The sequence below is a fragment of the Lolium rigidum genome, chromosome 2, assembly GCF_022539505.1.
Source record: "Lolium rigidum isolate FL_2022 chromosome 2, APGP_CSIRO_Lrig_0.1, whole genome shotgun sequence".
NCBI classification, from domain to species: Eukaryota; Viridiplantae; Streptophyta; class Magnoliopsida; order Poales; family Poaceae; genus Lolium; species Lolium rigidum.
This window is the reverse complement of record NC_061509.1, coordinates 270,829,140-270,901,228: the sequence shown is the minus strand read 5'-3', so window position 1 is coordinate 270,901,228 and position 72,089 is coordinate 270,829,140. Positions and strand designations below refer to the sequence as shown.

The 72,089-nt window shown below is 46.8% G+C and overlaps 1 protein-coding gene across 1 annotated transcript; it reads right to left on the bottom strand.

Moving 5' to 3' along the window:
• Positions 1-28,624: 28,624 nt before the first annotated feature.
• On the bottom strand, positions 28,625-36,826 carry LOC124690929 (very-long-chain aldehyde decarbonylase GL1-6-like). Its single transcript, XM_047224246.1, has 9 exons — positions 36,767-36,826; positions 36,421-36,650; positions 35,879-36,331; positions 35,407-35,788; positions 35,084-35,191; positions 34,644-34,844; positions 34,434-34,532; positions 28,920-29,093; positions 28,625-28,834 (listed from the first exon to the last, which is right to left on the bottom strand). Exons 1-9 carry the CDS (start codon positions 36,824-36,826, stop codon positions 28,625-28,627), a joined length of 1,917 nt encoding a protein of 638 aa, XP_047080202.1.
• Between the last annotated feature and the right edge of the window lie 35,263 nt (positions 36,827-72,089).

Below are 72,089 nucleotides of genomic sequence, written 5' to 3'. Positions count from 1 at the left end.
CCCAGGTGCTCCAGCTCCGGGTCGTGGCGGCGGAGGCGTCGCGGCTGGCCGTCGCCGGGGTCGTGGCGGCCGTCCCCATCTCCTCCCGCTCCGGGTCGTGGCAGCCAACTTTAGCACGAGGGGGGAAATGAGAGGTTGGGGCTGGGGTCTGGGGGTGCTGGGGGGCCGCGAACAGTGTTCTGCGGATGAGGGGAACCGGGGCGAGCTGTGAAGCTCGATTTGGGCTTCACTACTCAGCCTGGTTCTGAGGGGTTATTCGTATGAGGGGAGCACCGCTGAGGAGAGCCGACCCGGGCTAACAAACACATTCTCTCCCTAATATCTTGGTTGAGATGAGAAATTCTGAACAGGCCCGGTCTACCAAACACGCCCTTAAGGGGGTTATCTGGACTTCTTTCTTTTCAGAAACACGCAACAAATAAGAAGGCTGCCGCTGCTTCGAATCCTTCTCCAGTTGAGACTGTGGTGAGCGAGCACACTCAAGAGAAAGAGAGCTTAGTTGAAGAAGTTGTAAATGATATGCTCCCACCATCGCCACCACCACCGCCGCAGGTTTATGACATCAACTCTCTCCCACATGATCCAGGTGAAAGAAGTAGTATTGTAAGTTTCTTTTATGCATATCAGACTATTAGTTTAGTGTATTTGAACTATTTGTGTGATGATTTATGCATCTTTCTAAGTTAATCTTTCAATTGATTATTATTTACCGCTTGTATACTGTTTTATAATGAAAACTGTATAATTATTTTTTAGAGAGTGGATTTGGTGACCGGGTGTATACGTGAGCACGCGGTCATTACCGTTGGATTCGCTTTAAGATGTTAGCCTCACAAACGGAGCCCAAACGGTTCTGTGAACTTTCTATCCATCGCTAGTAACAGCCAAAGTGTCTGGGACCCATTTCGTGTGGAGAGATTAAGAAAAGGAAGATGCTCTACATCGTACTGCTACTGCTGTCTTCCTCCCCGAATCTTCCGCACCGCTCAAGCACCACCGTTGGGAGGTCGCCGCCGCCAAGCAACAACACGGGGAGGCTGCCGCCGGAGAGATTGCCGCCACCGAGGAACACCACGGGTCCCGGCACGCCGCCTCGAGGAGCTCGTCCTCCGCTGCCTGAGGCTCGAGATATCCTTCCCCGGAAAGGAAGCCGAGCAAGCTCCGGCGGCGGCTACTGGATAAATCAGCGCCGGCAAGACCCTCCGCCCCAATTCCCACAGGCTACTCCTCCGCTCCCCGCTGTGAGAACGCCCTCCGCTCCGCTCCAACGACCCCCTCCAGAAGAAGCGAGTGTCTGTGCTGCCGGTAGTAGTCCCAAACAGGCACACGAGCAGAGTTCCAGACTCCAGTAGGTAGTTCCTTGTACTGAGTTCTCCAGTGTATTGGTTACTGCCAGTTCGATTACAGCTTGGAAATTTTAATTGTTCAGATCTGAAGAAGTGCTGAGCTTGTACAATCTGTCGTTGTAATATGGCCCAGGTTTTTGCTTTTTCCTTGTAACATTGTTGATATGCATAACTGCTGCTATTTTGCTGAACTGAAGTGCACTACTAAACTGTTTTTGGCTGCTGAAGTGAACCATTGTTGCCCTGTTGAACTGAACCGTGTGCTTCTTCTCTGAAGAAAATTGTGATCTGAATCGTTGCTTGCTCATGGCTACAAGCGGCAAGGATGATGGCTCCATTGAGGAGTCGGAAGGGGCCGCCGGAGCGAGCAGAAGCGGGCGTCACAGGGCAGTCTAAGGGAGCCGTCGGTGGGGACGGAGCGACCTGCCGGAGGAGCGGCTGGAGGTGGGCGGAGTGGGCCGTCGAGGCCGTGCTGCAGTGCAGGCCGCCGGAGCTCTCCTGGAGGTGCAGCTAGCACAACTCTCCTTCCTTTCCTGCAGCGGCAGGGTCAGGACCATCGGTCGTGGAAGCGCGCAGGGATAAGTCATTATCAATTGGCTTGGAACAGCTGCTGGCCATACGAATGGAGGTGAGCACGCCCCTCCCCGGGCGCGTTCCTGACGCGGCAGCCTCGGGCTAGCCCGACCGCGGCGGCCTCCCCAGGCGCGTTCCTGACGGCGGCGGCGGCAGGGGCATCCCTAGGAGATGCGGTCGATCCCAAGCCAGGGCCATGGCCATGGCGCTGCGGGAGGCAGCTGGTCCTCAAGCGCGGCCCCAAGCGCGGGCGTGTAGGAGATCGTACGATTTAGGATGATTAATTTTGATGTATTAGCGGGTCTGTCCGCCCGCCATTCCAGCGCCGCCACCAGTCTCCCCTTTGATCGTTCCACTGCTGTTGACCGCGATTCCTCGCCGCTGCCTCCGCCGAGGTCGCCCACCGACGAGGAGGGGTCGTCGAGTCCGGGGACAAGCACGGGCACACCGGTGCCTCGGAAGCAGGGCTCCGTGGAGTAGCTCGCGTCGCTCCCGCTATCCAGCCGCCGGCGCGGCACCCGCCTGCGTGGCCACAACTTCGACGCCTCCGCGCCTTTCCGAGGCAGCCATGGCTTCTACCTGGTTGGTCTGATGGGGAGCGGGGTGGGTGGAGCGGGGCAATTACATGGTTGGGGAAGGAGCTTTTTTTTTTTTTTTTTTTTTTTTTTGACATGGTTGGGGAAGGAGTTGATGGAGGAGATGGGGGTGGGACACGGTCTGAAACAATTTTTCGTTCTCACCTCAAACGGCAGAACACACAGACGTTAGACACGTGTTAAGTAAAGACCGCGTGCTCACGTATACACCCGGTCACCAGGCTTCTTTCGTTATTTTTTAAATTAAAAAATATAATTTATAGAAAATATTGTTCAAATTTTGGTGCGGCATACCCATAGGTAAAATCCTAGGTCTGCCACTGGTCGTAGTGGTCGTAGACCACGTCCACGATCCACCGGCAGCAGTCGCAGGTAGCCTCCCGCAGATGCAGCGAGCCCAGGCGCCCGTCCCCGGCGATGAAGTCGGCGAAGGTATCCGGTAGCCTCTGGATGGCGTGTGGGTCGCTCTTGAGGACGACGACGAACTCGAATAGCACCGGCCGCTCCTCGTCCTGCATGTACGACGATGAAGATGACGGCATCGCAGGCGATGGCGAGCGTGCAGCTCTGCCGCGGCCACGACCACGACCACGACCGTGAGCTCCGCCTCCGCGTCTACCAGACATGGCGTCGACTCTTGAGATGGTGATGGCTAGGGTTGGGGAGAGAGGCGATAGGGTTTTTGTGTGAGGGACGATGAGAGAGCGACCATTTTTATAGGCTGGAGGGAGGCGGAGGAGCGGTGGCGCTCATTAACGCCGGCACACAGAGCTAGGGCGACGAGACGCTTCGCTGCGCCTCTGCGGGAACTGCATCATCGTTACGCGCCAATAACTTCCTCTCGCGAGGTAGGCGACGGTTAGGTTAAACTTCAATGCGGCGCTGACGCGTCGGTCCCGCCACTCCCCGCCTCGCTTTTCAGTGTGTCCAGCGTCCCCGGAGCGTCCCCTGTGTAGCAGGGACGGGCTCGGAGCGCCGGACACCGTATCGGGTCGCGCCAGACAAAAAGCGGCTTTGGAGGACACGGCTGTGAACGTTTTTTTGTCCGGCGCGCCCCAAATCCCTTCGGGGACGGTTTGGGGGACGCGACTGGAGATGCTCTTAAACATGAACCAAGACAAAGAAAGGCAACTACATGAATAACAAAGTGTGCAAGCATCACAAGCACAACAATCATGAATTCATTCAAACTTCCAGCATCCAATGTCCACTCCATTATGCAAACCTACAAATTCACGAAGCACAACAAGCAGGAGTTCACTCCAAGTTGAAAACAAAAGGGTATGTATATTGCTTCACCCTTAACCTTCTTATATTTATAGCAAATACGCCACCGTGGTGATTTATCTCTAATATTGAAATTAAATCCTACACCGCGCTTACAAATAAAACATACTATTACAACAAAATGATGGCTGCATTTAAAATTATTCATGCTAAAAAAGTGGTTAATCGACAAATATTTGCTGGAGATTTTTTTGCAACAAAAATAACAAGTTAAACAAAATTCACAAACAATGACAACACAAAGCAGCATTAAAATAAGTGGTTAAGCAATAAGGTTTTATGCTTATTTGTTTGCAACAAAAATCATCAACTACTCCACAAAAGTCACAAATAATTACAACACAAAACCATGTAATTACTACATTTTCAAAAGCACATAAACATTATAGAAGACATCCGAGGAAATATAGAAACATGTGATTTCCCAACAAATAACATAAGAGTTTATTAAATTTTGGATGCATGCATGCAATATCGAAAACTCCGAGGGAAATACAAATATAAATATGGGGAAAATCCGTTCCTAGGTGCGGCACGTCACACCTTGTTAACGCAGTTGACTATCTCGCCGCACTCAATCATGGCCTGTTTCACACACCCATTGGCACTATACACGCTGAGAAGTTGTGTTCTCGTGGACTATTGGGCAAGGAACCTCTGTTCGATTTTCCCGGTATAAACTTCTTTCTAGGATTCCATGTAGTTATATATATATATATATGGACTTGAAGAAGAGGATACGTTGTGATAGGGTCAAAGCGGGGCAAGAAACGCCAGAGATAGGTACTTAGGAACATGCATGGCATGCGTAATGCAATTTTTACTGCAACTTTTAATTTCCTTTAGTCTCGACACATGTTGCTCTATTCTACATCTCACATGTGTGAAGCATTCGCACTTCCTCTGTTGCTGCACATGCTGAGAAGTTGTGCCATCAGTCTCTCACTAACCACAGTGGTACTAACCTCTTTTCAATGTACCCGGTACTAACTTTTATTTCTCACGACACATACTTCATAGAAGGGCCAAAATAGTAAAAACACAAAAATCCTAATGGTGATATACATATAAAATGATCCCATAAATTTCAAAAATTCATTGCTTAAATCAAGGAGATCTGCTGCAGTTGTGAGGGAGAAACCATTTATACAAGTAGAGCAACAAATGTTTTGGCATCGCATAAGACTATCAGGACGCCTTGTTCTCTCGTCCCATTTGAACTTCCCTCTATGGTAACACACGGCTTTCTACTTTGCCAAAGTATGCGGCTTGTTGGGAAACATTTATGTCGCCATTAATCTGCAAAGCAAATCACCTAATCTCGCCGGTAGGAGCCAAATCAGTTTTGCGTCCAGGATGCTTGATTGGACACAAAGGGTGGCATTTGAGCACATGCCGATAGTTTTCGTGATTGTGTATGCCAGAGGCGAGCATGGGCGAGCCAGAATGGAAGTGCCTCATGTTAGAAATGTGCCTCCAGAGTGGCCTTGGCAATGTTGCCGCCATGGACCGCCCTAGAAGTAGCCAGCAACACCACAATAAGAAGATGGTCCTAGAGTTGTGAGGGAGAAAATGCATTGCTCGCTCTATGTTACTCTTCTTCATGTATTCCTCGAGCTCAGTGTGTTTCTTAGTGAATGGAAGGCTTGTTTGTTTTTCCCCAATATATCACCTCATTAATTGCATATTGGTTCTGTCAACCATGCCAACTATAGCTACTTCCATAGGAAAACAACTAAGAATGGCTTAAGAGCCACATGTACAACAAAATGCATGGCCTTACCTATTTATATTGAAAGAAGATGCTATCTCTCAACCACTAGCTAGATCATCCAATATGGCCCTTTAGTGTCATACATGTACATTCACACATGCTACGTGACATTACATTACTCTTTACCAACACATTATTTGGGGTGGGGGGTGGGGGGCACAACACATTTGTGCTGCATTCCAAAATGTTTTCTTTATTAGGCTTTGCAAGGTGACTAGAAATAATATATACCAAAAATGCACTTTTAATCGTGGGTGCATATGTTCCTTCCATCAGAAAAAATATTTTAAAATATCAAAAAGATCCGAACAAAAAATTCTGGCGTATATATCGATATTTTATGTGCGCATGCCAAGTTTCGTGAAAACCCGACATTTGTTATGTCTTGTGTAAAAAAGACAAGGAAATTTTTACACAGTACACAAAAAATACACTTTTCATGAAATGACTTGCGAACACATAGAACATCAAGATGTATGCGAGACATTTTTTGTCAATTTTTTTAACATTTTATAATATGTTCAAAATTTATTTTAAAAAACAGGAGCATAGGGTGCAAAAACACAATGTGTATCAATGTCCATATATAAAATGTTAACAATGTCACAACATGCTAATAGTTTAGAATTATGAATGAAAGTTATGTTGTTTCTAAAATGTTAACAGTGTCACAACATGCTAATAGTTCAGAATTGTGAATGAAGGTTATGTTGTTTCACAACATGCTAATAGTCTTGAACTTTCCTGTTGACTGCTTGGGCAACTTATGGATGCACATGGACACCGAAACAAGTCCACTAAATGGGGTAGTACATCGGCTATACAAAAGAAATTTAGGTACTTTAGTGCTAGATAATTATAAACTAATAACTTGATAGAAATGTGTATATTTGTAGACAAATCCCCTGGTCAAAAAGAGCTCATTTTGGTGCCTTCCTACGCACGGCATTTCCACATCCACGAACTGACACTAGTAGAAAAAGGGGCTTCCATCCAACCCTTTAGTACCGGTTTCCTTACGAACCGGTACTAAAGGGTGCATTAGTACCGGTTGCACTGCCCAGGCCGCCTGCAACCTTTAGTACCGGTTTGTGCAGGACCTTTAGTACAGGTTCGTGTCACGAACCGGTATTAAAGGGTTGGCGTCAGCCGGAAAACCTTTAATACCGGTTCGTGACACGAACCGGTACTAAAGGGTAGACCTTTCGTACCGGTTCGTGTCACGAACCGGTACTAAAGGTTTTTCTTGCTCCCCACGCACCTCCACCCCCCCCGTGATCGCCTTTTTTTGCTTTGTAAAATACAAATGAAAATGATAGAAAATTCAAAAAAAATATTTTCAGATTCTTGTATGTTATGCAATCTACTATTCGGTGAAATTAAGAAATTCGAATTTTGATTTTTTTTGTAACAAAAGTTTGAAAAATGGTAAAACCGCATTAACTTTTGCATACGACGTCGAAAAAAAAAACGTATAATATATCAAAATCATCGTGGAAAAGGTTACATCCGACGTCACCCAGGTTTACCCGGTTAGCCAATTTTTAGATTCTCAAAATTCCAAATGAAAATATGAAAGCAGGAAGATTTTAGGTTTTTTCAAAAAAAAATAGAATTTTATATATTTTTTATTTTTTTAAAATTAAAATTAATAATTAGAAGATTTTTTGAATCCCAAAATATTACTATTACTTTTAGAAAATTATAAGATTTTCAAATTTTCAGGTTTTAGGTTTGGCAAAAAAATATTAAAAAATTATAAAAAAATAAAAATAATACAAATTAAAAAAGTTAATTTTATTTATTTATTCAACATTATTATTACATAATTACTTTTGTTTATTAAAAGAATTATTTGCAATACAAATAATAAAGAAGTGTGACATCGACCAACATGTTAATAGGATTAATATGATACTACTATCAACAACATGCGCGCGAAGCACTTGGAAGTGGGACGGAAAGGAACTCGAAAGTTAATCGTGCTAGTGTTGCAGTAGTGTGAGGATGGGTGACCGACCGGGAAGTTTGACCACGGGTAAGTAATTTGACTAAAGATTAAGTGTAGTTAGAAACTAACGGAAATATTACAAATTCTGGAAAAAAATAAAAAAAAGGGAGTGAAAAATAATTAGAAAAAAATGGATAAAAAAAATTAAACGAAAAGGTCTCCAACCCTGCGGGCTCCTCCGTGCCCACGTGGAGGCACCTTTAGTACCGGCCCTTTGGAACCGGTACTAAAGGGGGGTTTCTCTACTAGTGTGAAAGATCAAACTTGTTCATTAGCTGAACCAAGCAGATACTTTTTCTTGATAATTAACTAAACAGATACTAGTAGCGTATAAATATATGCCTAATAATACAATTAGAGCAAGTACAATAAGTCCTAGTCAGCTGGCTATAAGGATTAAAATAGTATATTATTACTTAGTTGGAGGAGAGAAAAGAGGAGAGAGAAGGAGAGTGGACTCTTAGGCTGGTCATAGTGCTAGTATCATAGGTAGTATCATGCATACTAGGCCCACAAAAATGATGTGGCATGCAATTAAGGAGGAGAGATATGATTAGAGTAAGATAGGTGGATACTGTATCATAGCGCACGTTACGAGAAAAGTGAATGCCAAATTGATCTTGCACATAGATTTACATTGGGTTTCTACAAAATAATAAATTTAGAAGTTTATGATAGTACTCTATAATACCACCCACTATAGAGATAGTATCATAGACAAAGTATCATATGCATGATTACTAGTATATGATACTATGCACTATGACCAGCCTTATGCAGGAGCCAGCTCTAGCACGTGCTCCTAGATAATAAAGTACTATATTTTTATAGCTTACTCCAAGGAATAAGGCGCAAGCGTATTCGAAGGCGAACTTTGACCATAAAAATTGAGCAACAAAATCTTAGGCTCCGTTTGGGAGCTCCATATTTTCTAAACCACATTATTCCAAAACTGAAGTATTTCACAGCCATGGCATGGAATACTGCAGTTTCGTGATACCCGTAGTATTCCTCAGTTTTAGCAAAAAATGCAAGGTGTTTGGAAACTGTTGTTTCACCCTCCCATGGACTGGTTTTTAGGCTACATACAAATAGAAAATAATGCTTCAAGCAAAGACGTGAGATGTGTATGTATAGTACAATCGACTAGAAATACTGTAAGGCGTAGATGAATAAAAGGCATCACAGGCAGACTAGCCTCCCTGCAGTAGCAATTGACTAGATCGATTATTCCAGTATCGTCATATATTGACTAGATTGATTATTCTAGTATCGGCAGTACCTGTCTTCTCTTCATTGCGCTCTGCCCGTCTCTTTCTTTCTCTAATACGCCAACGAGAATCCACACAGAAAATAGGCCGGCGACGGATCAAGCATGCGAGCAGATTGGGTGGAGCTTTTTTCTAGCGTTTCTCAGTTTTGGAAAAAAGAGGTCTGGATCTCTTTTTTCAATACTGTGAAAATACTTTGTTTTGGGGAATACTGAAGTATTAAAACTGCAGTTTTTTGATCCAGCCAAACATCGCAAAGTATTTAAAACCACAGTATTTTTGAAAACTGCAGTATTTCCTGAATACTTCAAATATACTTCGCTACCAAACGGAGCCTTAGTTATATATATTACATGTAATTAGTATCGTTGGATTCGTATTGAAAAACACTTTCTAATGATGTTAATTTCATACAAACAATCTTTATATATTTAAAATAGTTCTTAGTTAAACGAAAAACACGTAAAACGAGAGCGTCTTATTTTTTGAATCGGAGGTAGTATTGTATATGTTGATTCTAGGGAAATGATACGATGAGGCGCCGCACGCTCCGCTCAATCGTGCGACGGTGCATCAGGATTCGTGATAGTGCATCACGGGGTCACGACTCACGACCACTCAGCCTAATCACGTCTACCTTATCCCTTCACGGGTTCCTCCTGGACACTCATTTTTCTTATCCTCTCGCCAAATCGCCATGGTACACGGGAGAGCAACGGGGTCGCGGCTCGCGGGAGGCTCCGCCGGCCGCCGCCGACGAGCACGAGGAGGCACGTCGCGGGAGACGCCGCCGCCGACGAACGCGGGGAGGGCTCCGCCAGGCCGCGGTCGACTCCGCCACCTCGCCGGCAACGAGCTAGAGCCGTGAAGAGGAAGCGCGTCGCGGAGAGGACTCCGCAGGCCGCCGTCGACTTCGCCACACCGACGAGCCCGAGGGGAAGGAGGCTTCTGCCTCGAGGGCGGAGACGCCACTACCGAGCTCTCACTGGCAGGTGCTGCGCCGCGGCGGAGAGACGCAAGAGTAGGAGGCCGCAGCTGCCCGACTTGCATCGGGGAGGCCACTTGCCGCGGAGGTGGTGGAACGTTGTCGCCGAGCTTGCATCTGGGCTGCGCCATATAGGGAAGAGAGGAGGATGTCGGGCGTCGGTGCAGCAGGGGAGGCCGTCGCCACTGAGCAGACCGTGGTGGGGGAGGCCGTCGGGCGCCACCTAGCACGGAGAAGCAGGGGAGGGTGTCATCGAGCGACCACGATGCAGCAGGAGAGGCCGCCATCACCAAGCACGCCGCGACGGGTGAGGCTGAGGCCGCCACCGGGCATGCCGCCACAAGGGAGGTCGCTGCCGCAACCGAGCTGCAGGGGAGGGCGTCGCCACAAGAGCGGGCTGCAACAGGGGAGGCCGCCGCCACTCGAGCATGGAGGGCGTCGCCGCGCTGCAGCTTGAGACCTCGCTGGGGCAGATGACTCCAGCACGTTCTGGCCGCTGCTTCTTCTGGGAGCAGCGGCTTCAAGGGCCGATGGCAGTAGTTGTGCAATCAGTGGATCAAGGCCGCCTGGAGGGCGAGCATGCCATGGAGGTGTGGGCGGTTCTCATATGGTGACGATGAACTTGGCTGAGGAGAAGCTGCATGATGTTGAGACGGCGCCGACAAGGTCACATGCACATGGCCGTAGAAGGAAATGCCGTCGTGCCGAGCTATCGTGCTACAGAAGTGAGTCTTTGTTAATAGCTGATGGTTTAGCAATTATGGCTAATTAACCTGATAAGTGTGGCTAGTTAACCTGATAATTGCTTTGTGAAAGAACATGATAATTGTTACATAGCCAATTAATCTGGCGGTCGTGGCTAATTAATCTGGCAATCATAGCTTATTAATCTGGTGGTTGCTTTTGTCAAAATAATATGGTACTCGTGACTAATAAATCTTGTTTACGTAGATAATTAATTAATCTGGAAATCGTGACTAGTTAATCTGGTAATTGCTCTTGTCAAAATAATATGATAATTGTTTGCATAGATAATTAATCTTGCAATCGTGGCTAATAAATCTGGTAAGTGTGACTAGTTAATCAGGTAGTTGCCACACAGTAAATCTTACTGTACTAAGCTAACCTTTGAAAAGTAATCTCTTCGTTTCTTTGTAGGAATGATGTTTGGTGAGTGAGCAAAATCAAATAACAGAAAGTTTGCTCATGGTGTTTCAAAACGAAGTCAAGATAAAACATATATCATGTTTGATTTAGCACCATGATAGCCACTTAGCTATATTTTTGCTACCGTCAAAAAAAGATTCTGCCTAGTGTATTAGGCGTTTAAAATGATTTTTATGGCTACCAAATGATCACCATATTCTACACCATATATACATATATTTTGGACAGGGCATGATTATTTATGAAGCATGTGCTATAATCTCAAAAGTCAGAGGCAAGCATTCCAAGCAAGACTCACGCTATGAGAGCAGTAGCAATGTTTTGCTGAGGCATGCACTCTGCGGGTGTAATTTTTCTTTTCGAAACTGGTGTAATTTTTTTTTCTTGAACCGATGTTGGCACTGTTTTTGTCCCTTGTCCCTCAGTCCATGAATGCTTCTACGAAACATATCTCTGCCGCGCTTACTGACCATGGTCAGATGGTCTAGCGAGGCATGACATGAGATCGAGACTAGGCGGGAGATGCTATTTCGGGATTGGTACAACCGCCGCACAGGACGAGGTTATGTGCGGCGCCGCTACGTAGTGCAGTCCTTGATTCTAAGTTGACTATAGATGACAGGGCACTTGGATTATAGCCAACAGCTAGTTATACTATTGGAATTGCTCTTAGACAAGTGACGGCCGATCAGTGGGCCGGTGAGCCTTATTCAGTTCGTGTGCTCGCAGCTGGTTGTTGTAGTGGCTGTTGTAGGGGCGGTCCGCTGAAGTGGTGCGCGAGGTCGACGCCGGTGACCTGCGACCCATTTCTCCAGGGCATAGACATGAACATCGATGCGTAGGATACTGCGATTGATCGTTCTGGTTACCCCGCACGAGGAGCGCCGTGGTAAAGATTTTGGGAGAGAACTCAGGCCGTTGCCGACGAGCCATACCTTCAACACATTGCAGGCCCGGAGCAAGCTGCAAATTGCACTTTGCTGATGTAGCTGCAAGACAGAGCCCAGGCAACTCGACAACTCCGAACACAGGTGCTGCTTCAGAACGTCTTGCAGATTTTTATCCACCAAACATGTATAATTCACCATTAACTATACGTAACTAGCTGAATTCTCGTCTTCGAGATCAACTAAAATACACCAACAAATCTAGATCTTCCGGTCAAACACAGCACTTCCGCACAGGGCCTGAGGCCTAGCCAGCACAGACACGACCTTACTATTTCCTTTCCGAGAAAGAGCACATCCTTGGCGCCCCGAGGGATCATGTGGAGGACGGCGGCGACCTCCTGCTCATTTTGTACCCCTGAACGCACGCATGACTCATCAACGTCCAAAACGACCCGGTTAATAATTTTCACTTCAATTTTGAAGTTTATTTGTCACTTAATTTTTCCCGATACTATCATCGTTTCCTTCAGTGAGTATGTATGTGCTCTTTCGTCTGAAGACTCTCGAAAAAAATCTTAAAGAATAGCGCAAATTGCATTGGGCTAGGGACCTCTCTTAGATGTACCTGCACTAACTGTTTTCTCAACACATACTTGGTAGGAGAGATAGCCAGAACGGTAAGGAACAATAAAAATCATGACATATGCGGAGAGTACGTAGTCAAAGAGACAACTGAAATGTTTCATCTGTTGCACATTCAAGCACCAAACACATGGATGGAGATCAAAATTGGGCACCCAACATCATACGAGCTAACTAGTAATCTCATTTTTCGATAAAGGGAATATATTAATATCAAAGATATCAATTACACCCAGCCTCTGCAACAACGCACCACCCTAATGGCACTACGGATGCACACAGCCAAAAAAAGAAAAAGAAAACTAAGAAATAAAAGTCCCGCTACAGTATCTCGGGCCTAACAACAACAATACATCCACCGCCAAGACAACACCTGAAGTACAGACTCTCCAAAAACGACGCCTCCAAGAAAGGAACAGGTGCTCTAACACCGTCGTCGCCCGATCAACGATCTTAGGTTTTCACCACGAAGATAGTCCCCACTCTCAAAACAATGCCTCCAACAAGGTCATTGCCGGGCACAACCGGTTAAGGTCGGACCTTGGGATTTCCCCTGAAAGGTAGGACTCGAACTTCACATATGTTGTCGCCCCCACTATCATACCGCTGTTGTGAGGCCCAGAACACCAAGCAAGTCCCTCAACAGCGCGAAGACTTGAACCTCCCTTAGCTAGTCCTCCCCTCCGGCCTTCATGTACTTCTATTCTTCCGGCTTTCATCATGAATCCATAGTCACTTGATGTCAACACAGAAAAAGAGCTTCGCGCCGCTCCCTCCAGACCAAACGGTCGGAATAAAAGCATGGGTGCGCACGACCGAATACCACCGAACCAGCAAACTCCAGGCACAAAGCACTGTTACATTCGCCGGCGGAGCCTTCCGGAACTCAACACTCCGGCTAGATCACGAGTCCAGGCCTCCGGTAGGTCTTCCTCTTCACGCAAGAGAGACCCTAGGACCACGCCCGCCACCTGCCACCAGGTCGACGGCGCCACCGCCATCCAGGGCCGCCGCCCTTGGTGCCGTGGTCCCAAACCATGAGGAGGAGCAGTGCGAGATCCGTCTCCATCACCGCTGGCCCGGCGATGCCGAGGCTAGGACGGAAGGAGAGGATCGCGCCACCAGGTTCCGGGTTTGCAACGCCGCCCCCAACACCGCCCGCCCGAAGGTCGCGACGAGGAAGAGGAGAGCTGCGCCCCCAGATCAAGGCCATGCCGCCGCCACCATCACCGGCCTCCCGGCGAGGGGCCGCGCCGCCACCACCCTCCACGGTCCGGGGCCATACCCCCGTGCGGAGGCTAGCCTCCTTCCGCCGCACGGAGGGATCATGCGAGAGCCCCGCCGCCCCCATCACCGGCCGCGCCCGGCTTCGCCGGCGACGACCTCCGGGGACGACGAGGAGGGCGGGAGGAGGAGGGGAGGACGGCGGCGGCGGCGGCTAGGGTTTCCGCCCTAGGTCGCCCAGGAGGGGGACGACCTGAGCGGGACGACGCTCGCGTCAGCACTAGTAATCTCATATTTACATTTAGCACAGGTAGAGCCTCAAACGGCGAGCTCGTCATTTGGATTTTCATGGTGCTTTGTCCTCTCCTTCCATTTCGACTTCACTCCATGGTAACCTGCTCTATTATTTTCCTTAAAAAAAGTTGCACGGTTTCCTACTAATACTTTTCACATTTCTATCTTGACTTCATGGACCTCAGGTTTTAAATGACACCGGGTTGGCGACGTCCATGGATCAAAGGTTCATTTGTTCTTCCCCAATATCTTAGCATGTTTCATACTAGTTTTGGCAACCATGCCACAACTTCCGTAAGAAAATAACAACTAAGAATGACTTAAGAGAATCGTGTCAAAGGAAAATGCATAGGCTCACCAATTTATAATGAAATATGACACTTTGCTTAACGCACTAGCTAGTTCATCCAATTTGGCCCTGCCGTCACACATGTATTCATGTACAGTTGTACACTCACACATGGTTGATGATATTTTTCCTTACCAAATCCAAAAAAAAAAATCCGCGTGGAAACACACCATGAGTGTCTGCATTCTGGAAAATCTCCTTTATTCGGTTAGGCAAGTGACTAACACCTCCTGCGGCGTGTGTGTTGTCGATGGGAGGAAACTGCGACGCCCGGCGGACCGGCTTGACACCTGCAACTCATTTCAGGCGCAGAGTCTGAGGGTGTGTTTGGTAGCTTGTATCAACCGAGAATGACTATCTCTTCTCATACATGATGTTCCTAACCAAGTTGAGCGGAGATAAGATGTTGTTTGGTAGCACATGTATGAGCTGAGATGAAATGTTGTTTGGTAGCACATGTATGAGATGAGATAGTGAGGATAGCACCTCAATTAATTTTAGCACTAATTCAATATTTGAAAAAAGTTAGTTTTATGTAAGTATATAAAATACACACTCATTCCATATTCTTTATTTGACCAGTTTTGTTTACAAAAAGGTGCAGTTGTTTTGCAAATAGGTCCTAAAATAGAGTAAATAAAAAAGCAATCGGGTCCTCAATGGCCTCCTTGAGCTCGATCTGCAGCAAATCGGTGGTGTGAGGCGGCCCGGCCGGCGGCCAGCGGCGTCCAGGGGTAGCGGAGGGCGTCGGGCAGCGAGCGGCGTCCAAGTGCGGCCAGGGGAGGGGGCGACGGCGGCGGGCGGCAGCCATGGGGAGTGGCGGAAGCTTCATCTCGATCTGCGGGGCTGGCGAGTAAGGGCAGCGGTGGGCGACATCCAGGGGAAGCCAGGGCAGGGGGTGACGGCGGCCGGCGTCCAGGAGAGCGGCCTGCGGCAAGGAGGGCGGCGGCGGACAGCGGCCGGTGGCCAGGAGGGCAGGGACGAGCGGCAGCTAGAGGAGGGGCACGGGAACGAGCGGCTCGTTCGGGGGCAAATGAGGTGCTCGGGAGAGTGTCTGGGGGTGCGCTGGTGGGCCCCCGAGGCGAATTGCGGGATCAACTCAGCTTGGCTGGGTTGTGAAGCTCAAATTGAGCTCCACACCCGGGCTAGGCTGAGAGAGGTTTTTCGTATGAGGTGGGCATAGCCCATCTCTAGTGACCCGGTCTAACAAACACATGTATCTCTGAAAATCTCCGTTGAGATGAGAATTTCTGGGTAGACACAGGCTACCAAACACACCCTGAGTTGCTGCGTGTACCCTCCAAAACGAGATCGAGCAAACTACAGTGGCAAATGAAAGTCGTCTACCTCGCTGCTGTAGCTGCAGCTGCAGGTCAGAGACACGTGAACCTGCAATTCCGACCGCAGCTGCTGCCTCAGAGTCTCGTGCAGATTTTCCCCCACCACACGAACCTGCAATCAATCGTGACTAGCCCAATCCTCGTCTTGGAGACCAACTAAAATGCACCAACATATCTAGATTCTTCCTGTCAGTTTGTTCATCTTCTTTTTTTTCGATATGGGAGCATCGCCCAAGCCTCTGCATCAATAGATACACACGGCTATCATTATTAAACCATAAGTACGCTAAAAGTTTATAAAAAAATTCAAGATTACACTCATGGGAAAGCTAAGGTCGACACATGAATCAACCAAAGGAAAATGCAACACAAAGATAGCCTATCCATTTGCTAATCTATTAGTGTGTCGCCATCCGATGAGCCCGGAAAAAGAAGTCCTGAGCAACCACTAGCATCCGGTTGCATCCAGTAACCATACCCTCCCGGTGTTCCAAACGGAGAAGGAAAACCCATTGTTGAATCCAATGAGCAGCGCGTCGGATAACCTGCAAAAAATTAGTTCCATTTTGTTTATTAAAGATAATGTCATTCCTAGTCCTCCAAATGGACCAGCATAAAGCGGAAACACCCACGCGGATTTTGTGTTTATCCTCCTTACGTACACCATTAAGCCATTTACCAAACATATTAGTAACATTAGCTGGTGGAGGGATATTGTAAGTGAGATACACCATACGCCAAATAATTTTTGCAAAGGGACAATGAAGAAACAAATGATTAACAGTTTCAGTGGAATCACAAAAACAACATTTTTGACACCCATTCCACTTCCTTCTAGCTAGATTATCCTTAGTAAGAAGCACTTTGTTACTAAGGAACCACATAAATATTTTAATTTTCAGCGGGATCTTTAATTTCCACAAATATTTACGAAGGAAAATAGTATGTCCATTCATCATATCAAGATACATAGACTTAACTGAAAATATACCAGAATCTGTGAGCTTCCAAAAAAACACATCAGGTTCAGTAGTTAAAGTAATTGTCATTAACCGTTGACATAAATCCAGCCATTGTAACCATTTGTTATCGTTTAAACCTCTTCTGAAAGAAATATTTAAAGGCGTATGTGCTAGAACCGTTGAGACAAGGGTATTTTTATGTTGAACAATGTTATATAAAGCTGGGTATTGTTGACATAACGGGGCATCCCCCATCCAAACGTCCTCCCAGAACCTAGTAGTCATCCCATTTCCCACTTTAAAAAAACCCCTGTCAAAAAAATCTTTCTTTACATGCATAAGTCCTTTCCAAAATTGTGAATCATTAGGTTTCGCTTCAACTTGTGAAAGTGTTTTATTCCTGAGATACTTATTATACAACAGTTGCTGCCACATACCCTCTTCCGAGAGCAATTTAAACTGCCACTTACTAAGTAAGCATTTGTTTTTTAACTCAAGTACCTCAATCCCTAGTCCCCCTTGATCCTTCGGTCTACACAAAATATTCCATCTAGATAAACGATATTTCTTTTTATTTTCTTCAGATTGCCAAAAGAAATTAGATCTATAGAAATCTAGCCTTTTCCTTACTCCCACTGGAATTTCTAGGAAGGATAACATAAACATCGGTAGACTTGTTAGGACCGAATTAATTAGTACAAGTCGATCACCATAGGAAAGCATTTTCCCACGCCAACCACTTAGCTTAGAAGCAAAACGATTCTCCACAGGGTTCCACTCCGCATTTCGGAGTGTCCAATAATGTATTGGGATACCCAAATATCTGAAAGGTAAGGATCCAACTTCGCACCCAAAAATATTTCTATACTGGTGCTCCATATCTTTAGCCTTACCGAAACAGAAAATTTCACTCTTATGGAAATTAATTTTAAGTCCTGATAGTTGTTCAAAAATGGAAAGAATAAGCTTCATATTAATTGCTTTAGCTATATCATGTTCCATAAACAGAATCGTGTCATCCGCATATTGTAATATAGATATCCCCCCATCGATCAGGTGTGGTAGTAAACTTCCAACTTTCCCATCATCCGTAGCCCGAGAAATAAGAATAGCCAACATATCAGCAATAATATTGAAAAGTATCGGTGATAAAGGATCACCTTGGCGCAAACCTTTCCTAGTTTGAAAATAATGTCCGATATCATCATTTATTCGAATACCTACACTCCCCCCTTGCACATATTGTTTAATCCTCTCACACCAAATAGGATCAAAACCCTTCATTTGAAGGACTTGTTGCAGAAAGGGCCATTTTACCTTATCATACGCCTTCTCAAAATCAATTTTGAAAAGAACCCCATCGAGCTTTTTCCTATGCAATTCATGTATTGTCTCATGGAGAACTACCACTCCTTCTAAAATATGTCTTCCTGGTATGAATGCTGTCTGTGTCGGCTTGATAACTTTTTGTGCTACTTCCGATATTCGATTTGTTGCAACTTTAGTGAAAATTTTGAAACTAACATTCAATAGACAAATGGGTCTATATTATTGTATTTGAGTAGCATTTTCCTTTTTAGGTAGGAGAGTAATAACTCCAAAATTGAGTTTATACAAAGACAAATCTCCTTTCTGAAAACACTCAAAAAGTGCCATCAAATCCATTTTAATAACATCCCAAAAATGTTGATAAAATTCAGCCGGGAAGCCATCAGGTCCAGGTGATTTATTATGTTCCATCTGAAAAATAGCTTTATGAATTTCCTCCATTGAGTAGTCCATAGTTAGTAGATTATTTTCAATAACCGACAATTGTGGTATATCCCCAATTCTACTTTCATCCAAGGTGACCGAGCATGGTTCTGGGCTGCCAAACATTTTTTTTGTAATATTCAGTTATATATACTTTAAGATTATCATCTCCCACTATAGTACCCTCATCTTGTTCTAACTGAAAAATTTTCTTTTTCCGATGTCTCCCATTTGCTATTAGATGGAAAAATTTAGTATTGTCCCCTCCTTCCTGAATAAATTTGACCTTAGCCCTTTGTGCCCATTTAATTTCTTCATCACGCCTAAGTTTGTTTAAGTTATCATTAGCCGCTTTCAGCTCCTCACGCTCAGAATAAGATAGCGGTAAAGATTCAGCGTTAATATCCAAAGTATCAATAATAATTAACAATCTTTCCTTTTCTCTTTTATATTTGCCACTCAAGTTTTTCGCCCAGCCACGTAAAAAACGACGTAGGTGTCTAATTTTATTCTGCCATGTTTGTATAGGAGTTTTTCCAATAGGTACTCCAGCCCATTCTGCTGGAAACCCTCGTGCTCTAACCAAGAGAGCTCAAAAGAGAAACGAATCTTATTGCCAACATGAGCTTGACGTCCAACATCAATTAGTAAAGGTGTATGATCACAACCCACCCGAGTCAAAGCTCGAACAGATACCAAAGGAAATTTTTGCTCCCATTCTAACTTGCAAGGACTCTATCCAATTTTTCACAAGTGGGATTCTCTCTTCTACTTGCCCAAGTAAACTGTCTCCCCGACAATGCAATTTCTCTGAGATTAAGACTTTTAATTATTGCATTAAAAACAAAAGGCCACCTAGGATTGAAATTATCATTACTCTTTTCTCCTCTGGTCTTCTTAAAATATTGACGGTGTATCTGGGTGACGGTGTATCTGGGTGTGGATGTAGCTCGGTCTACACTGATGATTTTCGCGGTGTATCTGGCTTTCTCGCTCGCATAGGACCAGGCTTGTCCCGTCGACGATCCCCGTCTTCAGGCCAGGATTCCTGATCACGTACAGCTCCCTGTTCCTTGTTCATTTTGACCCTTGAACGCACGCATCAACGTCCAAATAGCAAGTCGATGAATGTCGGGGACTCAATGAACTAGTGTCACTTCACAGATCGACGTCACACACGACGGTCAATTGGCCGCCTTGTCGGAGGCTCACGGTGATGCAGGGCTGTCTCTGAAGCATGACGTCGCTCGCCTGCAACGGTCGGCGCCAGTGACCGCGTCGCCGCACTTCTCCAGCGCTTGCACACGCCACGCGCTCAGCACCCAGTCCTGCAACGAGAACATGTGTAAATATCATCGATGCGTACAAAGTTTTTGTGTGCATCGTATGCACGACTGCAATTGTTGTAGCAACTAAAAGGAGAGAGCAATTCTTCCTGTTAGTTCGGTCTTCTTATTACGGACATTGTAATGTACCTGGATATCTAACTCGCTCGCAATAGCGCCTGTGCAGAACGCACACGACCTTGCTCTCCTTTCCCAAGAGGAACACATCCTTGGAGCCCGGAGAGATCATATGCACGACGGCGGCAACAGCCAGGTTGGTTCCGTCAACATCTTGAACGCACACATCAACGTCCTAAACAACAAGCCGATGAATGTCAGCCAATCAACAAGTTAATGTCACTTAATATCTGCCAACACTACCAAGTTTTTGGGTACTGGCCAGTGGCGGAGCTTCAAAGAAAATAATGGGCGGGCCAGTCTAAGGAGAACACAATTTCTTTATATTCTGAATCATACATCTTCACCAGGAATTAGTCATTAGTTGGCACTTTTGCTAGTTACAGGATCAGCAGATAATCACATGTATAATGTATCTATCAAATTGCTAACTAAGAAATCATGGAAAACGAAGACTATCTGAACAGGAAATTTACAAATGAGTGGTGGATCAATTCAGTGACTGGTTGCAGGAGCTAGCTCGACGAGCGACGTCGCCCAGGTGCTGGACCTCGGGCGGGTTCCTTGATACCGTACTTGTGGTGACATTCTAGCTTCGGGTGGCGCTGCTGGCTTGACCCTGCTCTGCTGCAGCTCCAGTGTTTTCCGGTGCTTGTATTTTTCGGCCTAAATTTCTAAAACTAGTGATCTAACGAGAGACGCTCCATGCTGCGAGAAGGACAACAAAGGATGAAAGGAGTCGAGGAGATACTTGAAGTCCGGGAATCCAGAGGCAGCCACGGAAATATGTGTTGGCACTTGGTAGGCTGGGCCACTCATAGATAGGTATACATTGTTATTTTGCCAAAAATCTTGGGCGGGCCATGGCCCGGTTTGGCCCTAACTAACCTCCGCCAGTGGTACTGGCATCGTTTCATTCAGTGGGAGTGTGTGTGCTCTTTAATCTGAAGGTTTTCAAAAAGGGGCGTGCTTCAGTGTCCCCCTTCCAACCAAACTTGAAGGGGGTAAAAGTGCGTTTGGTTCGTGACCAGAAAATATGGATGATCTCATCCCAAAAGCTGAATATTTCTGAGAAAGGCTGGACCATATGATCCGTGAATTTCATGACTAATCTCACTAGCCGTCTGAGAATTCATGGCCGTCGGCGCAACTCCGACACCTGCCACCGTCGTATGTTTGGCTCCCCAGCTCGGTGGCGGCCACCATGTCGCGGCGAGCGGTGGGCTTGCTTTTCCGCGTGGCTACCCAGCTCGGCATCGTCGGTCTCCAGGGCGCGGTGAGCGGCAGGCTTGATTTTCAACGTGGCTCCCTAGCTCGGCGGCGGCGGCCTCCGTGGCATGGCGAGCAGCAAGCTTGCTACGTCTACGCCACACCCAGTCGACAGAAACAGCCTCGCTAAATACGTGCGGGCAGTGACCTTGCTAGGAACGGGTAGGCGGCCGCCTCGCTAGGTCCGGCCTCTGCCACGAAGGGAAAAGGACCCGTTAATTACATATTAACCGGTATGTTAATGGCATATTTATCCTTTTCTATTAGTCGTTAATTTAACATATTTTATCCCATCCCATCCCGTACATATTTACCTATGAACCAAACACACACGTTAAGTCAACCCACGAAGGGGTATCAGCTGATCCTAGCCGTCTAAATAGAACAAAGTTTAGAGAGGGGGGACACCGGAGCAATAGCCTTTCAAAAAATCTTGATCCTTTCTGAAAATTGTATAGGGGCGGCTAGCAACTACCTGGTACTACTTTTTTTCAACATGTACATCATAGGAGAGACAGCCAGAGCGGCAAAAAAACATCAATTAAAATCATGGTGTATAGTGGTAATGAACCCAACAAGTGCAAAGCTCACAGTAAAAAAAAGGACACACATGGAATGGTTGAATTTGGTTCATATCAAGCTCTGAACACATATGGATATATGGAGGTCAAAATTTGGCATCCAGGCATCCAGCATCAGTCGACCTAGCCAGTGATCTCGTATTTTTGCAAGTACAGCCTCAAGTGGTGCTGCGGTGACAGCCATGTTCATGGTGCTTCGTTCTCACGTTTCATTTCAACTTCCCTCTGAGGTAACCTGCTCTTTTGACTTTTTCAAAAACACTTGCACGGCTTCCTTCTAATGCTTCTCACTTTTCTATCTCAACTTCATGGACCTCAGGTTACAGACGCCAACAATTTCCCAATTCCCATAAATCAAAGGCTCCTTTGTTCTTCCCCAATATCTTAGCTTGTTGCATACTTCGTTTCTCAAATACCGTGACCCAAATTCCATAAGAAAAAACAACTAGGACTGGCTTGAGAGTAACACGTAGAGAGAAAATGTATAGCATCACCTAATTTATACTGGAATATGACACTATGATTGAAGCACTAGCTAGCTCATCCCATTTTCCCATGCAGTCACACATGTATTGATGTACATTCACACATGGTTGGTGCTATTATTCGATACCAAACCATACTTTTTTGGGAGGAGAACAATATGAATGCATGCATTCTAGAAAGTTTCCTTTATTTGGCTATGCAACATAAGTTTCCTCTATTCTAGAAAGTACTCCCTTGTTGCCAAAATGTAGTGCATATAAGTTTTTTAAAAGTCGAACAATATAAAGTTTACCTAAATTTATCAAGAAAATAATCTATATCTACAATGCCAAGTATATACCATATGGAAAGATACATCATAGTGAATATAATGGTATTTATTAACTATACTAGGAGCTGATATATTTTTCTGCATTCGGTCAAAATTTACATTGTCTTATTTTTAAAGGCTTGTGCTTCCATAGACCCCCCCCCCCCCCCCATTTCAAAATAGTGTAAACCCCCGAAAGGGTATAGTGGTATTGATCGTTTAATCTCAACCATCCTACCTCTAATCTTGAACATGTATCGTTTGATCTCAGTCGTTCTTATGTTTCACTCAGGAAATTGTTTTAGTTTTGGCGGTCTATGGAAGTATAAGCCTTTTCTAAAATATCTTATATGCACTACATTTCGGCAGGGTTTGGGGGGGGGGGGTAAGTACATACTTTTATTCCAAAAATAGTAGGGGTAGCCACAATGTTAGTATCTTAGCTAGTATCATGCACATTGGGCTCATAGAAATGTTGAAGTGGCAACTAATTAAGGAAGAGAGAGGAGATTAGAGTAACATAGGTGGATATTGTATCATGACGCATATCACGGGAAAATATAGTGCCAAATAAATCTTGTAGATAAATTTGAACTGAGATTCGATAAAGAAATAAATATAGCATGACTATAATAGTACTACATGATACTATCCACTATAAAGATAGTACCATACACAAGTATCATATCATTTGCTCCCGGTTTTTTCGAAAAATCAGAATAAATTGAAAACTTATCAAAAAATTCCAAAAAAAATCATGCACGTACCTGGCTATGGCACGCACCACCGTGTAAAATGTCGTTACAAAATATCATCGTATGCACCCTGAACAAAAATGACAAATTTCTGACATGAAATGAGATCCAAAAATTTGAATCTCAGATCTGGAAATTTGTCATTTTTTCCCAGGGCGCATACGATGACATTTCGCAGCGACATTTCACAAAGTGGTGCGTGCTATTGTCTGGTACGTGCATGATTTTTTTCGGAATTTTTTGAAAAGTTTTGAAAAACAAAATTTGCTCCCCAAAAATCCGGGAGCCAAGACGAATTTCCGATATTATGTTAGTCAAATAAACAATCTGTGATATGCGTAGGCCTAACCCACTAGACTGAGGGAGGCAAGAATAGAAATTATATTCAAAGGAGTGTGTAGCTACTTTCTGAATGAAGTGGGTGTATGTTACAGTTACCACTTATGTTTCATGATTGAAAGTTTCTAGAATGCATGTAGTCATGATGATGTGTCTCCTCGGGAAAGAATGGTTTGGTAAGGAATAGTATCACACCATGTGTGAGTGTACATCAATACATGTATGACCGCAGGGCTAAATTGGATGAACTAGCTAGTGCTTCAAGCGAAGTGTCATATTCCAATATAAATTGGCGAGGCTATGCATTCTTCTTCGGCGCGTTACTCTAAAGTCATTCGTAGTCATTTTTTTCTTAAGGAAATGTGGCATGGTTGACAAAACTAGCATACAGCAGGCTGAGATATTGGGGAAGAACAAATGAGCCTTCCGTTCATGGAGATTGCCAGTCCGGTGTTGCTTGTAACCTAAGATTCATGGAGTCTAGATAGAAAAGTAACAAGTATTAGCCGGAAGCTGTGCAACCTTTCTTGAGAAAAACAAAAAAGTGGGTTACTACACTAAGGGAGTTTGAGTTGGAACGAGAGAACAAAGCACCATCAAAATCGCGTGACCCTCATTTGCAACTAGTTGCGTCCACACCCCATTTTTTGTTGTGACACTTCCAAGTTTTCAAAAAATGCAAACTAAAATTTTAGACATACATTGTGTTGTGTCTTGTGCATCTGTCAAGTTTCATCCAAAAATATGTCAAAATGTGACCTGTGTAAAAAAGAGAAGACGTACGTAAATAGTGACACGTACTATTTACAGATCATTTGTTCTTTTCGTGTAGGCCACATTTTGACATATTTTTGGATGAAACTTCACAGATGCACAAAACACAACACAATGTATGTCTAGAATTTTAGTTTGCATTTTTTGGAAACTTGAAAGTGTCACAACAAAAATGGGGTGCGGGCGCAACTAGTTGCGGAATATCCCCTCTCAACAAAATCTTGTTGGGTACCTGGTCGTTTGAGGATCTACCTGTGAAATTATGAGAGCACTATTTAGGTCGTATGATGTTGGTTGCCGGATTTTGATCTCCTTCCATGTGTTCCAATCATGAATGTGAGCCAAATGGAGCTTTGCATTTGTTTTTCTTTGACAACTGCGAACTTCGCATTTGTTGGGTTTATTATTACTATATATATCATGATGTGCCGAGGAAAGAAAAATAAGTTAGTACCGGGTACGTAACACAGGTTCCTAGTGTAATGCATTTTGCCCATATGATCCATAGTTTCTGAAAACAAACTTCAGCGTGTGTGCTCTCTTAATGCATTCTGCTTTATGGTGATTTGGGACTATATATAAATTCATGTATAAAATCGATTTTCCATTTAAGATGAGAAATGTTTATGTCTCCTTCATTCTGGACCATACTAATTAATAGTATATTCTTGAGAGAGGATTAACTGTCAGCATCCTTGCGTGCAGAACTGGCTGCCGAGGCGGGTGATGAGCGCGTGGCGCGCGGCGGGGATCGTGCACGCGCTGGAGAAGTGGGGCGGCCACGAGTGCGGCGACGCCGTCACCGGCGTCGACAAGGCCTGGCGCGCCGCCCTTGCGCACGGCTTCCGCCCCTACGAGACGTCTGCTGCCAACAGCACGATGACGGCGCAAAGCTGCAGGCGAATGCGATTGCGAACTGAACCAAGTGCACAGATGACCGATCGACCCGTTCTATCTGAATCTGATAACTAGTAGTATCACGGAGTTGTTGGTGCCGCCAGTATAGTCTGTGTCTGTGACATTGTGATGTATTACGAAGATGCTCTGCTATAGTGGTATGTGTTCTTCGATCTATCCGTGTTCTGTTTGGGGAGCATATATACGCTACTAGTATCTGTTAATGAACAAGTACGAGTACGGGATTTTTCTACTGTGACTGTTACTTATCACCGAAGCCCGAAGGCACCGGCTTAAAGCGAAATAAAGCTCTGTGCGAACTTGTACAATAAAATTCAGATTCAAAGTTGCAACATCATGAGCTCAGTTCAAAACGATTAACATGAGCATACCGCGAGGTACTTGAACGGTTGACACTAGAAAGATGACAGGAATAGGATTTATATATTCAAAGGAGTGTTACTCCATCCAACCTACTTGTCGCTGAAACGAGTGAACAATGTATTTTGGGAGAAGTAGATGTATGTTATAGTTACCGAGGAGTGATACTTGGCACTTATGTTTGTAACCGAACAATGGAAACTTTCTACGATGCAGACAGTCATGGTGTGTTTCCTCCAGAAAAAAAGTAATGGTTTGGTAATGCATCAATACAATGTATGATCGCTAGGCCAAATTGGATGAACTAGCTACTGCTTCAAGCAAAGTGTCATATTTCAATATAAATTGGGGAGCCTATGCATTTTTCTTCGACATGTTACTCTTAAGTAATTCTTAGTTGTGGAAATGTGCCACGGTTGACAAAACTAGTATGCAACAGGCTGTGATATTGGGGAACAACAAATTAACCTTCCGTTCATCGAGTTTGCCAATCCGGTGTTGTTTGTAACCTGAGATCCATGAAGCCGAGATACAAAAGTGACAAGTATTAGCTGCAAGCCGTGCAACTCTTTTTGAGAAAAACAATAAAGTGGGTTACTACGCACAGGGAGTATGAGATGGAACAAGAGAACAAAGCACCATCAAAATCATGTTCGGTACCAGGTTGTTTGAGGCTCTACCTGTAAAATTATGAGAGCACTATTTAGGTCATATGATGTTGGTTGCCAATTTTGATCTCCTTCCATGTGTTTGAAGCATGAATGTGAGCCAAATGGACCTTTCATTTGTTTTTCTTTTGATGACTGCAGACTTTGCATTTGCTGGGTGCATTATTACTATATATGACCAAGCGAAAGACATGTAAAATATTTTGTGATAACAAATCTTATATTATAGCGCATAGAATGTCTTGAAGAAGTCTTACAACGACATTGCAAAATCACGATGTACATATATCACATTTATCTGTTATGAATAAAAATGCCTCTATCTTTTGTAATGCCTTCTTGTGTGTGAAATATAATAGATGCAGGGGAAATAAGTCTCATTTAAAAAACCAAAAATATAACATTGCAAACGATTTGTTATAAAAAGGCTTGTCACTAGTAAAAGCGCCACTTTGGCTACAGAGCCATATTCATGTTTGTTGCCAAAAGATGGGCCTCATCGCTGACGGATTTTTGCACTGTTGCCAATGAGGTTTTCATGTCAGTCAAGCCTCCTGGGTTTTTTTGACCTGTGCCCATAGTGTCGCTTTGTACTATAGTAGTGCATCATCTTCATCCTGGGTTGTATAGGTTGTTTTCGTTATGCATCCATAAGTTGAAAAAGTAGACTACAATAAAATTCAGGTTCGAAGTTCTACTATGAATATAGGAAATTAGAAACATCATAATCCTTGTTGAAAACTATAAGCATGAGCTTAACACGAGGTACTTCACACTGAAAGAATGACAATTAATAGGAACTGTATTCCAAGGTCGTTAAGCTGGTCATAGTGGTAAGTGTCATGAAGTAGCTAGGATCGTGGAAATTCAATTCGGCTCCCAGGTGCGTATGCTCCCTCTACCAAAAAAATCATATTTTGAAATGTCGAAAAATTTGGACAAAAAATTCTAGATGTATATCTCCATAATATATGCACATTCGTCAACTTTCATGAAAAAACCAATACTTTTTGTGGTCTATGTAAAAAGGAGAAACTTTATCTTGTGAAAAACATTATTTTTAGGACTGAATTTTGTCTTTTTTGCACACGTCACATGAGAAGTCGATTTTTTATGAAATACTTTTGTGAGGGTGTAGCATGTGAAGATGTACGTGCAAATTTTTTGTTTTAATATTTTTATAATTTAAAATGTGTGTAAGATGCATTTCAAAATATAGGGAGCATATGCACCCATGTTCCAAAACACCACTCCCTGTCAACCGTCAATTACCTCATGCTAACAGATTTGAACGCATGTAATATGTGTGTTTGGTTCAAAGGAAAACATGGAAGGGTTAGGAACCGGCTTTGATTCGCTGCTATGTGTGAATCGCTTTGCTCTGACATACATGCATGCCAATTGATGAATCTCTCTTTTCTTTTTAGTCTATGCCATGTGGACCCATTCTCCCTATCTCATGCATGGATGCATACTTTACAAACCAAGAAGCCAACCAACAATAAGAGCAATTTCAATAGTGAAGCCGGGTGCTAGCTATAAGGCCAGCTATATAGTCAGCTTATAGCTAACTTGTATAATAGTTAGCTTTAAGGATTGATAACTTTATGTGTAGAAGGCCCACCACACATACTCACAAAGTGCCTAGGAGCATGTGCAAGAGCCAGCTCTTGCATGAGAGCCCATCTCTCTTCTCTCTCCACTTCTCTCTCATCCACCTAAGCAAAACAACACTATTTTAATTCTTATAGCCTGCTGAGTCAGCCTTATTGTAATTGTGTCAGATCATTGATCCGATTTCTTGCTAATGTATGGAATAGATTTAATAGGAGGAGAGAGAATGTTAGGAACCGCTTTTTCACACATAGTACATAATCATATGATGTTAAAACTGAATTTTATCGTACTACCTTCAGCTTACATTCTAGAACGGAGGTTAATAATGGCAAGTAACATCACAGTATTACCGTGAAGCTCAAGTAACAGTCACAGTAGAAAAATCCCCCGTACACGTACTTGTTCATTAGCTGAACCAAACAGATACAAGTACCGTATATACGTGCCCCAACAGAACACGGATAGATTATAGATCGAAGAACATAGCACTATAGCAGAGAGAGCATCTTCGTAATACATCACAATGTCACACAGAGTATACTGGCGGCACCAACAACTGCGTGATGCTACTAGTTATCAGATTCAGATAGAACGGGTCGATTGGTCATCAGTGCACTTGGTTCAGTTCGCATCCGCAGCTGCTTGCATGTTTGCGTCGACGTGGTGTTGGCAGCGAACGTCGTAGGGACGGAAGCCGTGCGCGAGGGCGGCGCGCCACGCCTTGTCGACACCGGTGACGGCGTCGCCGCACTCGTGGCCACCCCACCTCTCCAGCGCGTGCACGATCCCCGCCGCACGCCACGCGCTCATCACCCGCCTCGGCAGCCAGTTCTGCGCGCAAGCATACTGACAGTTAATCTTCACGATCGAGGTGTATTATGTATAGGAAAGTTCGATGTGCTCGTATGATCTTTACCTCGCAGGCGTGGAGGTTCTCGTAGGAGTCCGGCACGACGAGCGCCGGCGTGGAGTGGTACACGCAGTCGGCGCGGGTGTTCATGGGAGGGAACTGGGAGTAGGGCACGAAGTGGACGCCCGGCTGCGCCCTCTCCTGCTCCAGCGCCGTCAGCCCGTCGCCGACGAGCCACACCTGCAACACATCTCAGGACCAGGTTAACTTTGCGAGTGGTGCCCAAACGTTTTCATCACCCCTTATACATAGGAAAATACTTCCGTTCCCCCGGGGGATCGTTGGTATCGATCGTCCGCCTAGCTGGCGTGTGCGTGTCAACTTGAGAGACTCAGCGGTGGTTGGGACCCACCACGAGCTTATCGTTTTCCTTTTGGTCGCTTCTCCACCAGACAAAATTCCCCACCTTATCCATCACACATAGCCACTCCGCCATGGATCGCTCGGCCCGGAGCAGCGCCTGGCGCCCGCCGGCTGCGCCTGGCGCCCAAGATTCGAACCCTACCCCGCCGCCATCTAATCCTCACCACGCCCTGCAAGCTCGACGACTGCCTCGTCTACGGAAATCACCAACCGAGACGCGACCATGGCTGCAGCTCATCGTCCTCCACCACGCGCCTCCTCGTCCTCCCGCCGCTCCTCGAGCTCGGAGACGACAACCGCGTCCCGGTCCGCTCCTCAACCTCGCAGGGCTCCACCCAGGCGCCCGGCCGGTGGACTGCACGAGCTCGTCCCCATTGGGCAAGGTCGCCGTGACCATGCTCGCCGCACTCCGGCCATGGTGATGGCGATGCTTCTGCGAACCTGTGGATGGCGCTGCTGCAACTGTTCTGCAATGTTGCTACCAAGGGTGGCCGGGCCTGCTACCAACGTCATAGCGCCTGCCTGCTCAGGCGCCACCCATGGCACATGCCCCGCTCCTCCAAGCGCACCAGGCCAGGACCAAGTCCCCCACCTCCTCGTCCTCCGACGGTCCCCCGAGCTCGACCGGCTTAGGTGCAGCCATGGTGTGGTGGAGCACCGGTGCTGCGAGGGATGGCAGGGGCGGGAGTGCTACTTGTGGTTGTCGGAGTTGCTACACGCGGTTGGTGGTCGTGCTACTCTGTGGCATCGGCGTCTGCTACAAAGGGCGGCGGCACGACGACATATGCTATAATAGGCATCGACGCTCGCTACAAAGGGCAGCGGTGTCCGCTACAAAGGCGGCGGCGGCTGCTACAAAGGGCAGCGGCGCGACGGCGGCTGCTACAATAGGCGTCGGCCTCCGCTACGAAGGGCGGATGCGTCCGCTCCAATAGGCGGCGAGCAACCGGCGTCGGCTACAATAGCCGGCGGCGCGGCAGCGTATGCTACAATAGGCGTCGGCGGCGGCTGCTACAAGCATCGCCGGCGATTCTTTGTAAGGTTACAAACAAGTGCGCGACCATGCTTGCCAAGGAGGCCGGCGGCCGCGAAGCTACAAGCCCAATACGGCGGTGCCGAGAGCGCCGGTGGAGGTCCTGCCGGACCGGGCGGCGGTGTTGCTGCGGCGGGCGATGGTCCTCGCAAGGACTTGACATCTCCGCGTCTTTGCAGGATCGTGCGGGAGGGAGCAGGGGAATCTCTTTTTTTTGTCGTATTTTTCCTTTCTCTTTTCCCTGCGCCGAAGCGTTGACTCCAATCGGATGGTCACTATCGTTCGCATCCAATGGCTGGCGACCCGGGGGATCGGGGATTTGATCCCCCGGGGGACGCTCAGCGCTGCCTTATACATAGCAAGGCTACTGGTAACTCCTGCTCCCCTAACCCTAGCCTCCGCGCCGGGTGGCCTCCCCCTGTGTTTCCTCGTCATCCCCTCCCCCCGGCCTCCTCTCCCGCCGCCGCCCAGTGCGTCGCCGGGCAAAGCCTGTGTGGCGCGGCGGCGGCGGCGGCTCTCCTCTGTCGCGGATCGGGGGCCGCGGCGGCGTCCAGCCCCTCCGTCCACAGACGGCGATGCGGGTCGGCGACGACCTGAGCGAGGCTACCAGCGGGCGGTGACGGTAGGTGGTGGTGCGTTGGCCACTTTGGGTTCGGCCGGCTCCCCCTTCTCCATCCTCGATGCGGAGACTTCCTCGGGCTATCCATGCATCGCTGAGGATGGTCGGAACTGGTGGTGTCCATCTCCTGCGCCGGAGGTGGTCGGCGAGCGGCGGCGAGGGGGCCTATCGTTCTGCCTAATAAAAGCGGTTGTCCTAGGATTCCTCTCGCGGCAAGTGAAGATCGGTCAGATGCTTCTTCCCACCGTGTTGGCTGGATTGTCGTGTTCTGGAAGATCCTGCCGGCAAAATACATTGTGCGATCAATGCCTGAAGATTGCTGGATTGGATGCTTTCGGTCGTGCGCACCCATATTTTTTATCTGACCGTTTGGTTTCAAAGGAAGCGCTTTCAAACTCAGCTGGCTGTTAATATCATGGAGCTCGTTTTATTTCCATGGTGCTAGAGGAGAAGGGCATGAAAGCCGAGATCATTGGAAGAGAAATGGTGGTCGGATCTTGGTGGTGAGGTGGAATTGGCTTGGAGCTTCGTGACTTCGAACAACGGCTTGTATGTGGGGGCGACTGCACGGGAGAAGTTTAGAGCTTTCAGGGTGAAAATCAAAGATCTGGCCTTAACTGGTTGTGTTTGGCAATGTTTTTGTTGAAGGCATTGTTTTGAGAAAGAGGACTTTCTTCAGGGTGAAAACCTAAGATCTATGATCGGGCGACGATAGCGTCTGTGCACTGTTTTCTTCTTAGAGGCCTCGCTTATGGAGAAGCTGATCTTCTGGTGTTGTTTTTGGGGTGTCAGTGTTGTTGTTTCGAGTTTTCGATCTCTGTAGCGGGACTTTTCATTTTTGTAATTCTTCTTTCTTTTTTGGCTGTGTGTATCCTTTATGTCATTAGGGCATGATGTTGTTGTAGAGGCTGGATGTAATTGGTATCTCTGCGATATTAATATATGCTCTTTATCGAAAAAAATGTAGAGGTGCGCAGTGGCGCACCAGTAAAAGGTGCGCCACTGGTAAGATTGGGTGAGGGGTGGACCATGATAGATCTTTAGTGGTGTCGCACTACTAGGCCGGTGCGCCAATGCTAACATGCCTACCAGCGGAGGTGTGCCATTCCTATATAGCAGTGGCGCACGTCACTGCTAGCAATCTATGGTTAGGCCTTTTTCTAGTAGTGTATATTATGAAGATGCACATGTAAAATGTTTTGTATAAAATATTCGGCACTTCGAAATATATTTTTTGCTAGAGAGAGCATATGCACCCTGAAGACAACTTGAGTTTCCACAACACTACCGGGTACTTGCATCGGTTCTCCAGTGAGTGTGTCTGATCTTTATTCTGAAGTTTTTTTCCCAGCCACTATTGATCATTTCGGGAAACTGCATAGCGCTAGGAACCGTTGTTCGATGTACTGGTACTAACTTCTTTTTCCCTCAACACGTGCTTCATAGGAGAGCCAGCCAGAGGCGTAAAAAACATCAATTAGAATCATGATATGTATAGTAATAATACATCCAACAAATGCGAAGTTCGCAGTCATCAAAAAAAAAAAAAAACAAATGCAAAGTTCCATTTGACTCACATTCATGCTTCCAACACATTGAAGGAGATCAAAATTCGGCAACCAACATCAAACGACCTAAATAGTGCTCGCATAATTTTACAGATAGAGCCTCAGACAGCATCAAAATTTTGATGGTGCTTTGTCTCTCGTTCCATGTGAAACTCCGTGATCATAGTAACCCAGTCTTTTGTTTTTCTCAAAAAAAGTTGCGCAACTTCCTGCTAATACCTTTCACTTATCTATCTCGGCTTCATGGATCTCAGGTTACAAACAACGCTGGATTGGAAATCTCCATGAACGGAAGGTTCATTTGTTCTTCCCCAATATCTCACTCTGTTGCATACTAGTTTTGTCAACCGTGCCACATTTCCTTAAGAAACGACTAAGAGTAACGTATCGAAGAAAAATGCATAGCCTCGCCAATTTATATTGAAATATGACACTTCGCTTGAAGCACTAGCTAATTCATCCAATTTGGCTTTCGCAAAAAAATAGTTCATCCAATTTGGCCCTGCGGTCATACATGCATTGATGTACACCCACACATGGTGTGATATTATTCCTTACCAAACCATTCTTTTCCCCGCGAGGAGAAACATCATGACTACATGCATTCTAAAAGGTTTCAGTTATGAAACATAAGTGGTAACCATAACATACACCCGCTTCATGCAGAAAGTAGCTACACACTCCTTTGAATATAATTCCTGTTCTTGTAATCTTTCTGCTCCCTCAGTTCCCGTGGGTTAGGCTTACGCATATGGTATCCCTAGTTCATCAATTCAACTAGTAACATAATATAAATTATATATTATACTGGTCAAACTAGAAATACGCGTTAGCCTGTCCCACAGGGATGGAGGTAGTAGTGTCAACCGTCAACTACCTCATGGTATGCTCATGCTAATAGTTTTGAACGGAGCTTATGATTTAGCAACTTTGAAACTGAATTTTATCGTACTACCTCCGGCTTACTCCCTCCGGTCTTTTTTAATTGACTCGAATTTAGTACAAAGTTGTACTAAATCCGAGTCAATTAAAAGAGACCGGAGGGAGTACATTTTAGAACGGAGGTAATAGTGGCAAGTAACAGTCACAGTATCACCGTGAAGCTCAAGTAACAGTGACAGTAGAAAAGTCCCATACTCGTAGTTCATTAGCTGAACCAAACAGATACTAGTAGCGTATATGCGCGCCTCGACAGAACACGTACAGATCGAAGAACATAGCACATAGTACAGGATCTTCGTAATATAGCACAATGTCACACAGACTATACTGGCAGCACCAACAACTGCGTGATGCTACTAGTTATCAGATTCAGATAAAACCGCTCGATCGGTAAGTGCATTATTTGGTTCAGTTCGCAATCGCATCTGCCTGCAGCTTCGCGCCATCGTCGTGGTGTTGGCAGCGGACGTCGTATGGACGGAAGCCGTGCGTCAGGGCGGCGCGCCACGCCTTGTCGACGCCGGTGACCGCGTCGCCGCACTCGTGGCCGGCCCACTTCTCCAGCGCGTGCACGATCCCCGCCGCACGCCACGCGCTCATTACCCGCCTCGGCAGCCAGTTCTGCAAGCAGAGCTCACGGGAATTAGCAATCGCCGGACATGAAACACCGTGCAGCCATGTAATGTAACCAAACCATCCATGGAAATGTTCGGCTTCGTTACCTCGCAGGCGTGGAGGTTCTCGTAGGAGTCCGGCACGACGAGCGCCGGCGTGGTGTGGTACACGCAGTCGCCGCGCGTGGCGACGCCGGGAGGGACCTGGGAGTAGGGCACGAAGTGGACGCCCGGCTGCGCCCTCTCCTGCTCCAGCGCCGTCAGCCCGTCGCCGACGAGCCACACCTGCGACACATCTCAGGACCAGGTTACCAGTCTGATGATCGCACATCCAGAACAACAGCTAGCTAGAAATCGCACTCGGCAACACGCATGAAGTACCTTGCTGCTGTAGCTGCGAGACAGAGCCAGGTGACGCTGCAGCTCCGGACGCAGCTGCTGCTTCAGAGCCTCGTGGAGATGCTCGTCCGCCACACGAACCTGTTTAATCCACCCGACGAATTAATCGACAATTTTGTAGATAAGGTCAACTAAGATTAACCAACAAATCAACATTCTTTCTGAGGAAGAACAGCAGTGTATTATTTATACCTGAATTTCCCGTTCGCACAGGGCTTGAGCCAGCACGCACACGACCTTGCTCTCCTTTCCGAGCAGGAGCACGTCCTTGGCGCCGCGAGGGATCGTGTGGAGGATGGTGGCGACGGCCAGGCTGGTGCCGTCGACGATCTTCGTCTTCAGGCTGGGGTTCCTGATCACGTACAGCTCCCCGTTCCTGTTCATCTCGTACCCCTTCACGCATCGAAGTACAGAAAACCATTACTAGTCACGTCAGCAGCCAATCTTTAGGGCTCTATTTTTTTCAGAAGGTACTACTAGTATTCGTTTTCGTCTGCAGATTTTAAAAGCAGTCCTGCATACTACATTCATGGAGGTTCTGCACCTCGCACCTACACTCTGAATCTCGAATTGAAGCCCGGCAGTGAATGCAGTGGTGCATTGAAGGAGGTTCATGTGCAGTTAGTACTTGCCTGATTCAAGAGGCCCAGCGTGAGGACTGCGGCGCCGCTTGCCTCGGCGTCAGACACCGCCTTCTCGATCAGCCGGCTCACCGCGTACCCGTCCTTCTTCGACGTGTACTGCGTAAATACACAGATCAATGCCAGTCATGAACAACGCATTGATGAAATTCTCAGAAATCACATGAATCCTATCAGATCCGTCAACAAGAATACAACATTCTTTCAGCAATACAAAAACAATATTGATCCTCAAACAAAATAGAATTTCAATCAAGATTCGGAAAAATTAAGAAAAGAAATGGTGGGAATGTTTGTTGGCCTGTTGGTAGTACCTGGGAGGAGTACCTGGGCACGACCCACGTCTCGACGCCGAGCTTGCCCATCCTGTTGGCCTCCGACCGGAAGGCCGTCCTCCCGAACAACGACGCCAGCACGGCGAGCGGCAGCTCCGCCACTGCCAGCGCCGCCGTGAACGTGCCGCGGGAGACGAGCGGGGCGGAGGCGACGGAGGCGAAGCCGAGGCGGGTGTGGAGGAGGGAGCCCGGCGCGGTGAGGTGCGTGAGGTGGACGACGTCGGGCGCCTCCTCCCTCCCGTGCAGCGTGCGCTCGTACAGGTCCTCGCTCGACTTGTCCATGGTGCCGTACAGGTAGTCGTAGAAGGGCACGAAGAGGGAGTAGTTGGTCCTGAACTGCGTGTGGTGCAGCGAGTGGAACCTGTCCAAGCATACAAATCAATCAGAGAACTCGACGAAATGATCCAATGGTAACCAAAAATCGTGAGAATCTTGGATCATGGAAACTTACGATGGGGTGTACATGAGGAATTTCAGAGGGGGGAACATGTCGAAGAGGACTTTGGGGACGAGCTCGAAGTTGCAGTGTCCGAGGTAGTTCATGAAGTCGATGTAGACGAGGTAGCCGTTGGCGACGGCGACGGAGCCGGTGCCGGTGGCCATCATGGTGAGGAGCGGGATGGCGAAGAGGCCGAAGTAGACGGCCTCCTCGGCGAAGGGGTGGATGACGGAGGTGATGGGCTCGGTGATGATGGAGGCGTGGTGGTGCGAGTGGTACCGGGCGTACAGGTAGTGGTGGTGCAGCGCGCGGTGGATCCAGTAGTAGAGGAACTCCACCGGGCCGAGGTGGAGGAGCACGGTCAGCACCAGGCCGCCGGAGTTCCACCACGGCAGGCCCTGCGTCATCTCCATGAAGGAGTTGACCACATAATACAGCAGCGCCGTCAGGATGATCTGGTCGTCCCTGCATGCGCAAGAAAGATGTGCATCAGCCATGCATGCCCCGGCTAATTAACATGCAGACTGCAATGTTCAGCTAGTGTGGTTAATTACCAGTTCCTCTCCCTGTCGACCTGGTCGAAGTCGAGGCTCTTGCTGACGATGCGGTGCTTGGAGCGGGCGGTCTGGTGGCGGGAGATGGAGATCCAGAGCTGGGTGTAGAGCAGCCGGAGGAGCACCGTGGGGAGCACGAAGAAGCTGAGCAAGTCGCCTTCCTCGCCTCTCACCTTCGCCGCCGCGAAGCTGTAGGTGCTGTACGCCGCCCAGGGAGCCACCAGCGCGTACTTCATTCACACAGAAACAGAGTCGATCACTACGAGTTCTTACAAAAATGGATGAATGTATGTGCATATGGAGCACAAACACATCATGCATGCTTGGACATGGACAATGGGCATACCTTGTAGTTTCCGAGGTCGTGCCATGGCCACCTGGTGAGAGGGCCTGGCTTGGAGGCCATCTCGTTCGATACCCCTGCTAGCTTGATCTCGCAGTGGTGGCTGGCTTCGAGAGATGTTTGTGAGCTCTGCGTTGCTAGATGACACTTGCAGAGCTGCAATGGGGGATGGCCATGGCAGAGGAGTGCTTGCATGGATTTATAGTACTAGTGAAGGGCAGACAAGGCCGGCCAGGCAGTGAAGCCGGTCGGTTGATCGATATCGAGCTTTGCTTGCCAACGGAGAGGCTTTTAATTTACTGCTCTGCCCGGCCGGTCCTCTACATCACGTTACATGTTTTACTGTACTGCACTGCAATGCCGGCCTCCATGTGGGGAGTAAGTACTGTACGGTACAGTTGCTACAGTCTACTCGGAGTAAAACAAATCTACCGTGTTTAAATTACTTTGACAGCCCGTATTGTTCTGAGAGCACATTAGCTAGGAAGAATTTGGAACAACAGAAATCGTATTTCAGAGATGTGCGTCGTTACTCAATCGATTTGGGCTCCAACGTGTACATTAGGGAGATAATATCACAAATTAAGGAAAAAGTTACAGGGTTTTAATTTCACCAAATTGTATTTCGTTAAAACTACCACTGTAGAGATATTTTTCAGGTGGATACGTACGTGGTCATTTGAGCTGTGACCTGACATGAATTTGGGTGCAGAAGACTGGAAATGGGAGTATGGGATTTACTCAATAAATTTTGCTGACGGTTTGTTAATACACTTGCTTCTCCTGATCAGCACCGTTTATGTAAGACTACCCACAATGGGAGTATCATAGGTAGTATCATGCATTCCATGCATGCAAAATACTGATGTGGCAGTGCTATTAAGGAGGAGAGAGAGGATACTAGTATCATAGGTAGATACCATATCATAGCACATACTACTAGAAAAATTAATGTCAAATAAATCTTGTACATATATTTGCATTGAGATTCTACAAAACAATTAATATATGAAGACTATAATACTAATATATGATACTATGCATTGTGGAGATAGTAACATGTAGTAGTATCATATGCATGATACTTCTATATGATACTATGCATTGTGACTAGTCTAATACTCAGGGCGGCAGCGGCTCCAGCGGAGGCGTCTGCGGTGCTGAGCGGCGCGAGCTCGGCCGGCGTCAGGATCAGGGCGTCGAGCACGGCGACGCGAGCTTCGGAGGCCACGGCCGGGCGGCCCAGCGGTGGCGAGGCCTGCAAGGATGGAGCTGGGTGAGGCGTGGGCTGGGTGGCCTCCCTGGCCGCCCTGCGTGCGGGTTGGGGCAGGAGCCCCGGGCCCTGCCAGGCCCACTTCGCCCCGAGATCTGGTACCCGGCGGCCATGGTGGCCGGCGGCTGCCTCTCTGGCCTTATTTTGGGTCTGTATGTCGACCCTCACGGTGGTGATTCTTGTTTCCCTCGGTGCTGCAGCGGGCAGGGTTGGGATGCCGGGGCGGCGGCCCTGGAACGGGGGAGCTATATGGTTGGAGGGCGAGCTAGTAGCTCTGGTGCTGGTCGGTGCCATGGTCGTGAGGGCGACGTGGTACTCGGCGAGTTGAGTGTTGTGGGATGTAGATGGCGGTGAGGTTGCCAAGAGGAAACGTTTGCCCCTCGGGCCACGGTGGCGGCATCCACGGACGGCGTTCCCTTGGTGAAGGTGTCGTGAGGCCAATCTCCGTCCCTCTACTTCGTCCGGGTGAAAACCCAAGATCCTCGGATCGGGCGGTGGCGGCACTGCGGTGTGGTGCTCTTCTTGAAGACACCGTCTTGCAGCCCACAGCGCGAGGCTCACCGAAGGTTGTGACGGAGGTGATTCTTCGGCGATCTTCGGCAAGGCTTGCTCCGTGCCCTTACCTTGTCGAGCTTCCTTGGTGCTACTCTTCGGGTTGTGAGCAACGTGGGTCGGTCCCCAGTGGTGGTCGGCTTCCGATGGCGTCTCTGCGACGGAGGAGTTTTGTTGAGGCGCACGTGAAAATGGCTCGCTCTCGAGTGAGCTCCGGCCGACATTGTAGGCTCCAGTTCTTCTCCGAGTCCTCGTAGGCGCTTTGGCTGAGCATGTTGGTCGCGCTTCCGGTTGTAGCTTCTTCGGTAGTTCGTGTGGGTGTGTGGTGTCGTTCTGTAAGCTGGGTTCAGCACTTTGTATCGTTCTCGCTGTTGGTGGTTTTGTTAATTCAAAGTTGGGCACTTAAGTGTCTTTTATCTAAAAAAAGTTGTTCGACAAAAGCCCAATATTTGCGTTTCAAGCTGTTCAAAAACGTTTGTGACACCTTGGTCCCACCATTGAGGTGACATAGGGGAAAACATGCAGTTGTCGCCTTTTTTTTCTTTGGCTAGGTTGTAAATTCTCATGACATGAAGAGGAAAAATCGAAGAGTCATGTTTCTTTGACAAAGCTAAGTCCAGATGACATGCGTATACCATATTTGATACTCGACATTATTACCCCTGGTATGAAATATGCAAGGCCCGTGAAGATTGGAAGGAAGGGGATGCCCAAAAACTATGTAAAATCGGCAAATACAAGAACATATTGGGTAAACCGACATATAACGTGTATCCGACCTGGATGTGGACTCTAAGACCTTGCCCACTATATAAGGGCTACGAGGAGTCACCGGGGAGCATCCAGAATCTTAGTCATACGCGGATCATTGTAAACCTTACTTTTGAATACAATCTCGGCGATTTTAGCCTTTTGATCTAATGTCTGACAAAACTGCGAAACCACCAGCGCTCTCCTTTCCTAAAACCCAAGTCCATACTTATAGGCATTGCCGAGGTATCCTCTCGTCACCAGAGTCTTGGACACGCTATCAAATAACCAAAACCGTCATATTTTGTTCATGTGAAGCAAGTTACCCCAAACATTGTTCTTCTCATATAAAATTTTCTTCGTTTGTTGTTTTACGTTTGTTGTTTTACGCTACCCTAGCCTCAGAAGTTGAGGCTTTATGATATTTACCTAGCTTTGATTGTTATTACACGTAGAAAAATATGTTAACAAACATGTCGTCACTAGATATACTTGATGTATGAACTTGTATGGTTTTACAGATTCTTCAAGGAGTAGAAATACCAATTTCTAAGTTATCCCTATATATCAGCCATTTACGGACACCAAGAAGCATGCATGCAGCATGTGCATAAGGAGGAGAAAATCCCTATCAGCGCGGGCTATTACTACTTGATTGGCAGGAGAAAATCCCTACTCCGTATTATTTATTGACCAAGATGTTTATCAAACATAGAGCTCCCGTGATCTTGTTGAGTAGGTAACCATGGTCAATTGCACATGCATGCATCCATATCATTAGATGCATTTGGGAGACAAAAAATGCACACCTCCTTTCTTTCCTGTCTTTAAACGTGATCAGACCAGCAGTGCCCATGTTTTTTTCACCGGAGATTGACTCCTTGACTCTGTGCAAGAAAAAGAAACAGCCTCAACAAAAAGAGGTAAAAAACGAGTTATGCATCAAATGAGAAATAATCAAACGTTTTAAGTGTTTGAATTACATTAGATTTTTTAAAAAGAGGTAAAGCTTAGCCATTGAGTAGGCATTATTGGTATGTTTTTTAGATACTGTTTATAATAAAATATGTTTTTATTTTTATTGTATTTAGTGATTGTGTTTGAACCATATGCATCATTATTGGTTTAGGACCATTTTAACATTTGTATTCTTAAAAGTTCGCTCTACCTCAGATTTTTTTTATCCTTCGCCACTGCATGGAAGAGTATGTGCGTGCTACGTGTCTACTGCCTACCCGTTTTAGGATCTGATTGAACACCACTTGGTCAATTTAGACGACAAGTAGATAGATATAATCACGGGTCACATCTCAGATGCTCACATGCACGTACGGCTAATTGCATGCACGTCGAGGCTTCCCTTTCAGACGACCGGTCGTATAAGTCAAGCTGTGATACATACCGTATTATTTATTGGCCATGCATGCAACGCTAGCAAAAGAATCCACGTATTTCCCTTGCAGAAAATGGACCACCGTGTGATGCATGCACCAAGTATGCCTACCTAGCTGCCACCTTTTTTCCTCTTCATGTGATGAACCAGCAACCACACGTATGAATACCACCACGGAAAATGGTGTAACTTTCTTCTCCCGTTGATTTGAGTTTTGCTACCTGTGTTTCGCGCGTGAATCCGCATTCTCATGCAAATCCACCCACACTGATCAAGAGTCAAGACTGTCTTGAATATCTGGTCTCATGTTTTACCAAGTAAAGAATATATGTACGTGGTGCTTTAATCAGCATACACATAATTGGTATGGTACATGAAGTCACGGGTCAGACTTGTGCAGCTAAAGAGTTGTGATTAATTGGTACAGTATGTATATCAAAAGATGTGCTAGCTAAATTCATATTAGTACATTTCTAATTCAGTGACAAACCCTGAAACTAAGACTCCTTGTAGATGCTCAAAGTAACTTAATCTTAATCTTTGGGATATCATTTAAATCCAAACACAACAGTTGATTCTACTCAATTTCCATATCACTCTTCATGTTCTCGTTTGAAGCTTCTCTTTGAATATTTGCTCATTACAATGAGCCATGACAGACATGTTGTGAGTTTTTTCATAATTGCAGATGATGAGAACATTCAAACCGGTGGAGCGACATATGAGAAAACGATGCCATGAAAAAAAGTCCTTATATGTTAGATCATTTAAATTCTTGATGAGAAAAACGAACTCTTAATATTTCTACTATGCTTTGTAACCATGTGTAGATGTTATTTGGTCTGGCTTATTAGTCCCCTGTATACATTGAATATTTCATTTTTTCTTGACATAGATAACAACCTTGATGTAATGTCATACTTCTAGATACTCGATGTGTGTAACACATCTGAAAAGATTATTTTCTGTAAGTGATTATTGTTAAACAACATAGTCTAGCTTTTTTCGATAAAGGGAATATATTAATATCGAGAGATACCAATTACACCCAGCCTCTGCAACAACGCCCCACCCTAGTGGTAGTACGGATGCACACAGCCAAAAAAGAGAAAAGAAAACTAAGAAAGAAAAGTCCCGCTACAGTATTCTAGGCCTAGCAACAGCAATACATCCACCACCAAACAACACATGAAATACAAACTCTCCAAAAGCGACGCCTCCAAGAAGGAAACAGTGCACCAACACCATCGTCGCCCGACCAAAGATCTTAGGTTTTCACCCTGAAGATAGTCCCCGCTCTCAAAACAATGCCTCCAACAAGGTCATTGCCATGCACAACCAGTTAAGGCCAGACCTTGGATTTTCACCCTGAAAGGTAGGACTCTGAACTTCACATGTGTTGCCGCCCCCGCTTTAATACCACTGCTGCGAAGCCCGGAACACCAAGCAAGTCCCTCAACAGCGCGGAGACTTGAACCTCCATTAGCTAGTCCTCCGATCCGGCCTTCATGATATTCTCTTCTTCTGACTTCACCATGGACCAAAATGTCAACATAGTCTAGCTGTGTATATCTGTATAGGTCTCCTGGTCTATTCCGTATGTATCTCTGTATAGAGAGTCCGATGTATGTACATTGAAGTTTGCCTCATATATAAAGCACACCGTGGCCCTTGTTAGGGTAACGCTGCCCATATTATTTCATATGGTATCAGAGCCTACGCTCTTCCAAAATCGCATCTAAATCGGAGCCGCCGCCGCCGCAAGCTTTATGGCGTTCACGTCGTATTCCTCCTCCACGACGACCGGCGCGGCAGCCCTCAACATCTCGATCTCGGAGAAGCTTACCCGAGACAATTTTCTGCTGTGGCAGACCTAAGTTCTGCCTGAGATCCGCAGAGCCTAGCTGTACGGTTTCCTCGATGGATCGGTGGCGGAACCAGCGAAGACTCTGAAGACGAAGGACAGGGAAGGGGCTGAGGTGACAATTCCCAACCCCGAGCATGCGCGGTGGATAGCGCAGGACCAGACGGTGTTAGGTTTTCTTGTCAGGAACATGGCGAAAGAGGTCTTGACACGGATGGTTGGTCTCCCGACGTCCGCGGCTATGCGGAAGGCCGTGGTGGAGATGTTCTCCTCTCAATCGCAGTCCCGTGTGGTGCATCTTCGCACCAAGTTGAATCAATGCCGCAAGGATGACAAATCTGGACAAGTTTATCTGGATGAAATCAAGAGCCTATCTGATGAGATGGTTGCGGCGGGAAAGCCCATGGACACGGTGGATGTGATCTCATACATCCTTGCCGGGCTAGATGATGAATATGACGGCTTCGTTGCTGCAATCAATGCACTTCTCAAGGCAGAAAAGAATGTGAGCTTGAGTGATGTCTATTCTCAGTTCATGACATATGAGTCTCAGATGGAGGCTCGGAACAACGGTGGTGGATCTGTTGGCGTCAGAAACCCACCGGCGGGCAGTGACTGGCAACACAGTAGAGCCGGGAACAACTAGGGCTGCGGCTGGCCCCAGTCCCTCAGAGCGACGGCCCGCAAAGCCTCCTGGTCACACGTCCGATGCTATCGCAAGGGCGTGCCACCTGACCTATACCTGGTCGGGAAGGTGTTGGATGATGCCTCGCTTAGTTTCCTGCATGGCATACACGTAAACGTTAAATACGAGCCTCGATCGGCTCTCGGGTTATCTCGTGAATCGGCTCAAAGAGCCGATCCACCCATGATTCGTACAAGGTGTCCGAATATATGGTGGTCCTGCTTGATCAAGATAAAGTTAAAACGATCTACGATGATTTAGGGTTTTCACCGCATAATCGGATCATCCTACTCACGATTGGGCCTCGCGCTCGCGTACGGTGACCGTAAGCCGATCCTAGACAGGGCCTAAAAACCAACACGAGGTTGATCCCGGAACGTCCTGTCTAGGGCTAGCAAACTCCACCCTACACGCCGTCGGATCCTCCAACCCTTTGTAAGGACTAACTATTGCGGATGTTAAACTAATCCTTGATGAACAAGGAGCAACCATAACGGATCGGATCTACTAAACTATGATCAAGCGGGGTGCCGCCCCTACACCTAAGACAGGTGTAAGGGCGGCTAGATGTATAAGGGTTGCACTACGACAGCATATGATACGAAGAACAATGCTAACCCTAACACATCTAAGATAACTACGTTGCTCGCCATCAAAAAGGCTTCGGCACGAGCAACGCATGAACAACGTGGGCAGGCTTGTCTGCCTAGATCGCAAGATGCGATCTAGGCAGCATGGTGCTTACCGGAGAAACCCTCGAGACGAAGGAGTTGGCGATGCGCCGAGATTTGTTTGTGTTGAACGTTGGTTGTTGTTTATTCCATAAACCCTAGATACATATTTATAGTCCGGGGGACTTTCTAATTCAGGCGTGCACCTAACCGTGCACGGGTAAAACTCTATCTCCTAACCGACTCGTAATCTAATATGTTACATGATACAAGGGCAAATTAGCCCAAACGTTGCACAAGGCCGATTCACGTATTTCTTCCATGTATATTCTTCAAACCCATCTCGATCGCGGCCCACCTCTGACTCGGTCAAATTCTGGTGATAACACATGCCCCCCTAGTTTTGGAAATGATATTTCCAAAATCATTACGCTTTCTTTCGTCGGGTCATGTCGTGGCAGAGCAGGACTGCCGCAGAATCTTCCATCATTTCGCCTCGCCTCCTTGGCCTCTCTACAAAATCTTGACAGCCTTAGCATCTCGGAAACTGCAATAGCATTAAATTTCCACTAGGCTCCTCCCTTTATTTAACCGTGCCGACTGATTAGCCCTCTTCATCCTCTTCCTCTGTTCCAGCTATCGGCATCCAAAAAACCCTCTTCCCTGTAGCAATGTCTTCCTCTTCCTCTTCCCCCTCAGGCCTCCCCCTCCAATCGTCGCCGAAGAACAAGGAAGAGGACGACCTCCACTCCGGGGCGAACCCCATCTCCTCTGACAAGGAGAAGAAAGAAGGAGAAGCGAGAGAAGACCAAGGCCTCCCCCTCCGCCGAGGCTCCCGTCGAAGAAGCGCTCCCGCATGTGGGCGGACAGCGAGGACGACGATGACGACGAGGAAGGAGAAGATGAGGAGGAGGAAGACGATTCCTCCTCCTCCGTTGGGTATCCTCCAACGAAGCGCTTCCGCAGCTGGGCGGATAGCGAGGATGATGATGATGACGAGGAGGAGGAGGAAGCCCCAGCCGACGGCGCGGGGCGGCGGCGGCGAGGACTTCTCCCGGCGGTAGCGCCGATGGCGACGCCGACGACGACGCTAGCGAGGAGTAGTTATGTAGGATCGAGTAGTCCCTTGAGCAATCGGCTCTTCTTTTGTTCTTATTTTGAGCCGTCGGCTCTTCATTGTAAGAAATCCCAATATTAATGAAGAATTTCCCTTAACTTGATTTCGCCGATTTCTTTCATGCTGATTTAGCCGATTTTTCCTCATCTGACTTTGTCGACTGTTGGCCTAATCCATGCTTAATGACTGATGGCAACGCATCAGTTTCTCACGATAATCTGCGAGACAGGCCAATTCAGTCATCCCTCCAAGCTAGCCAGCTCTGCCGATGACGATGGCACAGCCGATCTTGGTAGGCTGGCGACTTGATCTTGAGCGGGCGTCTTTAACAGAGCCACGGAAGCTGTCTTGGATGCTCAAGCCGATGACTCCGTAACAGAACACCACTCTCCAGACCAGTTGCGATGTAGGGCTAGCCGATTCCAACCAAATCGGCTCCCCAGAGCAAGGATCTTTAGGGCGAGCTGCCCCCCGAGCCTTAATCAAGGCGAATCAGCCAACTGTGCCGCCATTGGCCTCAAATCATGACGTAGCCAGCCGATTTTAACAACATCGGCTCCCCAGAGCAGAGAACCTTCAAGGTGAGCTGCCCCCCGAGCTTCTTCAGTCCACTTCTCGTGCCTTGCAGGTCAGATCAGCTCCTTGCTTTGGCGGATTTGATGCAATCCATCCTTAACCTGATCTGCACGTCCATGCTGTTCTTGGCATTGGTCAGGGTCATGATCCTCAAACTGCCCCAGCCGATACTGCGGACACGAATACTCGCAAAGAGAACCCGGAGATCCTTGAAGAGAGGATCCACTTCCTGCTCCATTGATCCTCTGATTATCACAGTTATACCTCTCGAGTCGATGGCCATGCATCGGCTTTATATCCTTAAGTCGATGTCTGCTGCATCGGCTGTGCTTAAAATTTTTTGAATTTTTTTACGGCCGATTTATGTATCGGCCCCCATACCTCAACACCCATCATCAAAGAATATCTTGGGCTGCTGGGCACTTGCAAGACATTCCTACTGCATATCCTCGTGTTTCATCCACCTAGGTGCCCCCCGAGCCGATTCTGTCAAGAGAATTGATGGTATCGGTTTTTTAGGTATTCCCTGTTGGATCAAATGTTGAACCCAAGCAGAATGGAAGGTGAGGATAATTTTGGCCGATTGCTGGAATCGGCCTCCACGTTGCTTGTTCGATGAAGGTTTTGTAATGTTCCTCCATAAACTTTTTGGGGCCGATCACAAGGATCAGCCTCGCCATGTTTGCTCATTGATTTGCTCCAGCTACATGGTTAGGCCAGTGGATAAAACCAGCCCAATCTCTGACTTTACCATGTTGGTGCGCTTGCTGTCGTCCACCTCGAGTGCATTGTGTAATCGTGGAGCACTAAGCTTCGTCGGAAGGACGAGCACCATGTTTGTGCCAGCCGATGTTTCATCATCGGCTTTCCTTTGCTTGGGGGGCCACTCCATTTTCCGTGGACGACCCTCTTCATCCAGGGTTCGCTGAACTTTCGCGACCGGATCGGGTCGTGCCTTCCTCAGTGTATGCAAGTATAGCCTTTCGGCTTCCTCCAGGCCGCGCAATCGCTGAACCCTGCGCTTTTGGAAACGGTTGAGCCCATCAGGGCACCACCTTGGCCGGTGGTACCTGTCTTCTTCTTCCCCCTCGTCTTCTGAATCCTCGAGATCTTCTAACCGAGGGGACTCAGCACGTTTGCTTTGTGGCGGGAGAGGCCCTAGGCGTTGAACACGGACACGTTGGTCTGTCTCCTTCTTCTTCGGTTGCATTACGGGCAATTGCCGATTGTGGGCAATCGGCTCATTCCTGAATCCCAGCAGTGTCTGAAGAAGGGGCAGTCCCAGTGCCTATCCACGTCGTCTTGCTCCCCTGACTTTTCCTTGGCACGGCGCTCGTACTCCTCCACATCGCGATCGTGCCGACGATGTCTTCTGGCTTCTCTGGCCAGACGATCTCTTTCATCATCATCGCCGTATCGCCGGCGTTGGTCATACCGACTCACATACTTGTTGAGGAGGTGATCAGAGAGAGGTCGCTGATATCTTATGTTCTCCACTTCTCCCTCTGTGACGTAGCACTTGCCGTCTTGGCGGAGCCGATCGCGTGGAGCGGCTTCCTCTGTATCTTTGCTATGAGCAGCTGCCCTCATCTCCGTCCTTACCAGAGTGGTTCCCAAGCCCTACCATGTTGATATTGCACGAGAGATCTGGCTGGCACCCTCCATGGTAAGTATACTCCACCATGTTCACGGCGGGGAAGGGGTGTGTGTCGACTTTCATGGCGTGCTTGGTTGAAAATTAGCCGTCCATTTTCTATCGCCATTTGGATCTGCTGCCGCCACACCCTGCAGTCGTTGGTGGTGTGGGTGAACGTGTTATGCCACTTGCAGTATGGCTTTCCGAGCTCTTGAACCGTGGGGATCTTGTGGCCTTCGGGTACCTTTATATGCTTCTCCGTGAGTAAGAGATCGAAAATCTGCTCAGTTTTGGTCACGTCGAAGTCGAACCCTTTTGGAGGGCCTTGTGGCTTTACCCATTTGCAGGACACGGGGCCTGCCGCTCGAGTCCATTCAGCCACTTGCTACCTCTCGATCTCCCGCAGCACCTTCATCCTCGTCCGCCTCAACCAGGGCTACCGCACGCTTGAATTTGTCCTGGTAAACATCCGGGTGGCGGCTTGTTCATATGCGACAGCTTCGCACCATGTGCGCCAATGAAGGGTAGTACGCTTGGGAGGCCACGTCCTTGATCGATGATGAGAGACCCACCACATCCAACTCGACTGCTTCTTTTTCACTTACGTGAACCGAATAGCATCGGTTCCTAATGGTCTCGAAGCGCTGGATGTATTCGACACTTGTCTCCCCGCGCTTCGTCGTACTTGTGCTAGATCGGCAATGCCGGCCTCGAAAGCCTACGAGTGATACTGCTCATGGAGCTGCTCTTCCAAGCTGCTTCCAAGTCCGGATGGAGTTCGGTGGCAGCGATGTGTACCACCCGAAAGCCGATCCTGTGAGGGACTGCGCGAAGAACCTCACACGCAACTCGTCCGATGCTTGAGATCGTGCCCAGCTGTGCCAAATATCGGCTCGCATGCTCGATGGAGCTGGAACAATCTGATCCACTAAACTTTGTGAAGTCCGGGAGCCGATATTTGGGTGGTAGCGGGATCAGTTCATAGTCGTTGGGGTACGGCTTGGTATAGCCGAACGTCTTCCTTTTCGGCATCATGCCGAACTGATCTTTCAGAATTGCACAAATCTGATCCGCGGTGATGGGTGAAGGTGTCGAACCACGAAGATTCGCCGGGGTGGCATACTTGACCAGCCATGCTTGCTTTTCCGGTTCTAAGCCAAGCTGCGGGAGCTGGGCTGCGGAGGTTTGTCGGAGTGGCGTACTTAGCTAACCACGTTTGCTTCTCAAGATCGGCTCCCGACGTTCCTCCTGCTGTTCCGGAGGCCCCTGCTTGTTGCAACTCTGGTTCGAGAGTGCCCGGGTATTGCGGTCGGTACGTATGCGCACGCGTATCCGTGCGGGATCTCCTTGGGTGCCTCAAGTAGGAATTGGTAGTCACTAGGATCACCACCAATCTTGTAGACGACGTATGCCGATGAGTTCGGCACTTCCGGTGCTGCCCATGCGAACGGCGGCGGAGGATGGGACTGGAGTGGCATCTCTCCTTTGTAAGTCCCTAGAGCTGGTCCGGACGGAGAATACCGGTGGCTCATGATTTCCTGGACCACACGCGAGGCGACACGCTCCAAAGTGTTCACCGAGGCTCTCGAGTGGCGGTGCGGCGAATGAGCCACCATGTAGTTGATCTCCTGACGCAGCGACACGGTGCGTTCTTCGACGGGGCGGACGGGTCCACTCCATCGAGTGCGCCTTCGGGTGTGAACCCCTTCCACCGACGCCATGGGAGCGGGTTACGTGGAAAGAGCCGATGAGTTCGGCTTCGAGGACTGCCTTGATTTCGTCATGCTTCTTCTTGAGCTCGTCAGTCCGATCCTCGTACTTGACCGGAGTGCTTTCCGCCATCTCGGATGTAGATGGCGATGCGGTGGATGTCGAAGATTGTCCCACCGGGCGTGCCAGAATGTGTTGGCGTCAGAAACCCACCGGCGGGCAGTGATTGGCAACACAGTAGAGCCGGGAACAACTAGGGCTGCGGCTGGCCCCGGTCCCTCGGAGCGACGGCCCGCAAAGCCTCCTGGTCACACGTCCGATGCTATCGCAAGGGCGTGCCACCTGACCTATACCTGGTCGGGGAAGGTGTTGGATGATGCCTCGCTTAGTTTCCTGCATGGCATACACGTAAACGTTAAATACGAGCCTCGATCGGCTCTCAGGTTATCCTTTGAATCGGCTCAAAGAGCCGATCCACCCATGATTCGTACAAGGTGTCCGAATATATGGTGGTCCTGCTTGATCAAGATAAAGTTAAAACGATCTACGACGATTTAGGGTTTTCACCGCATAATCGGATCATCCTACTCACGATTGGGCCTCGCGCTCGCATACGGTGACCGTAAGCCGATCCTAGACAGGGCCTAAAAACCAACACGAGGTTGACCCCGGAACGTCCTGTCTAGGGCTAGCAAACTCCACCCTACACGCCGCTGGATCCTCCAACCCTTTGTAAGGCCTAACTATTGCGGATGTTAAACTAATCCTTGATGAACAAGGAGCAATCGTAACGGATCGGATCTACTAAACTATGATCAAGCGGGGTGCCGCCCCTACACCTAAGACAAGTGTAAGGGCGGCTAGATGTATAAGGGTTGCACTACGACAGCATATGATACGAAGAACAATGCTAACCCTAACACATCTAAGATAACTACGTTGCTCGCCATCAAAAAGGCTTCGGCACGAGCAACGCATGAACAACGTGGGCAGGCTTGTGCTGCCTAGATCGCAAGATGCGATCTAGGCAGCATGGTGCTTACCGGAGAAACCCTCGAGACGAAGGAGTTGGCGATGCGCCGAGATTTGTTTGTGTTGAACGTTGGTTGTTGTTTATTCCATAAACCCTAGATACATACTTATAGTCTAGGGGACTTTCTAATTCAGGCGTGCACCTAACCGTGCACGGGTAAAACTCTATCTCCTAACCGACTCGTAATCTAATATGTTACATGATACAAGGGCTAATTAGCCCAAATGTTGCACAAGGCCGATTCACGTATTTCTTCCATGTATATTCTTCAAACCCATCTCGATCGCGGCCCACCTCTGACTCGGTCAAATTCTGGTGATAACAGGATCATCGGTGAATGCTGCAACCCGTGGTGGCCGCAGTGGTGGCCGTGGACGTGCTCCCTTTCATGATCAGTATCGTGATCAGCAGCAGTTTCAGTATCGTGATCAACGGGGTGGCTATGATCAACGCAACAATAACTAACGTGGCGGCTACAGAGGTGGCCGAGGCAATGAAGGTGGGCGCAATCCACAAGGAAATCGCCCCTATGGAGGTGGGCGAAGTGATGACGTCTGTCAGGTGTGTGGCAAGACTGGTCATACAATGCTGAATTGCTGGAAAAGGTTTCAGAAGAACTATCGGGGCCCTGACAAGTCTGCTGGAGCAACCTATGGGTCTGGATCCTATGGGGTTGATACCAACTAGTATAGTGACTCAGGTGCTACGGATCATGTCACGGGCGAGCTAGAGAAGCTTCATGTTCGTGATCGCTACAATGGGAACGAGCAGATTCATACAGCCAGTGGTGCAGGTATGGATATTCGACATGTTGGTCATTCTGTAATTCATACCCCTACTCGTGATTTGCATCTCAAAAACATCTTGCATGTTCCCAAAGCCACTAAAAGTCTTTTATCCACTAGTCGTCTTGCTACAGATAATCATGCCTTTGTTGAGTACTGGCCTAACTCTTTCTTTGTTAAGGATCAGTACACGAGGGAAATCCTCCTACAAGGTAAATGTGTGGGAGGCCTCTACCCATGCCGGCGCCATCATCTTCCACTTCTGGCCGGCAAGTCCATGGTGTAGCCAAGTCGTCTTCTTCGCTTTGGCATAGGCGTTTAGGTCATCCTTCTTCAGCTATAGTTCATCAAGTCCTTCATGAGAATAATATTCAGTTTAGTAAGTCAAACAAAGAGTCAGTGTGTGATGCTTGTCAAAAGGCCAAGAGCCATCAGCTACCTTATCATATATCATCAAGTGTGTCTACTTTTCCCTTTGAACTTGTATTTTCTGATGTTTGGGGCCCTGCTCCAGGCTCTGTTGGAAGATATAAATACTATGTTAGTTTTATTGATGATTATAGCAAGTTTACCTGGATATATCTTCTGAAAAATAAATTTGATCTGTTTCAAAAGTTTCATGACTTTCAGCATCTTGTTGAGCGACTCTTTGATAAGAAAATTATTGCCATGCAAACTGATTGGGGTGGTGAGTATCAGATTCTTTGTTTCAGAAGGTTGGGATCTCCCACCTTGTGTCATGTCCTCATGCGCATCATCAGAATGGTCCAGCTGAGCGCAAGCATAGGCATATTGTTGAGGTTGGCCTGTCTCTCCTAGCTTATGCATCCATGCCTATGAAGTTTTGGGATGAGGCGTTTCTCACGGCGGTCTATCTTATTAATCGTCCTCCTAGTAAGGTGATTAACTCTCAAACTCCCATTGAGCGTCTCCTTGATCATAAAGGGGATTATAGTTTTCTGCGGATCTTTGGGTGTGCCTGTTGGCCAAATCTTCGACCGTATAACAAGCGTAAACTCGAATTTCGCTCTAAGCAATGTGCTTTTCTTGGGTATAGTAATCAACACAAAGGTTACAAGTGTCTTGATATTTCAACTGGTCGTGTGTACATCTCACGTGATATTGTGTTTGATGAATCAGTTTTTCCGTTTGCCTCCCTTCATGCTAATGCCGGCGCACAGTTGCGAGCAGAAATTCTCCTTCTTCCTTCCTCCTTACAACCTATCCATATGCATGATCATGAGGGGGATGATTTACAGTTTGCCACTGACGCTAATCCTGCTAATAATGTTCCTGTTGAGTCCATTGTGCAGGAATCTGATCAAAATTCTGGTCCAGATGGCTATTCTAGTGATTTTTCAAGTGCTGGCACGCATCCCGGAGTAGATTCTCCTACTATTTCTTGCCAATCAGCTTCCCTGGATACCTCTGCACGATCGTCTTCGGGATCTGCGTCGAGATCCTCCTCGGATCAGGAGGCGCCAGGGTCAGCAGCCGATTCTGGCCGCGTGACGGACATCGGTTCGTCCGCCAGTGCCTCGACTGGCCCCCGCGGTGGTCTTTTCCCGCCCGGCGTGCGCGCCGATGCGCCAACTGCACGTCACTGAAAGGACACGGATGTCGCCTAGAGGGGGGGTGAATAGGAGATTTAAAACTTTTACGAGATGGGCTTAACAAATGCGGAATAAAACTAGCGTTTACTTTGTCAAGCCCAAAGCCTATATACTTTGGTTCACCTATGTGCACCAACAACTTATTCTAAGCAAAGGTTCATCTATGTGCTCCAACAACTTATGCTAAGCAATACAAGCAAGTATGTGATAGCAAGATATAAATAACTTCAAGCACGATGGCTATCACAAGGTAAAGTGCATAAGTAAAGAGCTCGGGTATAGAGATAACCGAGGCACGCGGGAGACGATGATTTATCCCGGAGTTCACACTCTTGCGAGTGCTAATCTCCGGTGGAGAGGTGCGGTGGCTTAGTGCTCCCGAACGCCACAAGAGGCTCACCTTGAGGTGTGGTTGCTCGATGCACACCAACGCCACAAAGGCCTCACCCCAAGATGCGGTACTCACACCACACACCGAACGCCACGAAGGCGCCTCACCTAAATCTCCGGTGACCCTCGCCACAAAGGCCTAGGTCACGGTTCCACTAAGGGATTTCCTTCGAGGCGGAAACCGGGCCTTACACAAAGCTTGGGGCACGCATCCACAACTTAATTGGAGGCTCCCAAGAAATCACCACAAAGGCCTCAAATCCGTCTAGGGTTCCAAGAACCCAAGAGTAACAACTTCTTGCTTTCACTTCCACGAATCACCGTGGAGAACTCAAACCGATGCACCAAATGCAATGGCAAGAACACCACAAAGATGCTCAAATCCTTCTCTCTCAAATTCCAACAAAGCTACAAAAGCTATTGGGGGAATAAGAGAGGAAGAACAAATAGGAGGAGAAACACCAAATTTCTCCAAGATCTAGATCTCATCGGATTCCCCTCACAAAGAGAGGGATTTGATTGGTGAAGGTGTAGATCTAGATCTCCTCTATCTATCTCTCAAATAGATGCAAGATTCATGGGAGGGAGAGGGAGATAGCAAGCTCAAAGAAGGTCAAAAATGGGGGCAAAAACGAGCTCAAACGGTTGAGGAACTTTGGGGAAGAAGACCCTGATACGTCTCCGACGTATCGATAATTTCTTATGTTCCATGCCACATTATTGATGATATCTACATGTTTTATGCATACTTTATGTCATATTTATGCATTTTCCGGCACTAACCTATTAACGAGATGCCGAAGAGCCAGTTGTTGTTCTCTGTTGTTTTTGGTTTCAGAAATCCTAGTAAGGAAATATTCTCGGAATTGGACGAAATCAACGCCCAGGGGCCTATTTTTACACGAAGCTTCCAGAAGACCGGAGGACTTACGAAGTGGGGCCACGAGGCGCCGCCACAACAGAACGGCCCTTCCGCCTACATATAGTCTTCGTCGCGAAACCCCCAGTACCGAGAGCCACGATACGGAAAACCTTCCAGAGACGCCGCCGCCGCCAATCCCATCTCGGGGGATTCAAGAGATCGCCTCCGGCACCCTGCCGGAGAGGGGAATCATCTCCCGGAGGACTCTTCACCGCTATGGTCGCCTCCGGAGTGATGAGTGAGTAGTTCACCCCTGGACTATGGGTCCATAGCGGTAGCTAGATGGTCGTCTTCTCCTTATGTGCTTCATTGTCGGATCTTGTGAGCTGCCTAACATGATCAAGATCATCTATACCGTAATGCTATATGTTGTGTTTGTTGGGATCCGATGGATAGAGAATATTATGTTATGTTGATTATCAATCTATTACCTATGTGTTGTTTATGATCTTGCATGCTCTCCGTTATTAGTAGAGCCTCCGGCCAAGTTTTTACTCTTAACTCCAAGAGGGAGTATTTATGCTCGATAGTGGGTTCATGCCTCCATTAAATCCGGGACGAGTGACGGAAAGTTCTAAGGTTGTGGATGTCTTTGTTGCCACTAGGGATAAAACATTGATGCTATGTCCGAGGATGTAGTTATTGATTACATTACGCACCATACTTAATGCAATTGTCCGTTGTTTGCAACTTAATACTGGAAGGGGTTCGGATGATAACTCTGAAGGTGGACTTTTTAGGCATAGATGCATGTCTGGATAGCGGTCTATGTACTTTGTCGTAATGCCCAATTAAATCTCACTATACTCATCATATCATGTATGTGCATGGTCATGCCCTCTCTATTTGTCAATTGCCCAACTGTAATTTGTTCACCCAACATGCTATTTATCTTATGGGAGAGACACCTCTAGTGAACTGTGGACCCTGGTCCATTCTTTTACATCGAATACAATCTACCGCAATACTTGTTCTACTTGTTTTCTCGCAAACAATCATCATCCACACTATACATCTAATCCTTTGTTACAGCAAGCCGGTGAGATTGACAACCTCACTCGTTTCGTTGGGGCAAAGTACTTTGGTTGTGTTGTGCGGGTTCCACGTTGGCGCCGGAATCCCTGGTGTTGCGCCGCACTACATCCCGCCGCCATCAACCTTCGACGTGCTTCTTGACTCCTACTGGTTCGATTAAACCTTGGTTTCTTGCGAGGAAAATTTGCTGTTGTGCGCATCACACCTTCCTCTTGGGGTTCCCAACGGACGTGTCATCTACGCGCATCAAGACTGTTTTCTGGCGCCGTTGCCGGGGAACGAAGAAAAGTTACACCACAAAGATTTTTCAACTCCCACGTCAACAGCTGTTTTCTGGCGCCGTTGCCGGGGAGATCAAGACACGCTGCAAGGGGAGTCTCCACAATCCAATCTCTTTACTTTGTTTTTGTATTGCTTTATTTTATTTACTTTCTTGTTTGCTGCATTATATCAAAACACAAAAAAAATTAGTTGCTAGCTTTACTTTATTTACTGTCTTGCACTCTATATCAAAAACACACAAAAATTAGTTACTTGCATTTATTTTATCTAGTTTGCTTTATTTACTACTGCTAAAATGGGTACTCCTGAAAATACTAAGTTGTGTGATTTCACTAGTTAGGCTTAATGGAAAACAACAAAAATATGAGAGATCTTTATGAACTTTATCTTGAATTAGGACATGATGTGTTTGAAGAGAGAATTAAAAAACCCATGGAACTTTATATGCATGCTAATGGGAATGTTATTACTATGAATGCTTTGAACACCATTGTTGCTAATGCCATGGAAAATTCTAAGCTTGGGGAAGCTGGTTTTGATGAGTGTGATATTTTTAGTCCCCCAAGCATTGAGGAGAAAATTTTCTTTGATGATACTTTGCCTCCTATTTATGATGATTATAATGATAGTGGTCTTCTAGTGCCGCCTACTATGGAGAGTAAATTTAATTATGATTACAATATGCCTCCTATATTTGATGATGAGAATAATAATAATAGCTACTTTGTTGAATTTGCTCCCACAACAATTAATAAGAATGACTATGCTTATGTTGGGAGTAGTAATTATTTTATGCATGAGACTCATGATAAGAATGCTTTATGTGATAGTTATATTGTTGAGTTTACTCATGATGCCACTGAAAGTTATTATGAGAGAGGAAAATATGGTTGTGGAAGTTTTCATGTTACTAAAACACCTCTCTATATGCTGAAATTTTTGAAGTTACACTTGTTTTATCTTTCTATGCTTGTTGCATTATGCTTCATGAATTTGTTTATTTACAAGATTCCTTTCCATAGGAAGTGGGTCAGGCTTAAATTTGTTTTGAATTTTCTTCTTGATGCTCTCTTTCGCTTCAACTCTTATTTCTTGCGAGTGCATCATTAAAACTGCTGAGCCCATCTTAATGGCTATAAAGAAAGCACTTCTTGGGAGATAACCCACGTCTTTATTTTACTAAAGCAATTTTATTTTATATTTGAGTCTTGGAAGTTGTTACTACTGTAGCAACCTCTCCTTATCTTAGTTTTGTGCATTGTTGTTCCAAGTAAAGTCTTTGATAGTAAGGTTCATACTAAATTTGGATTACTGCGCAGAAACAGATTTCTTTGCTGTCACGAATCTGGGCCTAATTCTCTGTAGGTAACTCAGAAAATTATGCCAATTTACGTGATGATCCTCAGATATGTATGCAACTTTCATTCAATTTGAGAATTTTCATCTGAGCAAGTCTGGTGCCTCAATAAAATTCGTCTTTACGAACTGTTCTGTTTTGACAGATTCTGCCTTTTATTTCGCATTGCCTGTTTTGTTATGCTTGGTGGATTTTTCTATTCCATTGACTTTCAGTAGCTTTGAGCAATGTCCAGAAGTGTTAAGAATGATTATGTCACCTCTGAACATGTAAATTTTAATTGTGCACTAACCCTCTAATGAGTTGTTTTGAGTTTGGTGTGGAGGAAGTTTTCAAGGATCAAGAGAGGAGGATGATACAATATGATCAAGGAGAGTGAAAGCTCTAAGCCTTGGGATGCCCCGGTGGTTCACCCCTGCATATTTTAAGAAGACTCAAGCATCTAAGCTTGGGGATGCCCAAGGCATCCCCTTCTTCATCGACAACATTATCAGGTTCCTCCACTGAAACTATATTTTTATTCCATCACATCTTATGTGCTTTGCTTGGAGCGTCGGTTTGTTTTTGTTTTTGTTTTGTTTGAATAAAATGGATCCTAGCATTCATTGTGTGGGAGAGAGACACGCTCCGCTTGTTGCATATGGACAAATATGTCCTTAGGCTTTACTCATAGTATTCATGGCGAAGGTTGAATCTTCTTCGTTAAATTGTTATATGGTTGGAATCGTGAAATGCTACATGTAGTAATTCTAAAATGTCTTGAATAATTTGATACTTGGCAATTGTTGTGCTCATGTTTAAGCTCTTGCATCATATACTTTGCACCTATTAATGAAGAAATACATAGAGCTTGCTAAAATTTGGTTTGCATAATTGGTCTCTCTAAAGTCTAGATAATTTCTAGTATTGAGTTTGAACAACAAGGAAGACGGTGTAGAGTCTTATAATGTTTACAATATATCTTTTATGTGAGTTTTGCTGCACGGGTTCATCCTTGTGTTTGTTTCATATAACCTTGCTAGCCTAAACCTTGTATCGAGAGGGAATACTTCTCATGCATCCAAAATCCTTGAGCCAACCACTATGCCATTTGTGTCCACCATACCTACCTACTACATGGTATTTCTCCGCCATTCCAAAGTAAATTTCTTGAGTGCTACCTTTAAAATTTCTATTCTTTGTCTTTGCAATATATAGCTCATGGGACAAATAGCTTAAAAACTATTGTGGTATTGAATATGTACTTATGCACTTTATCTCTTATTAAGTTGTTTGTTGTGCGATAACCATGTTCCTGGGGACGCCATCAACTACTCTTTGTTGAATATCATGTGAGTTGCTATGCATGTCCGTCTTGTCCGAAGTAAGGGAGATTTACCACTCATTTAATGGTTAGAGCATGCATAATGTTAGAGAAGAACATTGGGCCGCTAACTAAAGCCATGATCCATGGTGGAAGTTTCAGTTTTGGACATATGTCCTCAATCTCATATGAGAACATTAATAGTTGCTAAATGCTTATGCATTAAAGGGGAGTCCATTATCTGTTGTCTATGTTGTCCCGGTATAGATGTCTAAGTTAAGAATAATCAAAAGCGAGAAATCCAATGCGAGCTTTCTCCTTAGACCTTTGTACAGGCGGCATAGAGGTACCCCTTTGTGACACTTGGTTAAAACATGTGTATTGCGATGATAATCCCGGTAATCCAAGCTAATTAGGACAAGGTGCGGGCACTATTAGTATACTATGCATGAGGCTTGCAACTTGTAAGATATAATTTACATAACACATATGCTTTATTACTACCGTTGACAAAATTGTTTCTTGTTTTCAAAACCAAAGCTCTAGCACAAATATAGCAATCAATGCTTCCCTCTGCGAAGGGCCCATCTTTTACTTTTATTGTTGAGTCAGTTCACCTATCTCTCTCCACCTCAAGAAGCAAACACTTGTGTGAACTGTGCATTGATTCCTACATACTTGCATATTGCACTTGTTATATTACTTTACATTGACAATATCCATGAGATATACATGTTATAAGTTGAAAGCAACCGCTGAAACTTAATCTTCCTTTGTGTTGCTTCAATACCTTTACTTTGATTTATTGCTTTATGAGTTAACTCTTATGCAAGACTTATTGATGCTTGTCTTGAAAGTACTATTCATGAAAAGTATTTTCTTTATGATTCATTTGTTTACTCATGTCATTACCATTGTTTTGATCGCTGCATTCATTACATATGCTTACAATAGTATGATCAAGGTTATGATGGCATGTCACTCCAGAAATTATCTTTGTTATCGTTTACCTGCTCGGGACGAGCAGGAACTAAGCTTGGGGATGCTGATACGTCTCCGACGTATCGATAATTTCTTATGTTCCATGCCACATTATTGATGATATCTACATGTTTTATGCATACTTTATGTCATATTTATGCATTTTCCGGCACTAACCTATTAACGAGATGCCGAAGAGCCAGTTGTTGTTTTCTGCTGTTTTTGGTTTCAGAAATCCTAGTAAGGAAATATTCTCGGAATTGGACGAAATCAACGCCCGGGGTGACAAGGGATTAACTTGTCAATGCCTATGGATTATAGGCTAGGGTTTAGTTAGAAGTAGAGGGCAAGTAGATCTCGAAGGTTTCAGCCGAAAAGTACTCGACGGATATGAAAACTAGGGTTTGCGGACAATGATTCGATGATCTTCTCGTCCCCGACCCCCCTTTATATAGGTGGAGCCGAGGGATTCGTGCTATACAAGGATTACATAGTCGGGACGGTTTCTAACTCATCCCGCCGGATTACAAATAACACTTCCTATTACAACTCTATCTTTTCCTTAAATACATCTTGGGCTCTCGAGTCTTCTTATTCTTCGGGTAGTGGGCCTTCAATAAACCCCGGGTACTATATGAGGCGGGCCCATTTGGGATGCCTATGTCGGTAGCCCCGAGATTTTGCTTGAATCATAGAGTCGGGGAAAATCTCCATTGTTTATTTTTACTCGAAAGCTCTAACTTTCATACTCTTTCTCATAAAATTCTATATTGTACGGGGATATTGGTAGTTGGGGCTAGTTCATCGACGGATCGGGTACTAGTTAAGCTGCTCTAGTGGCAATCCGCAAAAACCTACTTCAAAATCACGTCCCTGGACATGATTTCGGGATGCTGGTGTAAACTTCGACGGGCGCCGCTTAAGGTCTTACCATTCTGTCGAGTCCCAGTTAAATTGATCGAGTACCTAACGCGTCCGTTAGGATTTTTCTTCGTATCTGTTGATACGGATAAAAATAGCGGAGCGCGATCTTCGGCGATGCCACGCCCGGCGAGAATAGGTGCGGGGTCTTACCTTCGCAATTTTGCGGCATTCAGAAATTGATCGCAACTTCGGCGTTACGAGAATATATTGTCGAGTGCTTTTCAGGCTGTTGGAATGGCACATTTTATTGAGTCAAATATGACTTATATTGCTTTCCCGATGGGAGTATATGGAGAGTTAATGATAACTCGAAATATACTATCTTGCTTGTTCTATTTTTCCTTTGTTAATTTCATCGGGCACGCGAACGGCGTTCCCGATGGGAGTAGCTCCGAGGCTACGGCCAAGAACTTGTGCTTGGTTGTAGGCTCAACATTTTAGTCCACCTTGTCACTATATTGCCATTATCTCCCGATATTCTTTCCTCCTTCTTCTCTCTTTCTTTTTTTTTTTATTTATTTATCGGGTGCGCGAACAGCGCTCCCGATGGGAGTAGCCCCCGAGGCTACAGCCAAGAACTTGTGCTTGGTTGTAGGCTCAACATTTTCTATATTTGCCATTGTCGAAATTTTTCTTTCTTCGAAGTAGCCCCCGAGCATTTGGGCAAAAACTTGTTTCTGACTAAAGGCTCCCGATGCATTCAAATAGCTTATCCTGTCGCCATTCTCCTTTCTCTTGTCGACATATTTTTCCTTGTCAAATTTCTTCAACTCTGTCAATGGTCGATTTTTTCTGCTTTGTGGGTCCATCGTTCCCACCATATTGACACGTCGTGGAAGTGGGGGACACACGTCCTCCGCTTTTACGGTGCACGTACGGTAACGCCTATCCCGGTAAAAATACTTTTTGCCCTTGTAACTAGAAGATCGATTCTCGCCACACGATTTCCTCATCCAACGGTGCACTGCTTCACCCAATTCTTATATAAACCTATCTTCAACCTCCGTTCATCCCCTCGCTTGCGCCGCTCACCTGCTCCTCTTCGCAAATCTTCCTCTGTGCCCAATCTTCGCCGACTTCCCGCTCTCGCATACATTGCTCAAACCGCTTCCGTGGATGCCGCCGCGTGCACGTTTGACCCGCCACAGCACTCCAGAGTCCGCGATGGCCGCTGAAGATCTTGAGTGGGAGAGATCCAAGATCTCCAACCAAGACGCCAACTCTGATGAAAAGGCTTGGCACGACGAAGAAGGAAGGCGCCATCCGCTTTCCCGGTGAAGAAAGCTATCCCAAGCCTCCAATGGAGTATCGGGTTAGTTTTGTTGACCATCCGATCCGCGGCCTTTCACCTCCAATTCATGATTTCCTCCGCGGCCTTCTTTTCGTTTATGGGATTCGGTTGCATCATCGACCCCCAATTCCATCCTTCACATTTCTATTTTTATCACCCTTTGCGAATGCTTTCTTGGAGTCGCTCCTAATTGGGCTCTTTGGAAACGCATCTTCGCCTCCGCCGCAATGGCTCCCACAACGTCACTTATAACATAGGTGGCGTTGTTATCTGTATTCGTGCTGATGTCGATTATTTCGACGTCAAGTTTCTCGATTACGTCCAAGGATGGCGCAAGAAGTGGCTTTACATTCACGAAGAAAGCGCCAACTACGTTGAGCACAACATAGTTCCTTTCGACGGAAATGCCAAAATCCAACGTCGCCGTTCTTGGGATGCCGAAGCTTCGAGGAAGAGAAAAAGGCGACGAGAGGCGCTCATGTCTCGCATTCGCCGGCTTCAAAATACTCGAGGCGAGGAGCTATACGGTGTTCAAATCACTTGCCTACTTCCTTAGGATTAGAGTGCGGCCTCTTCGAGGCTCGCAAAAATCCCCTTTGGACGTACTACGGTGAAAATGACGCCAACGGAATCTCCGGTGACCTTTCCACCAAGGACTTGGAGAAGTTGGTTCGAAGACTTTCTCGCACTGGGCAAAGATCCGAGTTCCTTCTTCTTGTCGTGTGGAACCATACAGCTCCACCAATCCACTCCCCAAGGTATTTTGTCTTTCCGCGTTTTTATCTTGTTGCACCTTTTTTCTTGCATCTCATTGTCTTGTCATGTCTTTACTTTTTCTTTGGTTTCTATTTTTTCGGGATCATCCTAGTATAACTTCCCTTCCTCCTCTTCATGAGGGTGGAGAGGTCGAAGAAATGACCATCGTTGCCGACGATACTCAGGGCTCTTCTGTTCCTGAAAGTGAAGTTGCGGGTTCTCACAAATCTGCGGCTTCTCATGAGAGAGAGGCTGAGTACGAGGCCGGTGAATCGGCTGAATCCCTTCCTCCTGCTTGTTTCTCCAGAAGAACAAAAGGAAAAGGACTGAAGTCGAGGATTACGGCATTTCTAAGGCTGGAGAAGTTGTTCCTTCTGATCCGAAGGCAGCTTATGATCCTTATTTTGAGTCCCTCATCAGCTCGTAAGTTAATTTTATCTCTCCTCCTCTTTTTGATGTACTCGAAAGATTTAACTCTGTCTTGCTTTTTGTACTGTCGATTTTTTTTTACTAGTGATGAGGAAGAAGTACCAGTTACTGACGTGGCTCCTCGGACCAGCACGTCACGTACTGTGCTTGTTTCAGACACGTTAGTTGAAGGAGATGAAACATCGTCTCCCCAACAAAACGTCGTCACTACTACTCTACCGTCAAGCCCCCTTGTCCCTTCGCCAAAAAGGGCAAGGGTTGAAATGGTCGTTGAGCCTCCTCCTCAATTGGGCAGCTCTTCGTCGCGGCTCTTAGATGATGTGAGTTTATCGAGATCTATATTTCCTCTATTTTGCCTTTGCGGACCCTTACTCTTGTGATGCCGAAGTTTTTCCCATTCTTACTTTTTTCTTTGACGGCCTATGATCAAGGATCTCATCCGCATCGGGTCCCAATTTATTGGGTACCGCGAGTATGCCGACGAGCCGAAGGTAACGACTGTTGTACTTGCTGTTTTTCCTTGAATTTTTACTCCTTACGCTTGTCGCTATTTTGAATCTTTCTTCTCTTTCTTTTCCTTTCTCAACGAGAAAAACTTGCGAGAGGCTAACAAACGTGCTGAGACACTTTCTCGGAATCTTGAGAAAAGTGAAACGGCTCGCAAGAAGGCTGAGCTTGCCGCTAGCGAAGCCGAGCTGAAGCTGATGATGCCAAGGCAAAGGCTGCTAGTGTCGAAGGATTGCAGCAAAGGCTCAAAGATGCTGAATCTGCCTTGCATGAGCAAAAATCTGCACAGGTTGCACGAGAACAAGGGATCATCAAGCGCTTGAATTCGCAAAGTCGACGCACGCTGAGTAATATCGCTTGTCCCTTCTTTTTTTGTTTGTACTTCTTGTTTCTTGGTTTTCGACTAACATTCGTTTTATGTGGCAGCTCAAACCAACCAAGATTTTGATACGGAGAAATCTGTCCATGACCCTCTCCTTGACGCACTTTCTCTTCTAGAGTCCCATGGACGCGAAATTCGTGAAGGTGTGGCCAATGCCAGTGGGGCTTTGTCGGCGTTGTTCCCCTACTTCTTCCCGAAGAAAGAGGAACCTTCGACTTTCCTTGACCTCGCCAAGATGTTCAATACATCGGAAGATCTTGGGCTGAAGGCTGCGCCATGAGAACATGAAGGTAGCGGTTGAAAATACTTGTTGCTACGGTTGCGACGGTCGAGCGGACTCTCGGCTGGACGAAGGTTGGCGACACCGATCCGATAGAACGGTCGAGGTGGAAGTCAACGATGAAGGCGGCCAAGCCCAATACGAAGAAAATCTTGGCGTATCTCGGGATCCGGCCAACGTCGACTCCTAGTTCGTCAAGGCCGGAGGTCTAGTTGCATGCCTCTGTTTTTCTTTTGCTTCTTTTGCTCTTGTCGCCAAAGTAGTCTTTTGGCGACACGTATTTCCCTAGCCCCACTGTAGTGCCCTTGTAATTATTCTCGAGAGATTAATGAAGAACTCTATCTTTGCCTGTTTTTTAATGTTGTTCTGTTTTAAATTTCAGTTGATATTTGATAACTATACTCCAATTCCTACTCCTTCCAATGCTTCGCCTTCTTCCCGCGCGGAGAGAGCTGTTACTGATACTGCACCTGTCGATGATACCCTGTCGCAAGAATTGAATGATCTTCGACAACAACTTCAGTATTCGAAAAAGCAAACACTTGTGATGATGGAGCAGTCTCGTAAATCATACGAAGCCGAAAAAGTTGCCCTTCGACGAGGTCCATGAGGCTATGGCTGCTAAGGAGATTGCTTGTTTCGAAGCTGAAAAAGCGGTCACTCGAGAAAATTTCATGCTCGAGTTAATGAATGAAGCCAGTGCGGATATGTCGGGTATGTTTGTCTCGTCTTGTGATATCTTTCATCTTCATGCTATTGTCTCCTAAAGGTTGTCCCTTTGTTGTGTTGATAGGTGCCTTTATTGATGCTGCTGCCGAGGAAGAGAGGGTAAACACTAGGACAAACCTCCTTGTCAATCTTTCCTTGGATCATGGTTCTTTGTTTTGGGCCACTCCGGAGAGGACCCGCCAAATTACCAGATTTCAGGATCGTACCTCTCAAACCCGTGATTTCCTTCACTACGTACCAAAACCTTATCTATGGTTTACAACTCCATGTTTCCTCGGAATGTCCCACCAAAAACTCTTCCTGAATTGATGGAAAGATTCAAGGATGCTCGCGGTATCCACGATTTTGTCAAAGCACAAGCTGGTAGGCTGGTGCCGGTTTGCTCTTATCATGCTCCGGATCTGTCACTCAAAGCTTGACCTTGCCCAAGTTGTCGAGAGGGTTCATCAAAAGGTAAAACGCCGGAGAGTTGGTGTTGATAGGATTAACACGAAGGTTACACCTATAGCCGAAGAAATGATTGAGGACCTTCTTCGGATGGATGCCGACTTTTTGCCGATGGCCATTATGCCGACTTTCTCGGTGCTTGCTCTGAGGAGAACGAGTTACTCTTGACGACATACTTGAATCAAGACTAGTTATTTGCTTCTTGTAGAAATTTCTTCTTTGTAGTCCATGACCATATTGTAAAGCAACCATTATATTTCTATGTTTGCCTAGCCCCAGAGTGTTTCGGTGACTTTTTTCTATATTTGTATATTTGCGAGGTTGTGGACCAAGGCATTTATATATTGAAGGCAAGTATGAGCCCCAGAGCTTTTATTGAGTACTATTTTGTATTTTTATTGACTCACGAGGTATTTGAATACCAAGGCAAGATTTTTTTCTTCTTTTATCGATGAACTATATTGAAATTCGTCGGAGCGATGACTTTGGTCGCGTTGACAAAGAAAAAGGTGATATAGCCACTATCTTTATTATATTGCAGCACCGCGAGCCCGCCTCATTAAAAACCTTCTTCGGCCCCACTCGGTGCCCCGAAAAAGGAAAAGAGTGCGTCTGAAAACTCGCGGGCGTTTCGGTACATTGAAGTTTTACAAGGACTATATTTCGACTCTAGGCGTAGAACCGCCTGAGTTGCGCCACGTTCCAGGGGTTTGGCTCCTCCACCCCTGTCTTCTTGTCCTTTATCTGTATGCTCCTCCTCCGATTACTTCAGTGACGATGTAAGGGCCGAGCCACGGTGACTCGAGTTTTTCGTGACTTTTTTGCGTGAGCCGAAGAACTAGGTCGCCCACCGAAAAGATCTTGGCCGCAAACGTCGGCTGTGGTAATTCTTCAAGTCTGTTGATATTTGGTTACTCGAGACAATACTTCATCTCGAGCTTCATCAAGTGCGTCCACATCATCTTCTAATGCTTTTCTCGACGTTTCTTCGTCATACTCCGCGACACGTGGAGAGTTGTGCTCTATCTCGATTGGTAGTACTGCCTCGCTCCATGTACCGGAAAAAACGGAGTTTCTGTGTCGTTGTATTTGGAGTTGTTCGGATGCTCCACAACACACTTGGTAGTTCTTCGGGCCGGGTATGTCGAGCTTTTTCTAGTGGTCCTAGCAAGCGCTTCTTGATGCCATTGCGGATGATGCCATTGGCTTTCTCGACTTGCCCATTGGTTTGAGGATGTGCAAGCGATGCAAAGTTCAGCTTGATACCCACCTCTTCGCAATAGTCTTTGAATTCATTGGACGTGAAGTTGCTTGCCGTTGTACGTGACGATCTTTGTGGGGCACTCCAAACACTGAAGACGAGGTCTTTTATGAATTTTCTTGCGGATGCTCCGTACGGTGAATTTATCGGCTTCGCTTCTATCCACTTTGTGAATTTGTCGACGGCTACTAGCATGTATTCCTTTCCTCCTGGCGACGATTTGTGTAACTTGCCAACCATGTCGAGTCCCCATTGTGCAAAGGGCCATGACAAAGGTATTGGTGCTAGCTCTGCTGCTGGAGAGTGAGGTTTTGCGGCAAACCTTTGACACGCGTCGCAAGTTCGTACTATGTCCTTAGCGTCCTCTATTGCTTGTCAACCGGTAGAATCCTGCCCGAAAAACCTTGGCTGCGATAGCTCGACTACTTGCGTGGTGGCCACATATTCCTTCATGTACGTCCTTTAGAATTATTCTTCCTTCTTCGGGTGTAACGCACCTTTGCAAGACGCCTGAAATACTTCGCTTATATAATTCTCCTTTAACCACCGTGAAAGCTTTGGAGCGTCGGATTACTCGCCTTGCCTCAAGCTGGATCATACGGTATTTCTTTCCGAGGATATATGATATGTATGGCTGCATCCATGGTATACTGTATTACTAGGACCAGGTCTTGCTCTTCTTCTTCTTCCTCTTGCTTCTCCTTGATAGCCCCGAGGGTTTCTTCTCCTTCTTTTTTGATTTTGTCGTCTCGGTGGATCTCTCTGTTATCTCCTCCCAAAATACACCTGGTGGGACTGCAAGAGCACTGCGACCCGATGTTTGCAAGAACGTCGGCTTCGTCGTTACTCAATCTGCTAATATGTTTTACTTCGCATCCATCGAACAATTTCTCGAGCTCATTGTACACCTCCTTGTATGCCATCATGCTATCATTGACTGCGTCACATTGGTTCATAACTTGCTGAGCTACCAACTGTGAGTCGCCAAAGATTTTTAGTCGAGTTGCTCCGCGAGTCTTTCGCCATCTTCATCCCGTGTATGAGAGCCTCATATTCCGCTTCATTGTTAGATGCGTTGGGGAACGTCATACGAAGGATGTACTTCAACTTGTCGCCTTCGGGTGATATGAGTACTACTCTGCGCCGGCCCCTTCTAGCCTCTTGGACCCATCGAAGTTCATAGTCCGGGTTCTCGATAAATGCGGGGGTCCTGTATTTTGCAACTCCATCCACTCTGCGATGAAGTCCGGTAGTATTTGCGACTTTATTGCTTTTCTTTTTTCATACGTGATGTCCCGAGGGAAAGTTCTATTCCCCAAAGGGAGACACGACCCGTAGCTCACGGGTTGTTCGGTATATTTGACAAAGGAGCTTCATTGACCACTATGATCGGGTGTGCCGAAAAATAGTGGCGCAATTTTCGTCTTTGTCGTGAACACTCCATATGCTAGCTTTTGGTGCGAGGGTACCTCTGTTTCGAGGGCGACAAGACTTCGCTCACGAAGTATGCTTGGTCGCTGCACTCCATGGATTTTCCCTTCTTCTTCTCTTTCGACAACTAACACCGTGCTAACCACTTGGGGCGTGGCTGCAATATACGGCGGGAGAGGTTCCTTTTCCTTAGGAGCCACTAAGATTGGTGGTGTCGATATTTTTCGCTTTAGATCTTCGAAAGCTCGATCAGCTTCTTCGTTCCACTGGAATTTATCTCCTTGCTTTATCAGTGCATAAAATGGTAGTGCTTTTTCTCCTAACACGGCGACGAATGCTGCTCGGAGCTGCGACTCGCCCGGTTAGCTGCTTGTATTTCTTTCAACTTTGTTGGCTTCCTCATTGTTACTATGGCTTGTATTTTGTCGGGATTTGCTTCAATCCCTCTTGCTGAAACTAGAAATCCCGGAAGTTCTCCTGCTGGGACCCCAAAAGAACACTTCGTCGGGTTCGGCTTGAGGCGAGAATTTGTCGAGGTTGTCAAAAGTTTCTTTGAGATCCTCGATCAGCGTTGCCCCCTTTTTTGATGTTATAACGACATCATCGATGTATACTTGCACGTTTTTCCCAATCTGTGTTGCTAAACACTACGCATCATCCTACGATATGTTGCTCCCGCATTTTTAGACCGAAGGGCATTGTCTTGTAGCAAAACACGCCGTAAGGTGTAATAAACGCTGTCTTGGCTTCATCATCTTCTTTTAGTCTGATCTGGTTATAACCGAGTATGCATCAAAAAGGAAAGACGTTCACAACCTGCAGTGGAGTCGATAATTTGATCGATCCTTGGGAGGGAAAGTGATCCTTAGGGCAATGTTTGTTGAGACACGTGAAGTCGACGCACATGCGAAGGACTGTCGTGTTTTTCTTTGGCACCATCCACTGGGTTAGCTACCCATGTGGCTTACGTAGATATCTCTACGATAAAGCCGGCTTCCTCTAGTCGATTTATTTCGATAGCATGGATTTGCGGTTTGGTTACGAAAAGCGCCGCAAAGGTTGTACGATTGGTTTCATTTGTTGGATCCAAATTTAGGTGGTGCTCGGCAAGTTCCACGGGTACTCCTGGCATGTCAGCTGGACACCATGCGAAGATTTTCCGGTTCTCACGGAGGAACTCGACGAGCGCGCTTTCCTATGCGATATCCATGTTGTTTGCAATGGATGTCGTCTTTTTTGGATCTGTCGGGTGAATGCTGCACCTCCTTAGAATTTTTCTCTGTGTTGAAAGTTGATTCCTTGTTTGGCCTTCCGACGTACGGCGGTGCGTCGTAATCGGTCATGCTCTTCGACGCCAAGTATTCCGCTTGCATCCCGAAGGTTTCGACAATCGATGGAAATCCTTGTCGCACTTATCGGCTAAAGCAAAACTTCCTTTGACCGTGATTGGTCCCTTGGGTCCGGGCAATCTCCATAACGGTATGTATAGTGTGAGTACTGCCATAAATCTAGCGTATGCTTGGTCGTCCCAACAAAGCGTGAGTGCTTGCGATGGGAAATCCACGACTTCAAACTCCGGCTTCTCGATTCTATAATTTTCTCGGGTTCCAAAGCCGAACGTCGAGGTTGATCTTCCCCAATGGGTAACTTGGTTTCTCTGGTGTGATGCCGTGGAACCTTGTGTACGGTGGCTTCGGGTTTGCTAAGGATATGTTCATCTTCCTCAATGTATCCGCATACATGAGGTTTAGGCTGCTTGCCGCCATCTATGAATACTCGAGAAACGTCAAATCCTGCGATAGCTGCTGGCGAGAATGAGTGCTTGGCCGCCACTGGTCGAGGAACTTGCTGCGGGTGGTCCGCTATGGTGAAGCCGATGTCTTGTCCGACCAATTAAGGTACTCAAGCTGTTGGTGGAGGCATTTTCTCTGCCATGAACACTGTCGCGAGATTACTTTTTGAGCTCTATTGGATGGCCTTCCCTTCGAATCATCGACACTTGCTCCGTTGGAGTTAGGATCAACATAGGGTGGTGGTGCTTGGTGCTGCCGCTATTACGAGCTGGTGTTGATTGCCTTACGTAATCGCGGGAGGTGGCGGTAGATGAATTTCGCTCCTAGGCTCCCGAGGGTTTCTGTCTGTGCTGCTCGTGCGTGAGCGTTTTACGCACATCCGAACATTGCTTGGAAATTTCGACAATCTTTCGCGGGTGTCTGATTGTCTTTTCCCATTGCTATCGAGGAAAAAATGCATACGGCACGGTCCGTTCAGCATTTCTTCGGGAGACATAAAAGGTCGTGGAAACCTTGGCCCACTATTTTGCACGTTACGGGAGTCGTCCCTATTATCGCCTCGCTGCTCATTGCTTCTCTGATAATCATCTCTGTTGCTTGCTCCTGTATTTGACCGAAATCCTGCCGAAATTTGCCCTGGGGCGTCGTAATTCGGATTCTGCCGAGGAAATCGTCGCCTCGTCGATAATTTCGACTACGGTCCTCCTGCGGCGACTGTGTCGTTTATTGTGGACAGCGTCTTCTCCGTCTGCCCATCTATTTGCTATCTCCATCAACGCGGATCTTGTTTTTGGATTGGTCCTTCCCAAGTCCTCGACAAAATCTCCGCGCTGATTCTGCGACAAACGCATCTATTGCTCTCTCGTCGGATATATTTTCTGCCGAGTTTTTTATGATGTTCCACCTTTGGATGTATTTTCTCATTGACTCATCGGCTTTTGTCGACACGCCCTCAACTCTTCCAACGATGCGAGGCTTCTTGCATGTGGATCTAAAGTTCTTGACGAAAACGTCCTCGAAACTTTCCCGAGTTGTCGATGGATCTGGCGGAAGTTTTTTGATCCAAGATCGAGCGGCTCCACTTAAGTGCACCTGAATACTTTGCATCGCTGTTGCTCTAGTTCCTCCGAGTTAGCTTCACCGTCTCGAGGTAATCAATTAACCGGTCCTCCGGGTCTTGCAAGCCGTCGAACTTTTTGAAGTGATCGGGTAACTTGAATCTGAGGGGACTCGAGTTTTCGGACTCTTCTCGTGAAGCACGGTAGACCACACATATCCTCGTCATTAAGCTCCGGGGACTGCCGATGATCTCTTACGCTTTGCCTTGCTCTATCGACCCTCGCTTGTGCTCCTGTGTCTCTTGCTCCACTTGGTCCTTCCGGAGCTGCCGCCGTTGCTTGCCGCGGGTCGTGGACTATTTTGCCTTGCTTGCTCCTTCGGGAGGCGTTGCTACGAACAGCTGTCCCCATAGCTCCAACTCCTGCCAATGCCATGTTGTATAATGTTTCCCTTGGATCTCCTGAGGGCGGCTTGGATGCGAGGATGTAAGCTTGTGTCGCCATATACCCGGCTTACGGTGTCTTAGGGATAATATTTCCTCTTGTATCTATCGTCATAAAGGACATGTCGAGATTTTGAACCAAGTACTCTCTTTACGCTTCGGGTATGTGTTGTAGCCTTGATCTTCCTCTGTTCAGAGCCTCCCTGTGGCTATCACCCGAAACTCTAGATTGTCCACTTAGATCTGCCCTTCTCTGCTGGATGCGAAGCTGCCTCCTTTCTCTGTTTAGCTCAGGTCATCTGTTTTTCTATTTCTCGGGCGGTTCGTGCGAGCATATATTGGTAAGCTTGCGGTTCTTGAGCTGTAGCTGTTGTCGTCATTGGTTACGAACCATCTATGGCTTTTGCCGCTCTATCCCAGAGCTGCTGTGGAAGTTGGACTACGACGCGTGGTGTGGGCCCGACGTATTTAGTGCCCATACCTCTCCTTAGATACGAGGGATCGACAAAAGGATTTCCCAATTGATCGAAAGCCTCCGATGTTTCCTCTTGATCTTCGATAGCATAAATCCGATGATATTTTGTACTCGGATCTATGTTGGGTTTGGTGACATCATTGTTGAGATTGATGAAGACCTTGCCCTTGTGAGAGATTTGTCGATGAAGTCGTAGCTGTCGACATCGCTTGAGCCATCGCTTATATATGAGTCCGCGGATGACCCGGACGATGCGTTGCTTGAAGATCTTGGCGAGTTTCTCTCTTGCTCTGGTGCTGACGTAGCGTGTTGCCGAAGTTTCTTCTTCTGACTTAGTTGATGATGCATAGCTTGAAAATTCAGAATCGACCGCCGACGATCCCGACGAAATCGGAATTTCGACACGATACGATCCTTCTTTCTTGACGCGAAAGTGGAACCTTCCGAACGTCATCTCCAAGGGCTCCGCCAGATACGCATATGCATCCAAACGGGAGGGTGGGTGAGGAACAAAATCAACGGGACCGGTAGCGATCTGTTTACCTCGATCCATAATGTTGCTCCCGGTTGACGATGTCGAAGATCTTGAACGTGCCATCGAGATCGGATCCTTACGCCTCTAATTCCCACGAGACGGCGCCAATTGACAAGGGATTAACTTGTCAATGCCTATGGATTATAGGCTAGGGTTTAGTTAGAAGTAGAGGGCAAGTAGATCTCGAAGGTTTCAGTCGAAAAGTACTCGACGGATATGAAAACTAGGGTTTGCGGACAATGATTCGATGATCTTCTCGTCCCCCGACCCCCCTTTATATAGGTGGAGCCGAGGGATTCGTGCTATACAAGGATTACATAGTCGGGACGGTTTCTAACTCATCCCGCCGGATTACAAATAACACTTCCTATTACAACTCTATCTTTTCCTTAAATACATCTTGGGCTCTCGAGTCTTCTTATTCTTCGGGTAGTGGGCCTTCAATAAACCCCGGGTACTATATGAGGCAGGCCCATTTGGGATGCCTATGTCACGGGGGCCTATTTTTACACGAAGCTTCCAGAAGACCGGAGGACTTACGAAGTGGGGCCACGAGGCGCCGCCACAACAGGGCGGCGCGGCCTGGGCCTTGGCCGCGCGGCCCTGGCGTGTGGGGCCCTCGTGTGGCCCCCCGACCTGCCCTTCCGCCTACATATA

What these genes read in the sequence shown, in the direction of transcription:
- LOC124690929 (XM_047224246.1), bottom strand. Translation starts at nt 36,826, where the DNA reads ATGGCCTCCAAGCCAGGCCCTCTCACCAGGTGGCCATGGCACGACCTC. An exon ending in CGCTGGGCCTCTTGAATCAG is followed by an intron (nt 34,845 to 35,083) that starts GCAAGTACTAAC and finishes CGATGCGTGAAG; the next exon opens with GGGTACGAGATGAACAGGAA. An exon ending in TGTGCGAACGGGAAATTCAG is followed by an intron (nt 34,533 to 34,643) that starts GTATAAATAATA and finishes TGGATTAAACAG; the next exon opens with GTTCGTGTGGCGGACGAGCA.